Source organism: Schistocerca cancellata, unplaced genomic scaffold, assembly GCF_023864275.1.
Source record: "Schistocerca cancellata isolate TAMUIC-IGC-003103 unplaced genomic scaffold, iqSchCanc2.1 HiC_scaffold_818, whole genome shotgun sequence".
In the NCBI taxonomy this organism is placed as follows: domain Eukaryota; kingdom Metazoa; phylum Arthropoda; class Insecta; order Orthoptera; family Acrididae; genus Schistocerca; species Schistocerca cancellata.
Window position 1 is genome coordinate 384,289 of NW_026046829.1, and position 72,089 is coordinate 456,377.

Sequence of the window (72,089 nt, forward strand, 5' to 3'; positions counted from 1 at the left end):
TTTAGGGTACGGTCGCATTAAGTTTTTTAATAATGGAAATGCCTCATCACCTACGAAAACGTAAGGGGCTCTATTTTGTTGTCCAGGAAGCGATTTATCTCCTGGGATTTTTAAAGTTCCGTCAGTCAGTTTTCTTCCTAATACTGAATTAGAAAAAATATTTCCATCACTAAATCTGCCCATTGAACCGACGTCTATAGAGGTAAATCTGTAATGAGCATCGACAGTAGCCATTAATACTACAGAGCAATGCTGTTTGTAATTGAAAAATGAGGAACCAGATAACTGAGGTTTTCGCAAATTGATATGTTTCCTATCAACAGCTCCAAGACAATTGTAAAACTGCCGTTTCCTCTCAAAGTCAGAAGCAATATTTTCCCACATAACTGTTGTTGGCTCAGGTAGATAAATGGGTTGTAGATGCTTCCATATCGCTCCACACACATCATAAACTATCTTCGACGCTGTCCTTTGACCCATGCGGTAGCTTAGAGCGATGGTTTTAAACATGTCCCCCGTTGTTAAATACCTAAAATTAAAAAAGACAACAATCCGTTTATGTTGCATAAGCAGAGTGGACAGAAAGTTACTAAGTGTTTCGACATTTATGGTATGTGTACACGAAATCACAGATTGTTTCTGTCACTATTAGGGGAATGGGGCAAAACTATTCGAAAATGTAACTGTTCACCTTTCTTATGTTACTTTATACGGAAATATATGAGAAACTAAATTCAGGAATTCCTTGTTGCAGGGGAAACAGCGAAAGAAAATTGGAGAAAACTTGGGGATTGTCATCGAGATGCCCTCCGTAGACAGAAAAAGAAGAGTGGGCAAGCAGCGACCTCAGTCCGCCCATGGCTGTACTAAAATCAGATGGAATTTTTAGTTCCATATATGGCCAACAGAGGTACTGTAACAAATATAATGGAAGAGGTAAATGCTACAACGAGCGTTGCAAATGATGGTGGAGAAGATGACATAACAGACACACAGAGGAACGAAACACAAGACGACTTGGGGACGCCATTGTCAAAGAAGAAGAAGAAAGCAGATGTCAGTAAAATCATTCTTGAAAGCATTAACAGCTACGAGGAGAGAGCTAAGAAAAGAGACATTTTACGCGAAAGATCACTGCATCAAGAAAATGACGCCTTACACCAATTTTTCATGTCGATGTACCTATCGACAAAAGAGATGCCAAAGGCGTACCAAGTGTTGGTAAAGAAAAAAGTGTTTCAGATAGTATCTGAAACGGAGGAGGAAATTTTGACTAAATCAGTGGCTCCACATCATTCATCAATACCATCATGCAGCACAGAAAATAGTTCGTCTACCACGTCAATATCTGACTCTCCTGGTATAGAGTTTGAACCTTCAGCACCACATTTACTATAAACAGTGTTATCATGTTCATTATTTTAACAAATTTACAGATGGAAATTGTTTCTCTGAACTTTAATAAATATTGAGAGAAAAAATACTTTATTTCAATTGCATACCTTAAACATACAGCTAATTTTTCTTCTGTAGGTATGGGCTCCCGCATGTGACTTGGTTTTCCTCTTATGTCTTGCTCTATCAGTGTATGAACCTCTTCAAACTGCCGTCTGTTCAGTCGGAAGCTTTCCCTGAATACGTGATCAGGAACTTCCGTAGACAACGCGTATTCGCCATGTGTTCTTCGCTTTTGCATGTACTTGCTTTTCCATAGAGATCTTTCTCTGTTCTTGTATGCACTGTACAATAAAATAACACGCCTGAGTTCCGAATCAGAATCGGAATCTAAGCCTAACTGCATAGACAGACCCGCGGTGGACATTACTGGGCGTTCTGTGTTTCGCGAGCGCTGGGCCACCACTGAGCTCTGCCGTGCCTCTGCTGCGTGCAGTGTGCGCTGACCGGCAAAACCCATGTTGCTCTGCTACGCCTCTGCTCTGCCTCTGCTGCGTGCAGTGTGCGGCGGGCCTTGATGTTGTGTCCAGAGACCTGGCTGTGCGAATGATTGTGGGAAGCAGCGCTCTGTGGATTGTAGCTGGAGAGGGACTGCAGGCCGTGTCACTCCCCTCTTCCCACTCAAGGTCGGAGCAGGAGTGCAACGGTTCTCAAAACATTTTACCAGGACCGTGTGACAGACTATCGCAAAGGTGGCCAGGTGGCGGAAACTAGGTGCAGGAACCCATTTAAGAGAATCTGTTGTAATCGGAGCTTTTGTGTAAATAGTGGGACGGTCATAAAAATCCAAGCATTCTCATGTTAGAAGCTGGGACAATATGGAAAAAGAAGCTGGTTCACGTGTTCATTGGAGGCAAGACTGTAACTCCCTGACGCCAGGAAGTCACTAGGTTATTTTAGCGGGCGGCAAAAACATACATTTCACGGACGCGACTGTCTGGGAAGCTTAACAGCTTTCTTTCAGAAATTGGAAATGGTCGACCTGGAAAGATTAGATCTCTCCATAAATGAAGGACTGTGGTCCCGTCTAGGTAGACGTTTTTTGCCGAAACGTGACCATGCTTTCCGTGATAACGACGCCTCTCTAGTCTAAAATATTCTTTTTGCTGAAAAGAGAGATTTTGATCCTCTAATTGGTTCCTCTCAGGATATTCCACAGCGTGGGAACCCCAGTGCTGTGTCTGGATTGGCTACCAGGCCGACAGAACAGTCAAGAGCGGAGATTCAATGTGTAGAGGATAGTTCGATTGGTTTGTACAACGTGGAGGCGTTTTCTTCTTTTTGTGCTAATTCGGCTCCCGTATTGAGGCTTGGTGGAAAGTGATTATGATTCTTTGCCTCCTTCGTCTTCTGGTCCTCCCCTGGTGGAGAACTTCAAGTCTTTCCCTAGAGGGTGACAGTTGTGGTCTGCAACTTGTGGTGGACTAAGAGCCAGTGACAGTTTCCAACTATACTGACAGTGGACTGCATACCATCTGAGTCACATCGTATATCATGAGGGTGAACTTATTTATTCTGAGTCGGCCATCTGACGTTTGACAATTGCAGCATGCATTGTCGTGCCAGAGAGTCAAATTGGTTTGGCCAGTCTAGAGAACGTGTGCACATCGAAAGCTGCCGGGATATGGGAGCGCTGATAGGGAAGCTTCCCGCGTTCTAATAATCAGAACACGAGTCCTCGTTGTTTGCAAATTTCGTGGACGCGTCAGAACATCACAGCTGTCACAGTGCGCCACTCCTCGCCCTCAGCATGCCGTTTTCTGCTGCCGCCTGAATCAAAGTGAAAGGGTAAAGTATTGCTGTAACAGTGTAGGGTTGTTAAATGATATTCACAGCTCCTTGTTCTCCGGTGAACCATTGTTTTTGACACGTAGCCGTAGTTGATTCCATTTGAATAGAATTGGGCCTCACAGCGGCTTCATGTAAACAAAGACAGACTGAATTGTAAGAGTGATTAATTCAGGAGAGAATTTGTGTAGCTTCCACCCCAATGAATGCTTTGCCAACCAATCACCATTCATTTCCTGATTTGTGTTTGTAATTTTTTGGTAAGATTTATCCTCTTGTTGTAGTTATAAAAGGATGAATAAATTTTTTTGTCATTCTCTATGTAAACCTAATTACGCCACTGTTCTCATTCATACTCCCTCAGTTATTCACCGTTTTTATTTTTTTGTATTAATGCATGGGCACACCAGCAATTGAAGGTTCAATTTATTAAGTTAGTTAGTTTGATTATTAGTTTGAGTTCGGAAAGTGACCGCAGACATAGACTACAAAAGTGCCATGAGTACATTTACTCACTTCATACATAAAAATTAAGGGTGTAGCTCACGATTTGAAGATTATTGAGTAGCTAATACTTTTCTGTATGTAATGACAATAACATTTAGCATCACTCGAAGATGTATTTATGATTAAAGCAAGAGACGGCTTGCAGGTTCCCTGGTAAACGAGTGGCTCGAAGATTTATTAAGTAATAGGACCCTGTCTCTGGCCTTCGATGGCTGGACTTAGAAATCAGGAAAAGGGGAGCCTTTTACAGGTTAAGGAAAGGCATTAAATGGAAATACGAAGGGTGCTTGGAACAAAGGGCAATTCGAAAAAGGTAATAAAAGATCGCATATGACACATGTGGCAAAATGAATGGGACACTTTAGACACAGGCAGGAGAACATACAAATTTCTCCCCAACATCAGGGAGGCATTAAAAATAAGATTTCTTAACCCGTCGAATGGATTTATATACTCGTATTATCTGACTGGCCATTGCCCATATGCTACGTATCTACACAAAATCAAAAGACATATGAATGATAGTTGCGCCTACGGTAGTGTGGGCACAGCGGAATACACATTTTGGGACTGCGCGCTCTATGAAGATGCGGCAGTTAATGGACGCCAGGTATTACGGATGTTGGATCCCAAAGCAGCAGAAAGGAGCGAGTCAGGTTGGTACATCTTTGACGACACTGCAGCCGCAGTATCCAGGAAGGCCAAGGAAGACTTCATGAGGCATTCAATCATAAGTCAACATGCTGCCATTCAGGCTAGACAACATACTCTGCAAATGGAGAGAAGATTACTGAAGTCGGCGACCACCGAATGAAATATTTTCCCAAGAATGTACATTACGTCAATACAAGTGAGCATGGAAGTGTGCACTTTTTTAGCCGTAACAGTGACGGGTGCAATTGCTTGCTATAGTGGAAACGTTGTTGACGTGCTGCCCGACGCCCACGAATCCAGTAGACAATGGCTGTTGACAGGGGTAGTATAAGAACGGATCCCGTAGCGGAAATAACCATCTACAAGTTAAGTGCACCAAAAAAAAAAAATGAATAAACAGAGAACCGATTCTGTAGGTCTTATAGTAGTATTATTAGTTGGGTAACTGGTTAAAGGTTTTATTGTAGTTTTGTAGTAGTAGAAGTAGTTGTAGTATTTAATAAAGTAAGTCTCAGAAATAAATATATAAATTTATTACTATCCAAGGAAATGTGATTTGTATGATTCATTTTAGCTTTTCAGAAATGTTCAAATGCGTGTGAATTCCTGCTGGACCAAACTACTGAGGTCATCGGTCCCTAGACTTACACACTACTTAAACTAACTTACACTAAGGGTAACACTCACACCCATGCCCGACCGAGGACTCGAAGCTCCGGCGTGAGGGACCGCACGATTAGTGACATGGCGCCTCCAACCGTGCGGCCACTCCACGCGGCGGCTTTTCAGATAGTAGGCTGTAGTAATGAATAATAAGTAAATGAACAAATATTGATACGATCTAGCGGACAAGGTGAGCAAAAGTCTGCGGTTGTTTGCTGATGACGCTGTCCTATGTGGGAAAGTGTCGTCGTCCAGTGTCTGTGGGAAAATAAAAGATGACTTAGAAAAAAATGTTTGGTTGGTCTTATGAAAAAAAGCCTGCTCTAAATATGGAAAAATATAAGTAAATGTAGATGAGTAGGAAAAACAAGCTTGTAATTTTCGAATAACACAGTATTAGTATGTTGCTTGACACAATCACGTCGATTAAATATGTAGGTGTAACGCTGCAAAGGGATATGAAATGCAACGAGCACGTAAGGACGGTACAAGGAAAGGTGTATGGCAGACTTAGGTTTATTGGAAAATTATGAGGATGTGTAAAGGTGACCGCGTGTAGAAAACTAGTGTAACGCATTCATTACCAGGTAGGATTCAAGGAAGACATCGAAGTAATTCAGAGGTGGACAGGTATTTCTGTTACCGATAGGTTCTATCAACATTACGAGTGTTACGGAGATCTTACGTGATTCCCAATGGGAATCCCTGGGGGGAAGACGACGTTCTTTTCACGAAACACATTTAAGACAATTCTACCATTTATTGGGAGTGCATACAGTATATTTTGAACTCCTGCACCGATACTTCGGCTGACAATCTTTCAGCCACTGTAGAGGTGAGTTGTTTGCAAGATGCTTAAAGCACTTCACGCTGTGGACTAAATGTGCATGCGTGAAAGATAAAACTACTGATAACAGAGCGTCAGCTACAGATAACATTTTACACCTCTAAGAGTAAAACAAAGCAAGCGCAGAGTCAGCGATTTCATAGTGCTTACGAAGTGTTTGGTTGAGTGTTATGGACGGTATATGTTGGAATACCAGGCAGTGAAGAGATAGAACAATATTTACTCTCAGAATGTAGACGTAAAATGAGGGGTTCCATGATTTTTCGAGCTGTAAACTATCGCCTCTGTTGAGCAGGTTGTGTAAACTATGGGATGGCCAGTAGAAATGCAATGTTCAACCTCTGCTGAACCGCAAATCATTCTTCACAGTTCCCAGAAGAGTCGCTGTGTTGGCCGGTGGTAAGTAGAGCTCGTCCACTGTATTCTTCTTCATTATTCTTGCAATTTTTGACGATATACGTCCCACATACGGAAGAAGGGCCACAGACTTTATATTCTTTCTTCTGCTTCTTCTTATGGTTGCTCTGGCGCTTTCGCTTGCACAGCTCTCTTATCTGACGTATTGTGCATCCATTCTTACTGAATATCTCATGTAGTTGTACCAGTACAATCTGTAGGTTACCAGAACCAGACACTGCACGAGCCCTGTGTACTGAAATTTTAACTACACTCGTGGTTTGCAAAGGATGTTGGAAGATAGAGTCCTGCAAGTATAAATCGATATGCGTAGGCTTACCGTAAACAGAATGTATTAAAAACCCATCTATCCAGAAATAGTAGTCAACCGTTCATTACTTGTTCCACTGTAAATTTGATATTTTTGTGAATGGAGTTCAGATGCTCAAAAAACCGGATCAATTCGTCCTCGCCATAGGACCCACTATGAATGTGTCATCGAATAATCTCCATAACATCATTGGTTTTAAAAATGCAGCAGAGTTGTGATTTTGTCCATTATAAATGGTCTTTTTGAAAGCCTACGGCTGTGAAAACACTGGGTTTGTTTATAAGTAACTTTTCTGCTACCAGTCATAATTTTCTTTTATTCGTATTTTATACGACGCGTTTCGGGAAATGATTCCCATTTTCAAATGTATTTTTCTTTGTACTGTGCCATTTTCATGTAATGTTTTCGTAGTGTCAGGCTCTGCTGTGTTTTGTTGATTTTACTGCAATATATAAAAAAGGCGAAATTTTTAGTTAGTTACCGATTTTTGTATGTAGTTAGTGGTGAAATATGGAAGAACTTGTACTTACAGTCTTCTTACGGTTCATTTGTGCAGAATCTCACACATGGTAAACATCACTCACAACTTTCAGTGTACAGTACACATCGAAACAACTTACATAAACAAACAGTTACAAAGATGTTTTTAGACAGAGTTGACTGAGGTCATGTTACAGGTCCATCGCCGATATGCTTTTGTACAGAAGATATTTATCTTAACGATACGGAGTATAATTTGCTTACATCATTTATACAATGGTGCTTGTTTCTATGTGTTACTAATTTGCTTAAGTATGTTTTCGCATACACATCCACAGAAGACTGCTGGTCCATCCAGTAGAGAGTGTGCTGCGACAGACTTTATAGTATTCTTTTTCTTGTCTGCAGTAGAAGTTGTCATTTCCACGTCTTCAATTGTTTTATATATTGTCTGTCTTGAACGTCGACGATGTGACAATTCAGACAATATATAAAACAATTGAAGACGTGGAAATGACAACTTTTACTGCAGACAAGAAAAAGAATACTATAAAGTCTGTCGCAGCACACTCTCTACTGGATGGACCAGCAGTCTTCTGTGGATGCCGGCTCAACTTCAGCATTGACATCAACGATTCCTTCACACATGGCAACAGATGGTTAACTGTTGCTATAGTACGAGGTGGATCCGGAGTTCCAAATCTATCTGGCCTGGAGAGCTTTGTGGACCGTGATGTCATCGCCTATAGAACTTACCATGTTACTGAGAACGCTAATAAAGACTTTGGCAAATCTACCTATTGTCGACGTTCAAGACAGACAATATATAAAACAATTGAAGACGTGGAAATGACAACTTCTACTGCAGACAAGAAAAAGAATACTATAAAGTCTGTCGCAGCACACTCTCTACTGGATGGACCAGCAGTCTTCTGTGGATGCCGGCTCAACTTCAGCATTGACATCAACGATTCCTTCACACATGGCAACGGATGGTTAACTGTTGCTATAGTACGAGGTGGATCCGGAGTTCCAAATGTATCTGGCCTTATAAGTTTTTCATTTAGTATTTTGTCTTCATATTTTCTGTAACGTTTATATATTTTGAGTTCTTCTAATAATTTCAGTTTACGCCCTTTATGTATTGCCCTCTTATATATTGCAGTACAATCAGCAAAACAAAGCAGAACCTCACATCTCGAAAACATTACATAAAAATGGCATAGTACAAAGAAATACACACTTGAAAATTGGAATCATTTCCCGAAAAGCGTTGCGTAAAATATGAACAAAAGAAAAATGTAACTGCAGGCAGAAAAGCTATTTATAAAGAAACCCACTGCAGAATTGCGTGACTTTTCTTCAAAACCCTCCATAAATAAATTAGCTACGATGGGTGAGAGATGACTGCTCACGGCAACACCACAAATCTGTTCAAAATTTTGGTTATAAAATAAAAAGTAAGTGGAGGTTATCGCATGCTTAAGTAATGCCGTTATGTTCTCTTCAAACTTGCTGCTACACAGTGACAGAGTGTCAGCGATAGGTACTTCTGTGAACTAAGAAACGACATCAAAGCTGTCCAATAATTCATAACTGTTAATTACTAATAAAATCTGCTGACTTACGCATATGATGTTCACGATTACCTGCAGAAAGTCCCAACATCGATGCTAAATATTTGGCCATTCACTAAGTAGGTGCGCTATGTTATTCAGTATTGTTCTAAACGTCAATGCTTTTATTATATGTCCCATGTGCGGTGTATGGCTTCCATCTTCATCTGCATCGCTCTCATCGCTCCCATATTAATTTATGGAGCTGGGGAAGGCCGTCTAATCTTGGAGAAACAAAGCTGTGTCCCTTCAATGTTCTGATAATTTCCTTTGGTAGCGAGCAGGAGTCATAAATTGAAGCAGTTTTCTTTGAACTTGTGCAGTGGGGTGCTTGTCAATCTTATTATATGTTATGTCCTCACATCCCTCGTTATATTAATTTCACTTTAATTACTAATATGTCGTTGTTTTATAATGAACATGCATTGCACTATATATATCATGGGTGTTGTACAAAAAAATTTTCGAACTACAGAACAATAAATAAAATGTTTTTGCACTCTACTTACCAGAACGTCTGTACAGCGCTGCCTACCAGTCGGGCCTCTCACGGCCGCGTCTTTAAGTTGACATAAATTCACACTATTTTGACTACTTAAAATATGAACGAATTTTGAGGTATTAATGCTTTTAAAATAACCTATTTATTTAAAGTTAACACTAAAAAAAACAATTTTTATACTTTTACTGGTGGCTTTTATTCTTATTGCAAATTTGTTCATTGTCTTCAGATCGTAGCAGAATGCTCCGAGCGTAAATGTTTGGTGTACCTATAACACGTAAATTGAGTTATTCTCTCTTTCTTCTCTACATAAGACACAGATCTTCTAATATTCTTGGCTGTTGGTTTCACTGCCTTCCTGGATCCGGTGCTACTATTGAGTTCAGTGACGTCTTTACCTCTGCCGGTTGTTATGCCAAATTGATCATAAAAGCCCGGCGTCTCATTGTTTTATTGGTAGTCAGCATCATCACAATTATGTATGCATTTACGATACTTATATCGATCATGTTGAAGAAAACCACCAATGGCTAGCGCCTTGTTTTTCTCTTCACACTGTAGCATTGCGTCATCTGGTCCATGATATCAGCGCCACCCTCAGTCTCACTGTGTGTCATTATAACTTTTCATTTGTGATGATGAGGCCGTTGGTTGGTAATCAAGAGAGCTAAGGGCGGTAACAACTTTGTTTTCCTTAGGAACATAATAGGCTATCGTCACATATGGTTGAAAACCAAATAATGTATTATTCACGTCCTTTAGGTGTAATAAAATCGGCAGGTAATGCACGGTTTTTTTTATAGTACCCACTAGTGTCAGACCTTCTGACAACAAGTAATGAGCTAAATCGAGAGACGTAAAAAATTATCAGAGGCTATATTACATTCAGACATTTCACGTTCATTCACCAGGATTTTCACAACGTTCTCTCCAAGTCACACGGCTTTGGTTTCATCCCCCTTCCCCGGATACACTTTCATCTTCCAGCAGTAGCTTGTTGCACTGTCACAAATTGTCCAGAACTTTATTCTGTATATACCAGATTTTGATGGGATATATTGTCGAAATGCATAGTGACTTCGAAATGCAGCCGACTGTTCATCCACGGTCATGCACCATCCTAGAATGTAGGCATCAATCCCTAAGGGTAATTTCTCACATCTCAACTGGTTCCAGTTTGTCACTTGACCCATGTTGACGTCCGGTTGCTGCACTGTCAAAGCACAACACACTCAGAATAGCATGGGAGTGGTTACGAGACATAATTTCATTGACCAATGGTTGGCCATTCTCAGCGCTCCAAAGATGACTGATATCCTCATTTCTCGACTCGTGAACTCCAGTCAAAATCAGAACACTAAGAAACTTTTTCATTTCAAGCATATCTATATCCACTCAGTTCTCATGAAAGATTCGACCTTCGTTGTTGATCCGCATACACACTCTCTCAATGAGTGGTACACGAAAGAACAGCATAAAACGAGGGCCGTACAGGTGGAAACATGCACCAACATTTTAATACAAAGCCATAGGTAAATTTTTATAATTTTTTTTCAATATTATGACCAACTTGACAAAATAGGATTAGTCATAAAATGTAATTAAAATGAAAATGTATAGTTACAGAGAAGATATTAAACATCTGAGGCCCGACGATAAGTAAAGGGTTAAGAAACTGAGAGTAAAAGTATTTTTAATATGAAAAATAATGCAATTACACACAGACTAACTAACCATTAAGGAAAAAATCTGATGTTTCGATAGTAACTCGCACAATTTAACATTACTACTTGTACTACTTGTACTCTCAGCTTCCCATTTTAATGATGTTTACATGCACGAGAAAGTATGAATATCACACGTCTCTTTCTGCTACATAATCATGCATTAATGTTAACTCTTTTTCTCCCTAAAGCAACATGCACTATCATCGTGAACTGAAAAAAAGAAGGAAAATCATATTGCCGTGCAGGCTATGAATGCCATAACGTGGCCGCATGGTAAATTTGTATTGTCCTGTGGTTCTCGCAGTGCCCTCCACTTTTTAATATGCAGTCATTTAACGGTATGTCCACGTAAACCACAAACTAACATCGCTTGTGGTAAGTATTCCGGTCCAGATCTCATACCAATTTTGTTTCTTTCAACGTTCATTGATGAAATACATTCATATTTAACAATCATATGCAGGCACTAGCTCAATCGAAGATTTGTGCATAAAGCCTGGAGGGTTGTCTGGGACACAAGAATGTATCACTGGTTACAAATGGTTCAAATGGCTCTGAGCACTATGGGACTCAACTTCTGAGGTCATTAGTCCCCTAGAACTAAGAACTAGTTAAACCTAATTAACCTAAGGACATCACAAACATCCATGCCCGAGGCAGGATTCGAACCTGCGACTGTAGCGGTCTCGCGGTTCCAGACTGCAGCGCCAGAACCGCACGGCCACTTCGGCTGGCCACTGGCTACAAATTTGCATTAAGATTTAGGAACAAACCCTGTGTTCAAACTTTATGAAATACCTTGAAGAAAGTGACACATAGTCAAAATGTGGTTGGAAGAGCTGTTGGTGTAAGTACTATGGGTTTTCTTTTCTGATGACAAAAATCTGACATTACACGTCAAATGAAGGAGCAGACGATAGAATAGATTGCACCAGGCAGTTTTGTCTGGTGAACTCGTTGCTAAGTAAGCGTGCAGATCGGTTTAAACTTCGCTAGCCTATTCAGTAGTTTGCACACCACGTATTCTATCTTTCGTGGCTTAACGCGGGGCTAAGGACGTGTGGAATGTATTCATCTCTCACTGTAGGCACCCAAAAGCGATCATTATCTAAATAACGTTGTTACAGGATGTGGATTTGAAGCGACATCCACCCGAATGCAAGTTCAGTGTGCTAACCACTGCACTTCTACATCTACGTCTACGTACATAAGGCTCAAGACACTGTATGGTGCGTGGCGGAGGGAACTTTGTACCACAACTAGTCGTATCCTTTCCTATTCCATTCACAAATAAAGCGGTGGAAAAACATCTGCCTCCAATTTTAAAGGAATATATCTAATAAACTTAGTTGAAAGAAAAGGTATAAACCACATAGAACCATAAATCTGACAAAAGAAAGTATACTTAAAGAAAATAAATTTTGAGAAAAATCAAAATTAGAAATAAGATAACCTAAATAAGCACCCAAAACAACTACAGTAATAGTTAAAAACTTTAAATAATAGGGCAAAGCAATAACATGAGGAATAGGAAAAATTAATCAAGACAAAAGACTGCCACCAAAACAGCAACAAAAACCAATTATACCAAACGAAATATAATAACCCTTATCATCAAAAGAAAATGTAGAATAAAAATTATTATCACCAGACATTGAATAATAAAAAAGACGAAAAGAATAAGAAGCAGTTAAGCCAGTAGAAAAGAAATAAAGAAAAAAATTAAACAATTAATTCATCTTAAACAAACCATTTCAAGAATTAAATCCTTTGAATAAAAAACAGCTAAAAATGGTATACCACACAAAGACAAACTAGAAACATTAAAACAAACTGAAGTTAAAGTCATAAAATTAACAATAGAACCTATAAAACGGATGTCCTGAGAATCCTTTAAATTATGAATTATTGAACCTGCACACATAAACAATAAAGCCTTAAATAAAGCATGAGCTAATAAATGAAAAAATGCAAGTTTGGGGTAACCCATAGCCAAAATTCTTATTATTAAACCAAGTTGTCTTAAAGTAGAAAGAGCAATAATTTTCTTCAAATCAAATTCAAAATTCGCCCCTAAACCGGCCATAAATATAGTTATACAACCAATTAAAAGCAAAAATCAACCACAATTATAAGTATCTAATATTGGTCTGAAACGAATTAATAAATAAACCCCAGCAGTAACCAGAGTAGAAGAATGAACCAAAGCAGAAACAGGAGTAGGAGCAGCTATAGCAGCAGGAAGCCAAGAAGAAAAGGGAATTTGGGCTCTTTTAGTTATAGCTGCTAAAACAATTAATTTAGTAATAAGCTTTATTTCAAAAGAATTAGAAATAAAATCATAATAATAAACGTAATTTCAACCACCAAAATTGAATATTCAAGCAATAGAAATTAAAATGGCAACATCACCAATACGATTAGAAAGTGCAGTTAATATACCCGCACTATAAGATTTCACATTTTGGTAATAAATAACTAAACAATAAGAAACCAAACCTAAACCATCCCATCCTAATAAAATTCTAATCAAATTAGTACTAATAATAAAAAAACCTATAGAAAGAATAAATATTAAAACAATAATAATAAAACGATTTAAATTTTTTTCTCCCGATATATAGTCCTCTCTATAATAAATAACCAAAGAAGAAATATACATAACAATAGACATAAAAATAAGAGACATTCAATCCAAAATTAAAGTCATAACAACCATAGAACCATTTAAATTAAAAAGTTCTCATTCAACAAAAACTCTATAATCAATTATTAAATAATAAATTCCCAAAATAAAAATTACAGTTCTAGAAAAAAATAAAGAAAAAAAACTCAAAGAACAAATAGAAAACAAATTCACGGCCTAAGATGAAAAAATTCATATCATTGATTCCACAAAACAACATTTTTAATTAAAATACTTAAGCAACCTAAACAAAAAAATACTCCCCCTTTAAACAAAGAATATTTAAAGGTAATCAATGTAAAAGTAAAAGATGATATTCACGAAAATAACCAAGAGAACAAGTATAAACACCAGAATAATAATTAACATGTTGAGAATTAGAATACATGTATAAAGTATAAACAGCTCTAAAAAAAGACAAAAAAATTAAAGCAAAAAATCTAAAAGAAGATCAAGACATAATTCTATTTAATAATCTAAGTTCACCTGCCAAATTTAAAGAAGGAGCAGCTATATTAGAAGAGCTCAAAAGGAATCATCATAAAGCCATTCTTGGTATCAAATTAATTATACCCTTGTTAATTAATAATCTTCGTCTACCTAAACGCTCATAAATAATATTAGATAAACAAAATAAACCAGAAGAACACAAACCATGACCAACCATTAAAGAAAGAGAACCTATACAACCCCATCAATTCATAGTCATCAATCCTCCAATAACTATTCTTATATGAGCAACAGAAGAATATGCAATTAAAGACTTTAAATAAACCTGACGAAAACAAATAAATCTAACAATAACCCCACCAGATAAGCCTAAAGACAATCAAAAATAATTAAACTTTAAACCCAAATAAGAAATAACCTTCATAACACGAAAAATACCATAACCACCTAACTTTAATAAAACACCAGCAAGAATCATTCTACCTGAAATAGGGGCCTCAACATGAGCCTTAGGAAGCCATAAATGAACCAAAAATATCGGCATCTTAACTAAAAAGGCAAGAATTATAAACACATAAAATATAAAATAATAAGAACCAAAATCAACCGATAAAGGAAAATACAAAGTATTAGAAAAATCATAAACCCTAAATAAAACTAATAATAAAGGCAATCTAGCAACCAGAGTAAAAAAATTAAATAAACACCAGCCTGTAAACGTTCAGGTTGATAACCTCATCCTAAAATCAACAGTAAAGTAGGAACTAATCTAGCCTCAAAAAAAAAATAAAAAGAAAGAAGACTCAATCTAGCAAAAGAACAATAAAGCATAATCATTAAAATTAAGACTATAAAGACATAAAAATTAGAATGATAAGAACTTAAATAAACTGAACCTCTAGCAGTAATTATTAAAGAACAAATTCAAAAACTAAGCAAAATCAAACTAAAAGAAAAATAATCAATACCAAAATAATATCTAATCATATTCAAATCCGCATATGAATAAACACAAACCATAAAAACAAAACTAGACATAAACATTAAAGAATGAACCAATCATCAACAATTATTAACCAAACAAAGAGGGATCAAAAAAATAGTTATAAATAAATACTTTAACATAAAGATAGACCAAAAGAATTAAAAAAATCATTCCCATGAGAACGAATTATTGAAACTAAAATAGAAAGACCTAAAGCACCTTCACAAACAGAAAAAACCAAAAAAATAACAGGAAAAAAATAATCATAATCAAACTCAATAAGAAAAACAATAATTAATATAAATAAAGAAAGAACAATATATTCTAATCTCAAAAGAACCATTAATAAATGCTTACGTTTAGAGGAAAAAACATAAACACCAGCAAAATAAATCAATAAAGAAGTAAAGACGGAGAATATAAACATTAGTTTTAATAGTTTAAAAAAAAACGCCGGTCTTGTAAACCGGAAATAAGTTCAGCCCCCACTTTTAAAACTTCAGAGGTGGAAAAGCTTTCCATCATCGGTCCCCAAAACCGATATTTTAATGAACTAACCCCTGAAATGATCATAATAATAATTATATCACTATCAAACGTAATAAATATTAATTTTATTAAATTAAGACATCCAATATCAATAATGCTTTTCATTATCCTACAAACTTTTTTAGTCGGGCTAATAACAGGAACAATAATGGAAAGATATTGATTATCATATATTTTATTCTTAACGTTTCTTGGTGGTATATTAGTTCTATTTATTTATATTACGAGAATTGCATCAAACGAAATATTTAAACCTAAATCAATTACGATAATTATTACCTTAACTATATGAGTATTTATTATATCAATATTAATTATTCTAGATATAACTATAATTATAGACTTTTTCAAAAATACTGAAACTATAAATAATGATAATTCAATCAATTATCAAGAAATAACAATATCTTTAGAAAAACTATATAATAGACCAACATTTATTACTACAATAATAATAATAATTTATTTATTTTTGGCACTATTAGCAGTAGTTAAAATCACCAATATTAACCAGGGGCCTATTCGTAAAATAAGATAATTTACTAATGAATAAACCCTTACGATTAAGACATCCTTTAATTAAAATCATTAATAACTCTTTAGTTGATTTACCTGCACCAACAAATATTTCATTTTGATGAAATTTTGGGTCCCTACTAGGACTATGTTTAGTAATTCAAATTGTAACCGGACTATTTTTAGCTATACATTATACATCAAATATTGAAATAGCGTTTAGTAGTGTAGTTCACATCTGCCGAGACGTAAATAATGGTTGAATTATTCGAACCTTACACGCAAATGGAGCTTCTATATTTTTTATTTGTATTTATTTACATGTAGGACAAGGAATTTACTATGGATCCTACATATACATGCACACCTGAATAATTGGTACAGTAATTCTATTCTTAGTTATAGCAACCGCATTTATAGGATACGTTTTACCTTGAGGTCAAATATCATTCTGTGGTGCGACAGTAATTACTAATTTATTATCAGCAATTCCATATTTAGGAACAGATTTAGTTCAATGGGTATGAGGAGGGTTTGCTGTTGATAATGGAACATTAAACCGATTCTTTACATTCCATTTTGTACTACCGTTTATTATTGCTGCCATGGCAGCAATTCATTTATTTTTCCTCCACCAAACAGGGTCTAATAACCCTTTAGAACTAAATGGAGATATTGAAAAAATCCCGTTTCACCCATACTTTACTTTCAAGGACTCTATTACATTTGTATTAATAACATCATTATTAATTATATTATGTTTCATTAATCCTTACCTTCTAGGGGATCCAGATAATTTTGTACCTGCTAACCCATTAGCAACTCCCGTCCATATCCAACCAGAATGATATTTCTTATTTGCATATGCAATTCTACGATCAATCCCTAATAAGCTAGGGGGTGTTATTGCACTATTCTTATCAATTAGAATCTTAATAATTTTACCATTTTATAATAAAACACCACTTCGAGGTATTCAATTCTATCCTATTAATCAAATTTTATTCTGCATTATAGTAGTTGTTGTATGCTTATTAACATGAATTGGTAAACGACCTGTTGAAGAACCTTACATTATAACAGGACAAATCTTAACAATTATCTACTTTACACACTTCTTAATTAATGTACATATTGCAAACGCATGAGATAAACTAATTAAGGAATAATAAGTTAATTAGCTTAGGAAAAGCATATGTTTTGAAAACATAAAACTAGCAGTTTTACTCTTCTATTAACTTTTCTTAAAAAAATTTCACTAAATAAATGAAATAAATAAAATCTTTAAACTGACAAAGAAAATAAAAAAATTTAAAGATAAAGGCAAAAAACTTTTTCAAGCTGAGTACATTAACTTATCATAACGAAAACGTGGTAATGTTCCCCGAACTCAAATAAACCCAAAGGACATTACAGCAAGCTTAATAAAAAATATAAAAGAATAAAAATCACCACCTAAAAAATTAAAGCTAATAATATTCTTATAAAAACAATTCTTGTATACTCAGCTAAAAAAATTAAAGTAAATCCACCTGCACCATATTCAGTATTAAAACCTGAAACTAACTCAGATTCACCTTCGGCAAAGTCAAAAGGAGTACGGTTAGTTTCAGCTAAACAAGAAGCAAAACAAGCTAAAGCTAAAGGAAAAGAAATAATAATAAATCAACAATAAAGCTGGTAATTTATAAAATCAAACGTGTTAAAACTACCAATTAAAATAATTAAAGATAATAAAATTAAATCCAAACTAATTTCATATGAAATTGTTTGAGCAACAGAACGAAGAGAACCTAATAAGGAATAATTTGAATTAGAAGACCAACCAGCAATTATAACAGTATAAACACCAAATCTAGTACAACATAAAAAAAACAAAAATCCGTAAGAAAAAGGACACATTTAAGTCAAGTAAGGGAAAATTACTCAAACAGCCAAGGAAATTATTAAATTAAAAACAGGAGAAAAATAATAAAGTAAATAATTAGATATAATAGGAATTGGCTGCTCCTTACAAATTAACTTAATAGCATCACTAAAGGGCTGAGAAATTCCTACAAAACCTACTTTATTTGGGCCCTTTCGAATTTGGATGTAACCTAAAACCTTATGCTCTAATAAAGTTAAAAAAGCAACACTAATTAAAACACAAATAACTAATAAAAGAAAATTCAAAATAAACATAAATAAATCATAAAGTATCAATACTATTTGTAGAAAAAATCTACATAAATGAATTCGAAATTCAACACATTAATCTGTCAAAATAGTAATTTAATTAATATTAATCAATAAAATAAAAAATATTTTAACCATATGGTCCTTTCGTACTAATATGAATCAATAATCTTAGGATAGAAACCGACCTGGCTCACGCCGGTCTGAACTCAGATCATGTAAGAATTTGAAGGTCGAACAGACCTAATCACTGGGCTACTGCACCCAAAATTTTTCTTAATCCAACATCGAGGTCAGAATCTGCTTTGTCGATATGAGCTCTCAAAAACAATTACGCTGTTATCCCTAAGGTAACTTAATCTTATGATCATAAATTATGGATCAAAACAACATACATAAATAAATGATATAATAATGAAGAGTTTATTTATTCTTCATGTCACCCCAACAAAACATCATCATTAAATATAGAAAGACAAACAAAAAACTATATAAAAATAAAATGTTAAGCTCTATAGGGTCTTCTCGTCCTAAAGAAAAATTTAAGCCTTTTGACTCAAAAGTTAAATTCAAAAATTTATTAAGAGACAGTTGATTTCTCGTCAAGCCATTCATTCCAGCCACTAATTAAGAGACTAATGATTATGCTACCTTTGCACGGTCAAAATACCGCAGCTCTTTAAAAATCTGCTCAGTGAGCAGGCCAGACCTCAAAGTATTTTCAAGAGGACATGTTTTTGATAAACAGGCGGAAATCAATTTTGCCTAGTTCCTTATAATAAATTCACAAGGTAAAAATTATATACAAATAAATATACTAATTCTATCATTATTACAAAAATTTTAAAATTAAATAAATAATCTTAATAAAAAACCATAAATAATTATAAAATCAAAATAAAAAATAATGAACTAAAACGTAATCCTAAAGATAGCTGGTTTAAAGCTTACTATTATATTTTATAAAACAAATTATAGGTTATTAACTTCAAAGCTTATCCCTTAAAGAATAAATAAGTTAATATTTATACTTAAAAAATTAAATAAAAACAATTAAATTTAAAAAATTAAATTTTTTCTTAAGAAACTAGATATCTTGGGAAACGATTAACATCTCATTTCTATAAATAATTTAATAATAATTATGATACATTAACTATAAATTATTTATAAATCAACCAGAATCGAGACAAGTAAAATAAATACTAAAATTTTGATAAACCCTGATACAAAAGGTACAATAAATAAAATCTACTTTTAAAAATTTAAAATAATATTTCATAAAACAATTACATTACCAATAAACTATAATCTAAAAAATCAATTCTACAAAATATACAAAGATCAATTCGACAAAATTATTTTTATTAAATAATTAAAGAAACAAAAAATAAATATAATAAAATAAATAATCAAGATATCCTCTGAATGGAATGAGATACCGCCAAATTCTTTGGGTTTAAAGACATTAACTAATAGTACCCTGGTAAATATAATTAACATTTAAAATAATAGGTTATCTAATCCTAGTTTATAATTTAAATTTCACAGAAATATAAAAAGAGCTATAAATAAATTTTAACATTTCACCTTACAAATTTATATTTTAACCCTAAAAATATAAACAACTGTTTTAACCAATAATATTCACTTGTATCAATCGTATAACCACGGCTGCTGGCACGAATTATGCCGATACTAAATCAATTGCTAAATCCAAAATCACTTGATAATTAAATCAAATTACTGCAAAATAGAACATTTAGTTTAACAAAACTTACATATAATACAAAGAAAAAGTGAATAAATAAGCAAGATTAAAACTTTTGGAAACAAAATAAGAAATTCAAAAATTTTTAAAATTAAGAAAAAATAAAAGATTCAGATATTTAAAGAAAAAAAAAGAAAAAAAACACAAATAGTGAAAAAAAAAGAAACGCGCCCTCGATTGACCACAACAACTTCTCTATTATATATAAATAAAGATTAATATGGAACATGTATACCAATAAATGTATTATATTCTTTCTTATTTAATCTTTTTCTTTCTAATAATAAAGAAAAATTAAATAATATAATATATATTTTATACAATTATGTAAATTAGTGTAATATGTAATTAATATAAAATTAACTTTATATTAAGTTAACTTAAATATTAATTAATTAAATAATTTAATTATAGAAAATAAATATAATTATATTATTATAATTAAAATAATTATTTATATTAATATAATATTTTATATTTAATAATATAGATTATATTTATTATATCCAACTATAATAATATTTAATATTAATTTACATATTATTATATAATTTATAATATATTAATTTCTTTTAAGCTAAAAACATAAGTAGCTATAATCCTAGGTAAATAAATGTATTAAAATATTCACTTAATAATAATAAAATAACATTATAGGTATTTAAATATAATTAAATGTAACATATTAATATAAATTATTTATTGTATATAATATATAATATATGCTCAAATTATTCGAACCGAGATAAATTAATTAGAAATAACCAAAATAATACATAAACAAATTTTCAAAAAAAATGTTTAATTTATATATTAAATAAAAATATGAAGTGGCTGATTAAAGGGTTACCTTGATAGGGTAAATCAAGTAAATAAAAATTACCTTCATTAAAAATTACATAAGACAGAATTAAACTACCTCCTTTAGTATCAAAAACTAACGTGCATCATACACCTTAATGTAAAAAGGTAAGCTAAACAAGCTAATGGGTTCATACCCCATTTATAGAGGTATCAATCCTCTCCTTTTTAATGACCAACAATTCTACAAAACTTCTCTTCCTATCAACATTAATGAGAGGAACGATCCTGTCCATTTCATCAAACTCCTGATTTGGAGTTTGAATAGGACTTGAGATCAACTTACTTTCATTTATTCCGCTCCTAACAAGAAGTAAAAATATAATAATAAATGAATCATCAATTAAATATTTTATTGTCCAAGCAATAGCATCGACAATACTATTATTTTCAATTTTGCTGATTCAAATAAAATATCCAATCGGATGAGAAACAGAATTTATTCCATCAATAATAATCAGATCTAGATTATTATTAAAGATCGGGGCTGCACCTTTCCATTTCTGATTTCCAGAAGTAATAGGAGCTTCAAGATGAAATAACTGTTTAACACTAATAACATGACAAAAAATTGCCCCAATAATGGTGTTATCTTATTGTATTCAATTAAGAATTTTCGTTTGAACAATTATCATTCTAAGAATTATTATTGGGGCAATAGGTGGTTTAAATCAAACATCTCTATGACAACTTCTAGCATATTCTTCAATTAGACATTTAGGGTGAATAATTAGATCTCTAACAGTTAGAGAAAACATCTGAGAACTATACTTTATTATTTACTCTCTATTAGGATTAATTATGGTCTTATTATTTAAGCAAATAAATCTATTTTTTATAAACCAAATTTATTCAGCCAGAAATATAAAAACTGAAATTAAATTCATAATATTTTTATCTCTTCTATCCCTAGGTGGTTTGCCACCATTCCTTGGATTTCTACCAAAATGAATTGTAATACAATCATTAATAGAAAATAACATAACAACTATTATAAGCATTATGGATGTATTAACTACAATTAACTTTATTATTATATACGTATTAGATTCTCAGCCCTAATTATGTCATACACAGAAAATTCATGATCTATAAAAATAAAGTCTCAAAAATCAATAATTATTCTCCCTATAACAGTAATAATTTCAACAATAGGATTAATCTCAACATCAACCTTAATCTCATTATACTAAGGACTTAAGTTAACTAAACTAATTACCTTCAAAGTTATAATTAAAAGAACAATCTTTTAGGCCTTAGTAAAATTTCACACCTCTAGAATTGCAGTCTAGAATCATAATTGAATATAAGGCCTAAACATCATGGTAAGAGAGAAACATCTCATAAGTAGATTTACAGTCTACCACCTTAAATTCAGCCATCTTACCGCAAAAATGATTATTCTCAACAAACCATAAGGATATTGGTACTTTATACTTCTTATTTGGAGCGTGAGCAGGAATAGTAGGAACATCAATAAGAATACTTATTCGTGCTGAACTCGGCCAACCAGGGTGTCTAATTGGAGATGACCAAATCTATAATGTTATTATTACAGTACACGCATTTGTAATAATTTTTTTATAGTAATACCTATTATAATTGGTGGATTTGGTAATTGGCTCGTACCATTAATAATTGGTGCACTAGATATGGCATTCCCACGAAAAAATAATATAAGTTTTTGATTATTACCGCCTTCACTAACCCTTCTTCTTACATCTTCTATAGTAGATAATGGTGCTGGTACAGGGTGAACAGTTTACCCCCCTCTTGCAGGAGCTATCGCACATGGAGGAGCATCTGTAGACCTGGCTATTTTCTCACTTCACTTAGCAGGTGTATCATCTATTCTTGGTGCAGTAAACTTCATTACAACAGCAATTAATATATGATCAGAAAGTATAACTCTAGATCAAACACCTTTATTTGTATGATCCGTAACTATTACAGCTCTTCTCCTCCTTTTGTCGCTTCCAGTATTAGCAGGAGCGATTACTATACTACTAACAGATCGAAACTTAAATACATCATTCTTTGACCCTGTGGGAGGAGGTGACCCAACTATATATCAACACTTATTTTGATTCTTTGGGCACCCAGAAGTTTACATTTTAATTCTTCCAGGATTTGGAATTATCTCTCACATTGTATGTCAAGAAAGAGGAAAAATTGAATCATTTGGAACACTAGGTATAATTTATGCTATATTATCAATAGGACTAATAGGATTTATTGTATGAGCACACCACATATTTACAGTAGGAATAGACGTTGACACACGAGCTTACTTTACATCAGCAACAATAATTATTGCTGTACCTACAGGAATTAAGGTATTCAGATGATTAGCTACACTATATGGAACTAAATTCAAATTCAATCCACCACTATTATGAGCTTTAGGATTTATTTTTCTATTCACAATTGGTGGACTAACAGGGTTAGTATTAGCAAACTCATCACTTGACATCGTATTACACGATACATATTATGTAGTAGCCCACTTCCATTATGTATTATCTATAGGAGCAGTATTTGCAATCATAGGAGGTGTTATTCAATGATACCCATTATTTACAGGATTAACTATAAATAATACATGATTAAAAATCCAATTTACAATTATATTTATTGGGGTAAACTTAACATTCTTCCCTCAACACTTCCTAGGACTAGCAGGAATACCACGACGATATTCAGATTATCCAGATGCATATACATCATGAAATGTAGTGTCAAGAATTGGATCTAGAATTTCTATTGTAGGAATCATTATATTTATTGTAATTATATGAGAAAGAATAGTTACAAACTGAGCAATCATATTTAGAGCTAATATAAGAAGATCAACAGAATGATTACAAAATAACCCGCCTGCAGAACACAGCTACTCAGAACTACCATTAATTTCTAGATTCTAATATGGCAGATTAGTGCAGTAGATTTAAGCTCTACAAATAAAGGTTTTACCTTTTATTAGAAAATTTATTAATGGCAACATGATCAAATTTATCCCTTCAAGATGGAGCTTCCCCATTAATAGAGCAACTATCATTCTTCCATGATCATACTATAGTCGTATTATTATTAATTACAGTAATTGTAGGTTATGCTCTAAGTTATATATTATTTATTGCCTATACAAACCGAAACATACTACACAGACATTTAATTGAAACAATCTGAACAGCACTGCCAGCAATTACACTAATTTTCATTGCACTCCCATCATTACAACTACTACATTTACTTGATGTTTCAGTAGGTGCAATAATCACAATTAAAACAATTGGACGACAATGATACTGAAGATATGAATATTCAGACTTTATAGATGTAGAATTTGACACTTATATAACACCAGAACAAGACCTAGAAAATGACGGATTTCGATTCCTAGATGTAGATAACCGAACAATTCTACCAATAAATACGGAAGAGCATCAGATGTTCTACACTCATGAGCAGTACCTGCATTAGGGGTTAAAATTGACGCAACGCCAGGTCGACTAAACCAAGGAACATTTACAATAAACCGACCTGGATTGTTCTTTGGACAATGCTCAGAAATCTGTGGAGCGAACCACAGATTCATACCAATTGTAATTGAAAGAACTTCAGTAAACTTATTTATCAATTGATTATCTAAGATAATCTAAGGAGTTAGTTAAAATATATAACATTAGAGTGTCAATCTAAAATAACTAAACAATTAGTACACCTTGAAATACATCAGATGACTGAAAGTAAGTAATGGTCTCTTAAACCAAAAAATAGTAAATTAATGACTACTTCTGATGGAGAAATTTAATCCAAATCCCTCAAATATCCCCTCTCATATGATTCTCCCTATTCATTATATTTTCGGCTACATTAATTTTATTTAATCAAATAAACTTTTTTCATTTAAACCAAATCTTATTAAAAGAGCAAAAAAAGAAAAATTGATATAAAAAACTTAAATTGAAAATGATAACAAATTTATTTTCAACATTTGACCCATCAACTAATATCTTCAATTTATCATTAAATTGAACTAGAACATTCTTAGGATTATTATTAATCCCATCAATGTTTTGACTTACACCATCACGAATTAATATTATTTGAAATAAACTAAACTTAACCTTACACAATGAATTTAAAACATTACTAGGACCAAAATCATTTAATGGAACAACATTCATCTTCATTTCAATCTTTATTATAATACTATTTAATAATTTCATAGGATTATTCCCTTACATTTTTACTAGAACAAGACATTTAGCATTAACATTTGCAATCGCTCTAACTATATGATTAAGATTTATGTTATTTGGGTGAATTAATCATACCAATCATATATTTACACACCTTGTTCCTCAAGGAACACCGCCTGCATTAATATCATTTCTAGTATTAATTGAAACAATTAGAAATGTCATTCGACCGGGTACATTAGCAGTACGACTAGCAGCAAATATAATTGCAGGACACTTACTATTAACATTACTAGGAAATACAGGACCATCTATAGCAATAAACTTAATTTCACTATTAATTATTGGACAAATACTTCTATTAATTCTAGAATCAGCAGTACCAATAATTCAAGCTTATGTTTTCTCAATTTTAAGAACTTTATACTCTAGAGAAGTATACTAAACCTATGTTAACAACTCACTCAAACCACCCATTCCACTTAGTAGATTACAGACCTTGACCATTAACAGGAGCAATTGGAGCAATAGTTTTAGTATCAGGATTAGCAAAATGATTTCACCTATTTAACATTAACTTATTCATAACTGGATTTGGAATTACCTGACTAACTATAATCCAATGATGACGAGATGTAGTACGAGAAGGAACATACCAAGGACTACATACAGGATTTGTATCAATTGGATTACGATGAGGGATAATTTTATTTATTGCATCAGAAGTACTATTCTTCATTTCATTTTTCTGAGCATTTTTTAGAAGAAGACTAGCACCTACTATTGAACTAGGTATATTATGACCTCCAATAGGAATCCAACCTTTTAATTCTATACAAATTCCATTACTTAATACAGCTATTCTTTTAGCATCAGGAGTAACAGTAACATGAGCACATCATAGTTTAATAGAATCTAATCATACTCAAGCATTACATGGACTATTCTTCACAGTATTACTAGGACTATACTTCACTATACTTCAAGCATATGAGTATTGAGAAGCACCCTTCACCATTGCAGACGCAGTTTATGGATCAACATTCTTTGTTGCAACAGGATTCCATGGGCTACATGTAATTATCGGAACAATCTTCTTATCAACATGTCTACTTCGACATTCAATAAACCAATTCTCACCAAGGCACCACTTTGGATTTGAAGCAGCAGCATGATATAGACACTTTGTAGACGTAGTGTGATTATTCTTATACATCTCTATTTATTGATGAGGTAGATAATTGTTTTACTAGTATAAATAGTACATTTGATTTCCAATCAAAAAGCTTGATGTTAATCAAGAAAAACAATCCAAATTTTATCTACAAGAATTTTTATTAGATTTATTATTCTAATAATTGTTATAATCCTTGCAACAACACTATCAAAAAAATTAATTAATGACCGAGAAAAAAGATCACCATTTGAGAAAGAACAATATATTCTAAGCTCGTATTTATTATAAGGAACTAGGCAAGATTGATTTCCGCCTTTTTATCAAAAACATGTCCTCTTGAAAATACTTTGAGGTCTGGCCTGCTCACTGAGCGGATTTTTAAAGAGCCGCGGTATTTTGACCGTGCAAAGGTAGCATAATCATTAGTCTCTTAATTAGTGGCTGGAATGAATGGCTTGACAAGAAATCAACTGTCTCTTAATAAATTTTTGAATTTAACTTTTGAGTCAAAAGGCTTAAATTTTTCTTTAGGACTAGAAGACCCTATAGAGCTTAACATTTTATTTTTATATAGTTTTTTGTTTGTCTTTCTATATTTAATGATGATGTTTTGTTGGGGTGACATAAAGAATAAATAAACTCTTCATTATTATATCATTTATTTATGTTTGTTGTTTTGTTCCATAATTTATGATCATAAGATTAAGTTACCTTAGGGATAACAGCGTAATTGTTTTTGAGAGCTCATATCGACAAAGCAGATTGCGACCTCGATGTTGGATTAAGAAAAATTTTGGGTGCAGTAGCCCAGTGATTAGGTCTGTTCGACCTTTAAATTCTTACATGATCTGAATTCAGACCGGCGTGAGCCAGGTCGGTTTCTATCCTAAGATTATTGATTCATATTAGTACGAAAGGACCATATGGTTAAAATATTTTTTATTTTATTGATTAATATTAATTAAATTACTATTTTGACAGATTAATGTGTTGAATTTCGAATTCATTTATGTAGATTTTTTCTACAAATAGTATTGATACTTTATGATTTATTTATGTTTATTTTGAATTTTCTTTTATTAGTTATTTGTGTTTTAATTAGTGTTGCTTTTTTAACTTTATTAGAGCATAAGGTTTTAAGTTACATCCAAATTCGAAAGGGCCCAAATAAAGTAGGTTTTGTAGGAATTCCTCAGCCCTTTCGTGATGCTATTAAGTTAATTTGTAAGGAGCAGCCAATCCCTATTATATCTTATTATTTACTTTATTATTTTTCTCCTGTTTTTAATTTAATAATTTCCTTGGCTGTTTGAGTAATTTTCCCTTACTTGACTTATATGTGTTCTTTTTCTTATGGATTTTTGTTTTTTTTATGTTGTACTAGATTAGGTGTTTATACTGTTATAATTGCTGGTTGGTCTTCTAATTCAAATTATTCATTATTAGGTTCTCTTCGTTCTGTTGCTCAAACAATTTCATATGAAGTTAGTTTGGCTTTAATTTTATTATCTTTAATTATTTTAATTGGTAGTTTTAACATGTTTGATTTTATAAATTACCAGCTTTATTGTTGATTTATTATTATTTCTTTTCCTTTAGCTTTAGCTTGTTTTGCTTCTTGTTTAGCTGAAACTAACCGTACTCCTTTTGAATATGCCGAAGGTGAATCTGAGTTAGTTTCAGGTTTTAATATTGAATATAGTGCAGGTGGATTTACTTTATTTTTTTTAGCTGAGTATACAAGAATTGTTTTTATAAGAATATTATTAGCTTTAATTTTTTTAGGTGGTGATTTTTATTCTTTTATATTTTTTATTAAGCTTGCTGTAATGTCCTTTGAGTTTATTTGAGTTCGGGGAACATTACCACGTTTTCGTTATGATAAGTTAATGTACTTAGCTTGAAAAAGTTTTTTGCCTATATCTTTAAATTTTTTTATTTTCTTTGTCGGTTTAAAGATTTTATTTATTTCATTTATGTAGTGAAATTTTTTAAGAAAAGTTAATAGAAGAGTTAAACTTCTAGTTTTATGTTTTCAAAACATATGCTTTTCCTAAGCTAATTAACTTATTATTCCTCAATTAGTTTATCTCATGCGTTTGCAATATGTACATTAATTAAGAAGTATGTAAAGTAGATAATTGTTAAGATTTGTCCTGTTATAATATAAGGTTCTTCAACAGGTCGTTTACCAATTCATGTTAATAAGCATACAACTACTATAATTCAGAATAAAATTTGATTAATAGGATAGAATTGAATACCTCGAAATGGTGTTTTATTATAAAATGGTAAAATTATTAAGATTCTAATTGATAAGAATAGTGCAATAACACCCCCTAGCTTATTAGGGATTGATCGTAGAATTGCATATGCAAATAAGAAATATCATTCTGGTTGGATATGGACGGGAGTTACTAATGGGTTTGCAGGTACAAAATTATCTGGATCCCCTAGAAGGTAAGGATTAAACAAAGCATAATATAATTAATAACGATGTTATTAATACAAATGTAATAGAGTCCTTGAAAGTAAAGTATGGGTGAAATGGTATTTTTTCAATATCTCCATTTAGTCCTAAAGGGTTATTAGACCCTGTTTGGTGGAGGAAAAATAAATGAATTGCTGCCATGGCAGCAATAATAAACGGTAGTACAAAATGGAATGTAAAGAATCGGTTTAATGTTTCATTATCAACAGCAAACCCTCCTCATACCCATTGAACTAAATCTGTTCCTAAATATGGAATTGCTGATAATAAATTAGTAATTACTGTCGCACCTCAGAATGATATTTGACCTCAAGGTAAAACGTATCCTATAAATGCGGTTGCTATAACTAAGAATAGAATTACTGTACCAATTATTCAGGTGTGCATGTATATGTAGGATCTGTAGTAAATACCTCGTCCTACATGTAAATAAATACAAATAAAAATATAGAAGCTCCATTTGCGTGTAAGGTTCGAATAATTCAACCATTATTTACGTCTCAGCAGATGTGAACTACACTACTAAACGCTATTTCAATATTTGATGTATAATGTATAGCTAAAAATAGTCCGGTTACAATTTGAATTACTAAATGTAGTCCTAGTAGGGACCCAAAATTTCATCAAAATGAAATATTTGTTGGTGCAGGTAAATCAACTAAAGAGTTATTAATGATTTTAATTAAAGGATGTCTTAATCGTAAGGGTTTATACATTAGTAAATTATCTTATTTTACGAATAGGCCCCTGGTTAATATTGGTGATTTTAACAACTGCTAATAGTGCCAAAAATAAATAAATTATTATTATTATTGTAATAATAAATGTTGGTCTATTATATAGTTTTTCTAAAGATATTGTTATTTCTTGATAATTGATTGAGTTATCAATATTTATAGTTTCAGTATTTTTGAAAAAGTCTATAAATATTGTTATATCTAGAATAATTAATATTGATATAATAAATACTTATATAGTTAAGGTAATAATTATCGTAATTGATTTAGGTTGAAATATTTCGTTTGATGCAATTCTCGTAATATAAATAAATAGAACTAATATACCACCAAGAAACGTTAAAAATAAAATATATGATAATCAATATCTTTCCATTATTGTTCCTGTTATTAGCCCGACTAAAAAAGTTTGTAGGGTAATGAAAAGCATTATTGATATTGGGTGTCTTAATTTAATAAAATTAATGTTTATTACGTTTGATAGTGATATAATTATTATTTTGATCATTTCAGGGGTTAGTTTATTAAAATATCGGTTTTGGGGACCGACGATGGAAAGCTTTTCCACCTCTGAAGTTTTAAAAGTGGGGGCTGAACTTATTTCCGGTTTACAAGACCGGCGTTTTTTTTAAACTATTAAAACTAATGTTTATATTCTCTGTCTTTACTTCTTTATTGATTTATTTTGCTGGTGTTTATGTTTTTTCCTTTAAATGTAAGCATTTATTAATGGTTCTTTTGAGATTAGAATATATTGTTCTTTCTTTATTTATATTAATTATTGTTTTTCTTATTGAGTTTGGTTATGATTTTTTTTCCTATTATTTTTTTGTTTTTTTCTGTTTGTGATGGTGCTTTAGGTCTTTCTATTTTAGTTTCCATTGTATATAGTAGTTAACTATAACATTTGGGTTGCATTCAAAAAGTATAGATATAATCAAACAACCTTAAATAGAATAAGAAGCGAAATATTGCAGTCAGTTTCGACCTGGAAGGTTGGTAAATAAAATACCCTTTTTCTTATTAATTGAAGCCAAAAAGAGGCGTATTACTGTTAATAATATAATTGAACTATAATGTTCCAATTAAGAAAATGTAAAGTCAATATGAAAGCTGCTACCTTTTTATATTAGAGGTTAAATTCCGTTAACATTTCTAAAATTTATATAGTTTAAATAAAACATTACATTTTCACTGTAAAAATAGTATATGTATATTTATAAATACCTAAAAGTAAAAATACTTCCTTAACATCTTCAGTGTTACGCTCTAATCATAAGCTATTTAAGTAAACGAAAAATAATACCACCAAAATAAACGTTCAAAAAATAAAAGTTAAAAGATAAATCTTAAAATTAGAATCATATCAACCTTGTATATAACCAATTAAATAAATAAATAGTCTATATAAACCTTGACCACCAAATAATTCACCCCAACCATAATCAAATGATATAGATAAATAATAACCCAATTTTAAAGGAATATATCTAATAAACTTAGTTGAAAGAAAAGGTATAAACCACATAGAACCAGCAAATCTGACAAAAGAAACTATACTTAAAGAAAATAAATTTTGAGAAAAATCAAAATTAGAAATAAGATAACCTAAATAAGCACCCAAAACAACTACAGTAATAGTTAAAAACTTTAAATAATAGGGCAAAGCAATAACATGAGGAGTAGGAAAAATTAATCAAGACAAAAGACTGCCACCAAAAACAGCAACAAATAATAAACCAATTATACCAAACGAAATATAATAACCCTTATCATCAAAAGAAAATCTAGAATAAAAATTATTATCACCAGACATTGAATAATAAAAAAGACGAAAAGAATAAGAAGCAGTTAAGCCAGTAGAAAAGAAATAAAGAAAAATCAAACAATTAATTCATCTTAAACAAACCATTTCAAGAATTAAATCCTTTGAATAAAAAACAGCTAAAAATGGTATACCACACAAAGACAAACTAGAAACATTAAAACAAACTGAAGTTAAAGTCATAAAATTAACAATAGAACCTATAAAACGGATGTTCTTGGAATCCTTTAAATTATGAATTATTGAACCTGCACACATAAACAATAAAGCCTTAAATAAAGCATGAGCTAATAAATGAAAAAATGCAAGTTTGGGGTAACCCATTGCCAAAATTCTTATTATTAAACCAAGTTGTCTTAAAGTAGAAAGAGCAATAATTTTCTTCAAATCAAATTCAAAATTCGCCCCTAAACCAGCCATAAATATAGTTATACAACCAATTGAAAGCAAAAATCAACCACAATTATAAGTATCTAATATTGGTCTGAAATGAATTAATAAATAAACCCCAGCAGTAACAAGAGTAGAAGAATGAACCAAAGCCGAAATAGGAGTAGGAGCAGCTATAGCAGCAGGAAGCCAAGAAGAAAAGGGAATTTTAGCTCTTTTAGTTATAGCTGCTAAAACAATTAATTTAGTAATAAGCTTTATTTCAAAAGAATTAGAAATAAAATCATAATAATAAATGTAATTTCAACCACCAAAATTTAATATTCAAGCAATAGAAATTAAAATAGCAACATCACCAATACGATTAGAAAGTGCAGTTAATGTACCCGCACTATAAGATTTCACATTTTGGTAATAAATAACTAAACAATAAGAAACTAAACCTAAACCATCCCATCCTAATAAAATTCTAATCAAATTAGGACTAATAATTAAAAAACCTATAGAAAGAATAAATATTAAAACAATAATAATAAAACGATTTACATTTTTTTCTCCCAATATATAGTCCTCTCTATAATAAATAACCAAAGAAGAAATATACATAACAAAAGACATAAAAATAAGAGACATTCAATCCAAAATTAGTCATAACAACCATAGAACCATTTAAATTAAAAAGTTCTCATTCAACAAAAACTCTATAATCAATTATTAAATAATAAATACCCAAAATAAAAATTACAGTTCTAGAAAAAAAATAAAGAAAAAAAACTCAAAGAACAAATAGAAAACAAATTCACGGCCTAAGATGAAAAAATTCATATCATTGATTCCACAAAACAACATTTTTAATTAAAATACTTAAGCAACCTAAACAAAAATAATACTCCCCCTTTAAACAAAGATAATTTAAAGGTAATCAATGTAAAAGTAAAAGATGATATTCACGAAAATAGCCAAGAGAACATGTATAAACACCAGAATAATAATTACCATGTTGAGAATAAAAATACATGTATAAAGAATAAACAGCTGTAAAAAAAGACAAAAAAATTAAAGCAAAAAATCTAAAAGAAGATCAAGACATAATTCTATTTAATAATCTAAGTTCACCAACCAAATTTAAAGAAGGAGGAGCAGCTATATTAGAAGAGCTCAAAAGGAATCATCGTAAAGCCATTCTTGGTATCAAATTAATTATACCCTTGTTAATTAATAATCTTCGTCTACCTAAACGCTCATAAATAATATTAGATAAACAAAATAAACCAGAAGAACACAAACCATGACCAACCATTAAAGAAAGAGAACCTATACAACCCCATCAATTCATAGTCATCAATCCTCCAATAACTATTCTTATATGAGCAACAGAAGAATATGCAATTAAAGACTTTAAATCAACCTGACAAAAACAAATAAATCTAACAATAACCCCACCAGATAAGCCTAAAGACAATCAAAAATAATTAAACTTTAAACCCAAATAAGAAATAACCTTCATAACACGAAAAATACCATAACCACCTAACTTTAATAAAACACCAGCAAGAATCATTCTACCTGAAATAGGGGCCTCAACATGAGCCTTAGGAAGCCATAAATGAATCAAAAATATCAGCATCTTAACTAAAAAGCAAGAATTATAAACACATAAAATATAAAATAATAAGAACCAAAATCAACCAATAAAGGAAAATACAAAGTATTAGAAAAAATCATAAACCCTAAATAAAACTAGTAATAAAGGCAATCTAGAATTCAGAGTGTAAAAAATTAAATAAACACCAGCCTGTAAACATTCAGGTTGATAACCTCAACCTAAAATCAAGAGTAAAGTAGGAACTAATCTAGCCTAAAAAAAAATATAAAAAGAAACAAGACTCAACCTAGCAAAAGAACAATAAAGCATAATCATTAAAATTAAGACTATAAAGACAAAAAAATTAGAATGATAAGAACTTAAATAAACTGAACCTCTAGCAGTAATTATTAAAGAACAAATTCAAAAACTAAGCAAAATCAAACTAAAAGAAAAAAAAATAATCAATACCAAAATAATATCTAATCATATTCAAATCCGCATATGAATAAACACAAACCATAATGGGGGACTGATGACCTTCGCTGTTTAGTCCCCCTTACACATCCCAACAACCACCACCACAAACCATAAAAACAAAACTAGACATAAACATTAAAGAATGAACCAATCATCAACAATTATTAACCAAACAAATAGGGATCAAAAAAATAGTTATATATAAATACTTTAACATAAAGATAGACCAAAAGAATTAAAAAAATCATTCCCATGAGAACGAATTATTGAAACTAAAATAGAAAGACCTGAAGCACCTTCACAAACAGAAAAAACAAAAAAATTAACAGGAAAAATATAATCATAATAAAACTCAATAAGAAAAAGAATGATTAATATAAATAAAGAAAGAACAATATATTCTAATCTCAAAAGAACCATTAATAAATGCTTATGTTTAGAGGAAAAAACATAAACACCAGCAAAATAAATCAATAAAGAAGTAAAGACAGAATATAAACATTAGTTTTAATAGTTTTAAAAAAACGCCGGTCTTGTGAACCGGAGATAAGTTCAGCCCCCACTTTTAAAACTTCAGAGGTGGAAAAGCTTTCCATCATCGGTCCCCAAAACCGATATTTTAATAAACTAACCCCTGAAATGATCAAAATAATAATTATATCACTATCAAACGTAATAAATATTAATTTTATTAAATTAAGACACCCAATATCAATAATGCTTTTCATTATCCTACAAAATTTTTTAGTCGGGCTAATAACAGGAACAATAATGGAAAGATATTGATTATCATATATTTTATTCTTAACGTTTCTTGGTGGTATATTAGTTCTATTTATTTATATTACGAGAATTGCATCAAACGAAATATTTCAACCTAAATCAATTACGATAATTATTACCTTAACTATATGAGTATTTATTATATCAATATCAATTATTCTAGATATAACAATATTTATAGACTTTTTCAAAAATATTGAAACTATAAATATTAATAATTCAATCAATTATCAAGAAATAACAATATCTAAAAAAACTATATAATAGAGCAACATTTATTATTACAATAATAATAATAATTTATTTATTTTTGGCACTATTAGCAGTTGTTAAAATCACCAATATTAACCAGGGGCCTATTCGTAAAATAAGATAATTTACTAATGAATAAACCCTTACGATTAAGACATCCTTTAATTAAAATCATTAATAACTCTTTAGTTGATTTACCTGCATCAACAAATATTTCATTTTGATGAAATTTTGGGTCCCTACTAGGACTATGTTTAGTAATTCAAATTGTAACCGGACTATTTTTAGCTATACATTATACATCAGATATTGAAATAGCGTTTTGTAGTGTAGTTCACATCTGCCGAGACGTAAATAATGGTTGAATTATTCGAACCTTACACGCAAATGGAGCTTCTATATTTTTTATTTGTATTTATTTGCATGTAGGACGAGGAATTTACTACGGATCCTACATACACATGCACACCTGAATAATTGGTACAGTAATTCTATTCTTAGTTATAGCAACCGCATTTATAGGATACGTTTTACCTTGAGGTCAAATATCATTCTGAGGTGCGACAGTAATTACTAATTTATTATCAGCAATTCCATATTTAGGAACAGATTTAGTTCAATGGGTATGAGGAGGGTTTGCTGTTGATAATGAAACATTAAACCGATTCTTTACATTCCATTTTGTACTACCGTTTATTAATGCTGCCATGGCAGCAATTCATTTATTTTTCCTCCACCAAACAGGGTCTAATAACCCTTTAGGACTAAATGGAGATATTGAAAAAATCCCGTTTCACCCATACTTTACTTTCAAGGACTCTATTACATTTGTATGAATAACATCATTATTAATTATATTATGCTTGATTAATCCTTACCTTCTAGGGGATCCAGATAATTTTGTACCTGCTAACCCATTAGTAACTCCCGTCCATATCCAACCAGAATGATATTTCTTATTTGCATATGCAATTCTACGATCAATCCCTAATAAGCTAGGGGGTGTTATTGCACTATTCTTATCAATTAGAATCTTAATAATTTTACCATTTTATAATAAAACACCATTTTGAGGTATTCAATTCTATCCTATTAATCAAATTTTATTCTGAATTATAGTAGTTGTTGTATGCTTATTAACATGAATTGGTAAACGACCTGTTGAAGAACATTACATTATAACAGGACAAATCTTAACAATTATCTATTTTACATACTTCTTAATTAATGTACATATTGCAAACGAATGAGATAAAATAATTAAGGAAAAATAAGTTAATTAGCTTAGGAAAAGCATATGTTTTGAAAACATAAAACTAGAAGTTTAACTCTTCTATTAACTTTTCTTAAAAAATTTCACTACATAAATGACATAAATAAAATCTTTAGACCAACAAAGAAAGTAAAAAAATTTAAAGATAAAGGCAAAAAACATTTTCAAGCTAAGTATATTAACTTATCATAACGAAAACGTGGTAATGTTCCCCGAACTCAAATAAACCCAAAGGACATTACAGCAAGCTTAATAAAGAATATAAAAGAATAAAAATCACCACCTAAAAAAATTAAAGCTAATAATATTCTTATAAAAACAATTCTAGTATACTCAGCTAAAAAAATTAAAGTAAAACCACCTGCACCATATTCAGTATTAAAACCTGAAACTAACTCAGATTCACCTTCGGCACAGTCAAAAGGAGTACGGTTAGTTTCAGTGAAACAAGAAGCAAAACAAACTAAAGCTAAAGGAAAACAAATAATAATAAATCAACAATTAAGCTGGTAATTTATAAAATCAAACATGTTAAAACTACCAATTAAAATAATTAAAGATAATAAAATTAAAGCCAAACTAACTTCATATGAAATTGTTTGAGCAACAGAACGAAGAGAACCTAATATAGAATAATTTGAATTAGAAGACCAACCAGCAATTATAACAGTATAAACACCTAATCTAGTACAACATAAAAAAAACAAAAATCCATAAGAAAAAGAACACATATAAGTCAAGTAAGGGAAAATTACTCAAACAGCCAAGGAAATTATTAAATTAAAAACAGGAGAAAAATAATAAAGTAAATAATTAGATATAATAGGAATTGGCTGCTCCTTACAAATTAACTTAATAGCATCACTAAAGGGCTGAGGAATTCCTACAAAACCTACTTTATTTGGGCCCTTTCGAATTTGGATGTAACCTAAAACCTTACGCTCTAATAAAGTTAAGAAAGCAACACTAATTAAAACACAAATAACTAATAAAAGAAAATTCAAAATAAACATAAATAAATCATAAAGTATCAATACTATTTGTAGAAAAAATCTACATAAATGAATTCTAAATTCAACACATTAATCTGTCAAAATAGTAATTTAATTTATATTAATCAATAACATAAAAAATATTTTAACCATATGGTCCTTTCGTACTAATATGAAGCAATAATCTTAGGATAGAAACCGACCTAGCTCACGCCGGTCTGAACTCAGATCATGTAAGAATTTAAAGGTCGAACAGACCTAATCACTGGGCTACTGCACCCAAAATTTTTCTTAATCCAACATCGAGGTCGCAATCTGCTTTGTCGATATGAGCTCTCAAAAACAATTACGCTGTTATCCCTAAGGTAACTTAATCTTATGATCATAAATTATGGAACAAAACAACAAACATAAATAAATGATATAATAATGAAGAGTTTATTTATTCTTCATGTCACCCCAACAAAACATCATCATTAAATATAGAAAGACAAACAAAAAACTATATAAAAATAAAATGTTAAGCTCTATATGGTCTTCTCATCCTAAAGAAAAATTTAAGCTTTTGACTCAAAAGTTAAATTCAAAAATTTATTTAGAGACAGTTGATTTCTCGTCAAGCCATTCATTCCAGCCACTAATTAAGAGACTAATGATTATGCTACCTATGCACGGTCAAAATACCGTGGCTCTTTAAAAATCTGCTCAGTGAGCAGGCCAGACCTCAGAGTATTTTCAAGAGGACATGTTTTTGATAAACAGGCGGAAATCAATTTGCCTAGTTCCTTGTAATAAATTCACAAGGTAAAAATTATATACAAATAAATATACTAATTCTATCATTATTACAAAAATTTTAAAATTAAATAAATAATCTTAATAAAAAACCTAAAATAATTATAAAATCAAAATAAAAAATAATGAACTAAAACGTAATCTTAAAGATATCTGGTTTAAAGCTTACTATTATATTTTATAAAACAAATTATAGGTTATTAACTACAAAGCTTATCCTTTAAAGAATAAATAAGTTAATATTTATACTTAAAAAAATTAAATAAAAACAATTAACTTCAAAAAATTAAATTTTTTCTTAATAAACTAGATATCTTGGGAACCGATTAACATCTCATTTCCATAAATAATTTAATAATAATTATGATACATTAACTATAAATTATTTATAAATCAACCAAAATCGAGACAAGTAAAATAAATACTAAAATTTTGATAAACCCTGATACAAAATGTACAATAAATAAAATCTACTTTTAAAAATTTAAAATAATATTTCATAAAACAATTACATTACCAATAAACTATAATCTAAAAAATCAATTCTACAAAATATACTGAGACAAAATTCGACAAAATTATTTTTATTAAATAATTAAATAAACAAAAAATAAATATAATAAAATAAATAATCAAGATATCCTGATTTGCACAGAAAAATTTTCAGTGTAAATGAAACACTTTACTAATAAGTTATATCTTGAAACTCTTACTAGATACACTTTCCAGTACATCTACTATGTTACGACTTATCTCGTCTAAATTGAAGCTAAATTAAAACAATAAAATAGAATAATCAATAATGAGAGCGACAGGTGATGTGTACACACCTCAGAGCCAATATCAGTTAAATTAAATAAATTAAATTACTATCAAATCCTCCTTCATTAACAGTATTTCACCATCAAATCCGTTATAAACAAAAATCTATTGTAACCCACCTCCTCTTAACTATAAGCTGCACCTTGACCTGAAATATTTTATAATTATAAATCTTGAGAATTATAACTCTAAAAAGATTCTCTGATAACGGAGATATACAAACAAGTAAATCAAGTAGAGTAAATCGTGTATTATCAATCACGGGGTAGGTTCCTCTGAATGGAATGAGATACCGCCAAATTCTTTGGGTTTAAAGACCTTAACTAATAGTACCCTGGTAAATATAATTAACATTAAAAATAATAGGGTATCTAATCCTAGTTTATTATTTAAATTTCACAGATTCATAAAAAGAGCTATAAATAAATTTTAACATTTCACCTTACAAATTTATATTTTAACCCTAAAAATATAAACAACTGTTTTAACCAATAATATTCACTTGTATCAATCATATAACCGCGGCTGCTGGCACGAATTATGCCGATACTAAATCAATTGCTAAATCCAAAATCACTTGATAATTAAATCAAATTACTGCAAAATAGAACATATAGTTTAACAAAACTTACATATAATACAAAGAAAAAGTGAATAAATAAGCAAGAATAAAACTTTTGGAAACAAAACAGTAATTTGATTTAATTATTTAATTTAAGTTAATGTACTTAGCTTGAAAAAGTTTTTTGCCTTTATCTTTAAATTTTTTTAAAATGATGTTATTAATACAAATGTAATAGAGTTCTTGAAAGTAAAGTATGGGTGAAACAGGATTTTTTCAATACCTCCATTTAGTCCTAAGGGGTTATTAGACCCTGTTTGGTGGAGGAAAAATAAATGAATTGCTGCCATGGCAGCAATAATAAACGGTAGTACAACATGGAATGTACAGAATCGGTTTAATGTTGCATTATCAACAGCAAACCCTCCTCATACCCATTGAACTAAATCTGTTCCTAAATATGGAATTGCTGATAATAAATTAGTAATTACTGTCGCACCTCAGAATGATATTTGACCTCAAGGTAAAACGTATCCTATAAATGCGGTTGCTATAACTAAGAATAGAATTACTGTACCAATTATTCAGGTGTGCATGTATATGTAGGATCCGTAGTAAATTCCTCGTCCTACATGTAAATAAATACAAATAAAAAAGATAGAAGCTCCATTTGCGTGTAAGGTTCGAATAATTCAACCATTATTTACGTCTCGGCAAATGTGAACTACACTACTAAACGCTATTTCAATATTTGATGTATAATGTATAGTTAAAAATAGTCCGGTTACAATTTGAATTACTAAACGTAGTCCTAGTAGGGACCCAAAATTTCATCAAAATGAAATATTTGTTGGTGCAGGTAAATCAACTAAAGAGTTATTAATGATTTTAATTAAAGGATGTCTTATTCGTAAGGGTTTATTCATTAGTAAATTATCTTATTTTACGAATATGCCCCTGGTTAATATTGGTGATTTTAACAACTGCTAATAGTGCCAAAAATAAATAAATTATTATTATTATTGTAATAATAAATGTTTGTCTATTATATAGTTTTTCTAAAGATATTGTTATTTCTTGATAATTGATTGAATAATCAATATTTATAGTTTCAGTATTTTTGAAAAAGTCTATAAATATTGTTATATCTAGAATAATTAATATTGATATAATAAATACTCATATAGTTAAGTGTCCTGCAATTATATGTGCTGCTAGTCGTACTGTTAATGTACCCGCTCGAATGACATTTCTAATTTTTTCAATTAATACTATAAATGATATTAATGCAGGCGGTGTTCCTTGAGGAACAAGGTGTGTAAATATATGATTGGTATGATTAATTCATCCAAATAACATAAATCTTAATCATATAGGTAGATCGAATGCAAATGTTAATGCTAAATGTCTTGTTATAGTAAAAATGTAAGGGAATAATCCTATGAAATTATTAAATAGTATTATAATAAAGATTGAAATGAAGATGAATGTTGTTCCATTAAATGATTTTGGTCCTAGTAATGTTTTAAATTCATTGTGTAAGGTTAAGTTTAGTTTATTTCAAATAATATTAATTCGTGATGGTGTAAGTCAAAACATTGATGGGATTAATAATAAACCTAAGAATGTTCTAGTTCAATTTAATGATAAATTGAAGATATTAGTTGATGGGTCAAATGTTGAAAATAAATTTGTTATCATTTTCAATTTAAGTTTTTTATATCAATTGTTCTTTTTTCTGCTCTTTTAATAAGATTTGGTTTAAATGAAAAAAGTTTATTTGATTAAATAAAATTAATGTAGCCGAAAATATAATGAATAGGGAGAATCATATGAGAGGGGATATTTGAGGGATTTGGATTAAATTTCCCCATCAGAAGTAGTCGTTAATTTACTATTTTTTGGTTTAAGAGACCATTACTTACTTTCAGTCATCTGATGTATTTCAAGGTGTACTAATTGTTTAGTTATTTTAGATTGACTCTCTAATGTTATATTTTTTAACTAACTCCTTAGATTATCTTAGATAATCACTTGATAAATAAGTTTACTGAAGTTCTTTCAATTACAATTGGTATGAATCTGTGGTTCGCTCCACAGATTTCTGAGCATTGTCCAAAGAACAATCCAGGTCGGTTTATTGTAAATGTTCCTTGGTTTAGTCGACCTGGCGTTGCGTCAGTTTTAACCCCTAATGCAGGTACTGCTCATGAGTGTAGAACGTCTGATGCTCTTGTTAATACTCGTACTTCCGTATTTATTGGTAGAATTGTTCGGTTATCTACATCTAGGAGTCGAAATCCGTCATTTTCTAGGTCTTGTTCTGGTGTGATATAAGTGTCAAATTCTACATCTATAAAGTCTGAATATTCATATCTTCAGTATCATTGTCATCCAATTGTTTTAATTGTGATTATTGCATCTACTGAATCATCAAGTAAATATAGTAGTCGTAATAATGGGAGTGCAATGAAAATTAGTGTAATTGCTGGCAGTGCTGTTCAGATTGTTTCAATTAAATGTCCGTGAGTATGTTTCGGTTTGTATAGGCAATAAATAATATATAACTTAGAGCATAACCTACAATTACTGTAATTAATAATAATACGACTATAGTATGATCATGGAAGAATGATAGTTGCTCCATTAATGGGGAAGCTCCATCTTGAAGGGATAAATTTGATCATGTTGCCATTAATAAATTTTCTAATAAAAGGTCAAACCTTTATTTGTAGAGCTTAAATCTACTGCACTAATCTGCCATATTAGAATCTAGAAATTAATGGTAATTCTGAGTAGCTGTGTTCTGCAGGCGGGTTATTTTGTAATCATTCTGTTGATCTTCTTATATTAGCTCTAAATATGGTTGCTCGGTTTGTAACCATTCTTTCTGATATAATTACAATAAATATAATGATTCCTACAATAGAAATTGTAGATCCAATTCTTGACACTACATTTCATGATGTATATGCATCTGGATAATCTGAATATCGTCGTGGTATTCCTGCTAGTCCTAGGAAGTGTTGAGGGAAGAATGTTAAGTTTACCCCAATAAATATAATTGTAAATTGGATTTGTAATCATGTATTATTTATAGTTAATCCTGTAAATAATGGGTATCATTGAATAACACCTCCTATGATTGCAAATACTGCTCCTATAGATAATACATAATGGAAGTGGGCCACTACATAATATGTATCGTGTAATACGATGTCAAGTGATGAGTTTGCTAATACTAACCCTGTTAGTCCACCAATTGTGAATAGAAAAATAAATCCTAAAGCTCATAATAGTGGTGGATTGAATTTGAATTTAGTTCCATATAGTGTAGCTAATCATCTGAATACCTTAATTCCTGTAGGTACAGCAATAATTATTGTTGCTGATGTAAAGTAAGCTCGTGTGTCAACGTCTATTCCTACTGTAAATATGTCTTAGTATATTTTGTAGAATTGATTTTTTAGATTATAGTATATTGGTAATGTAATTGTTTTATGAAATATTATTTTAAATTTTTAAAAGTAGATTTTATTTATTGTACCTTTTGTATCTGGGTTTATCAAAATTTTAGTATTTATTTTACTTGTCTCGATTTGGGTTGATTTATAAATAATTTATAGTTAATGTATCATAATTATTATTAAATTATTTATAGAAATGAGATGTTAATCGTTTCCCAAGATATCTAGTTTCTTAAGAAAAAATTTAATTTTTTGAATTAAATTATTTTTATTTAATTTTTTAAGTATAAATATTAACATATTTATTCTTTAAGGGATAAGCTTTGAAGTTAATAACCTATAATTTGTTTTATAAAATCTAATAGTAAGCTTTAAACCAGCTATCTTTAAGATAACGATTTAGTTCATTATTTTTTATTTTGATTTTATAATTATTTTAGGTTTTTTATTAAGATTATTTATTTAATTTTAAAATTTTTGTAATAATGATAGAATTAGTATATTTATTTGTATATAATTTTTACCTTGTGAATTTATTATAAGGAACTAGGCAAAATTGATTTCCGCCTGTTTATCAAAAACATGTCCTCTTGAAAATACTTTGAGGTCTGGCCTGCTCACTGAGCAGATTTTTAAAGAGCCGCGGTATTTTGACCGTGGAAAGGTAGCATAATCATTAGTCTCTTAATTAGTGGCTGGAATGAATGGCTTGACGAGAAATCAACTGTCTCTTAATAAATTTTTGAATTTAACTTTTGAGTCAAAAGGCTTAAATTTTTCTTTAGGACTAGAAGACCCTATAGAGCTTAACAGTTTATTTTTATATAGTTTTTTGTTTGTCTTTCTATATTTAATGATGATGTTTTGTTGGGGTGACATAAAGAATAAATAAACTCTTCATTATTATATCATTTATTTATGTTTGTTGTTTTGTTCCATAATTTATGATCATAAGATTAAGTTACCTTAGGGATAACAGTGTAATTGTTTTTGAGAGCTCATATCGACAAAGCAGATTGCGACCTCGATGTTGGATTAAGAAAAATTTTGGGTGCAGTAGCACAGTGATTAGGTCTGTTCGACCTTTAAATTCTTACATGATCTGATTTCAGACCGGCGTGAGCCAGGTCGGTTTCTATCCTAAGATTATTGCTTCATATTAGTACGAAAGGACCATATGGTTAAAATATTTTTTATGTTATTGATTAATATAAATTAAATTACTATTTTGACAGATTAATGTGTTGAATTTAGAATTCATTTATGTAGATTTTTTCTACATGTAGTATTGATACTTTATGATTTATTTATGTTTATTTTGAATTTTCTTTTATTAGTTATTTGTGTTTTAATTAGTGTTGCTTTCTTAACTTTATTAGAGCGTAAGGTTTTAGGTTACATCCAAATTCGAAAGGGCCCAAATAAAGTAGGTTTTGTAGGAATTCCTCAGCTCTTTAGTGATGCTATTAAGTTAATTTGTAAGGAGCAGCCAATTCCTATTATATCTAATTATTTACTTTATTATTTTTCTCCTGTTTTTAATTTAATAATTTCCTTGGCTGTTTGAGTAATTTTCCCTTACTTGACTTATATGTGTTCTTTTTCTTATGGATTTTTGTTTTTTTTATGTTGTACTAGATTAGGTGTTTATACTGTTATACTTGCTGGTTGGTCTTCTAATTAAAATTATTCTTTATTAGGTTCTCTTCGTTCTGTTGCTCAAACAATTTCATATGAAGTTAGTTTGGCTTTAATTTTATTATCTTTAATTATTTTAATTGGTAGTTTTAACATGTTTGATTTTATAAATTATCAGCTTTATTGTTGATTTATTATTATATCTTTTCCTTTAGCTTTAGTTTGTTTTGCTTCTTGTTTAGCTGAAACTAACCGTACTCCTTTTGACTGTGCCGAAGGTGGATCTGATTTAGTTTCAGGTTTTAATATTGAATATGGTACAGGTGGATTTACTTTAATTTTTTTAGCTGAGTATACAAGAATTGTTTTTATAAGAATATTATTAGCTTTAATTTTTTTAGGTGGTGATTTTTATTCTTTTATATTTTTATTAAGCTTGCTGTAATGTCCTTTGAGTTTATTTGAGTTCGGGGAACATTACCACGTTTTCGTTATGATAAGTTAATGTACTTAGCTTGAAAAAGTTTTTTGCCTCTATCTTTAAATTTTTTATTTTCTTTGTCAGTTTAAAGATTTTATTTATTTCATTTATTTAGTGAAATTTTTTAAGAAAAGTTAATAGAAGAGTTAAACTTCTAGTTTTATGTTTTCAAAACATATGCTTTTCCTAAGCTAATTAACTTATTATTCCTCAATTAGTTTATCTCATGCATTTGCAGTATGTACATTAATTAAGAAGTATGTAAAGTAGATAATTGTTAAGATTTGTCCTGTTAAAATGTAAGGTTCATCAACAGGTCGTTTACCAATTCATGTTAATAAGCATACAACAACTACTATAATTCAGAATAAAATTTGATTAATAGGATAGAATTGAATACCTCGAAATGGTGTTTTATTATAAAATGGTAAAATTATTAAGATTCTAATTGAAAAGAATAGTGCAATAACACCCCCTAGCTTATTAGGGATTGATCGTAGAATTGCATATGCAAATAAGAAATATCATTCTGGTTGGATATGGACGGGAGTTACTAATGGGTTAGCAGGTACAAAATTATCTGTATCCCCTAGATGGTAAGGATTAATCAAGCATAATATAATTAATAATGATGTTATTAATACAAATGTAATAGAGTCCTTGAAAGTAAAGTATGGGTGAAACGGGATTTTTTCAATATATCCATTTAGTCCTAAAGGGTTATTAGACCCTGTTTGGTGGAGGAAAAATAAATGAGTTGCTGCCATGGCAGCAATAATAAACGGTAGTACAAAATGGAATGTAAAGAATCGGTTTAATGTTGCATTATCAACAGCAAACCCTCCTCATACCCATTGAACTAAATCTGTTCCTAAATATGGAATTGCTGATAATAAATTAGTAATTACTGTCGCACCTCAGAATGATATTTGACCTCAAGGTAAAACGTATCCTATAAATGCGGTTGCTATAACTAAGAATAGAATTACTGTACCAATTATTCAGGTGTGCATGTATATGTAGGATCCGTAGTAAATTCCTCGTCCTACATGTAAATAAATACAAATAAAAAATATAGAAGCTCCATTTGCGTGTAAGGTTCGAATAATTCAACCATTATTTACGTCTCGGCAGATGTGAACTACACTACTAAACGCTATTTCAATATTTGATGTATAATGTATAGCTAAAAATAGTCCGGTTACAATTTGAATTACTAAACATGGTCCTAGTAGGGACACAAAATTTCATCAAAATGAAATATTTGTTGGTGCAGGTAAATCAACTAAAGAGTTATTAATGATTTTAATTAAAGGATGTCTTAATCATAAGGTTTATTCATTAGTAAATTATCTTATTTTACGAATAGGCCCCTGGTTAATATTGGTGATTTTACGAACTGCTAATAGTGCCAAAAATAAATAAATTATTATTATTATTGTAATAATAAATGTAGGTCTATTATATAGTTTTTCTAAAGATATTTTTATTTCTTGATAATTGGTTGAATAATCAATATTTATAGTTTCAGTATTTTTGAAGAAGTCTATGAATATTGTTATTTCTAGAATAATTAATATTGATATAATAAATACTCATATAGTTAAGGTAATAATTATCGTAATTGATTTAGGTTGAAATATTTCGTTTGATGCAATTCTCGTAATATAAATAAATAGAACTAATATACCACCAAGCAACGTTGAAAATAAAATATATGATAATCAATATCTTTCCATTATTGTTCCTGTTATTAGCCCGACTAAAAAAGTTTGTAGGATAATGAAAAGCATTATTGATATTGGGTGTCTTAATTTAATAAAATTAATATTTATTACGTTTGATGGTGATATAATTATTATTATGATCATTTCAGGGGTTAGTTTATTAAAATATCGGTTTTGGGGACCGATGATGGAAAGCTTTTCCACCTCTGAAGTTTTAAAAGTGGGGGCTGAACTTATTTCCGGTTTACAAGACGGGCGTTTTTTTTAAACTATTAAAACTAATGTTAATATTCTCTGTCTTTACTTCTTTATTGATTTATTTTGCTGGTGTTTATGTTTTTTCCTCTAAACATAAGCATTTATTAATGGTTCTTTTGAGATTAGAATATATTGTTCTTTCTTTATTTATATTAATTATTGTTTTTCTTATTGAGTTTGATTATGATTATTTTTTTCCTGTTATTTTTTTGGTTTTTTCTGTTTGTGAAGGTGCTTTAGGTCTTTCTATTTTAGTTTCAATAATTCGTTCTCATGGGAATGATTTTTTTAATTCTTTTGGTCTATCTTTATGTTAAAGTATTTATTTATAACTATTTTTTTGATCCCTCTTTGTTTGGTTAATAATTGTTGATGATTGGATCATTCTTTAATGTTTATGTCTAGTTTTGTTTTTATGGTTTGTGTTTATTCATATGCGGATTTGAATATGATTAGATATTATTTTGGTATTGATTATTTTCTTTTAGTTTGATTTTGCTTAGTTTTTGAATTTGTTCAGTTTATTTAAGTTCTTATCATTCTAATTTTTTTGTCTTTATAGTCTTAATTTTAATGATTATGCTTTATTGTTCTTTTGCTAGGTTGAGTCTTCTTTCTTTTTATATTTTTTTTTGAGGCTAGATTAGTTCCTACTTTACTTTTGATTTTAGGTTGAGGTTATCAACCTGAACGTTTACAGGCTGGTGTTTATTTAATTTTTTTATACTCTGGTTGCTAGATTGCTTTTATTATTAGTTTTATTTAGGGTTTATGATTTTTCTAATACTTTGTATTTTCCTTTATTGGTTGATTTTGGTTCTTCTTATTTTATATTTCTTGCCTTTTTAGTTAAGATGCCGATATTTTTGGTTCCTTTATGGCTTCCTAAGGCTCATGTTGAGGCCCCTATTTCAGGTAGAATGATTCTTGCTGGTGTTTTATTAAAGTTAGGTGGTTATGGTATTTTTCGTGTTATGAAGGTTATTTCTTAATTGGGTTTAAAGTTTAATTATTTTTTATTGTCTTTAGGCTTATCTGGTGGGGTTATTGTTAGGTTTTTTTTTCAGCAGGTTGATTTAAAGTCTTTAATTGCATATTCTTCTGTTGCTCATATAAGAATAGTTATTGGAGGATTGATGACTATGATTTGATGGGGTTGTATAGGTTCTCTTTCTTTAATGGTTGGTCATGGTTTGTGTTCTTCTGGTTTATTTTGTTTATCTAATATTATTTATGAGCGTTTAGGTAGACGAAGATTATTAATAAACAAGGGCATAATTAATTTGATACCAAGAATGGCTTTATGATGATTTCTTTTGAGCTCTTCTAATATAGCTGCTCCTCCTTCTTTAAATTTGGTAGGTGAACTTAGATTATTAAATAGAATTATGTCTTGATCTTCTTTTAGATTTTTTGCTTTAATTTTTTTGTCTTTTTTTAGAGCTGTTTATACTTTATACATGTATTCTTATTCTCAACATGGTAATTATTATTCTGGTGTTTATACTTGTTCTCTTGGTTATTTTCGTGAATATCATCTTTTACTTTTACATTGATTACCTTTAAATATTCTTTGTTTAAAGGGGGAGTATTTTTTTGTTTAGGTTGCTTAAGTATTTTAATTAAAAATGTTGTTTTGTGGAATCAATGATATGAATTTTTTCATCTTAGGCCATGAATTTGTTTTCTATTTGTTCTTTGAGTTTTTATTTCTTTATTTTTTTCTAGAACTGTAATTTTTATTTTGGGTATTTATTATTTAATAATTGATTATAGAGATTTGTTGAATGAGAACTTTTTAATTTAAATGGTTCTATGGTTGTTATGACTTTAATTTTGGATTGAATGTGTCTTATTTTTATGTCTTTTGTTGTGTATATTTCTTCTTTGGTTATTTATTATAGAGAGGACTATATATCGGGAGAAAAAAATATAAATCGTTTTATTATTACTGTTTTAATATTTATTCTTTCTATAGGTTTTTTAATTATTAGTCCTAATTTGATTAGAATTTTATTAGGATGGGATGGTTTAGGTTTAGTTTCATATTGTTTAGTTATTTATTACCAAAACGTGAAATCTTATAGTGCGGGTATATTAACTGCACTTTCTAATCGTAATGGTGAAGTTGCTATTTTATTTTCTATTGCTTGAATATTAAATTTTGGTGGTTGAAATTACATTTATCATTATGATTTTATTTCTAATTCATTTGAAATAAAGCTTATTACTATATTAATTGTTTTAGCAGCTATAACTAAAACAGCTCAAATTCCCTTTTCTTCTTGGCTTCCTGCTGCTATAGCTGCTCCTACTCCTGTTTCTGCTTTGGTTCATTCTTCTACTCTTGTTACTGCTGGGGTTTATTTATTATTTCGTTTCAGACCAATATTAGATACTTATAATTGTGGTTGATTTTTGCTTTTAATTGGTTGTATAACTATGTTTATGGCTGGTTTAGGGGCGAATTTTGAATTTGATTTGAAGAAAATTATTGCTCTTTCTACTTTAAGACAACTTGGTTTAATAATAAGAATTTTGGCTATGGGTTACCCCAAACTTGCATTTTTTCATTTATTAGCTCATGCTTTATTTAAGGCTTTATTGTTTATGTGTGCAGGTTCAATAATTCATAATTTAAAGGATTCTCAGAACATCCGTTTTATAGTTTCTATTGTTAATTTTATGACTTTAACTTCAGTTTGTTTTAATGTTTCTAGTTTGTCTTTGTGTGGTATACCATCTTTAGCTGGTTTTTATTCAAAGGATTTAATTCTTGAAATGGTTTGTTTAAGATGAATTAATTGTTTAATTTTGTTTCTTTATATTTTTTCTACTGGCTTAACTGCTTCTTATTCTTTTCGTCTTTTTTATTATTCAATGTCTGGTGATAATAATTTTTATTCTAGATTTTCTTTTGATGATAAGGGTTATTATATTTCGTTTGGTATAATTAGTTTATTACTTGTTGCTGTTTTTGGTGGCAGTCTTTTGTCTTGATTAATTTTTCCTATTCCTCATGTTATTGCTTTGCCCTATTATTTAAAGTTTGTAACTATTACTGTAGTTGTTTTGGGTGCTTATTTAGGTTATCTTATTTCTAATTTTGATTTTTCTCAAAATTTATTTTCTTTAAGTATACTTTCTTTTGTCAGATTTGCTGGTTCTATGTGGTTTATACCTTTTCTTTCAACTAAGTTTATTAGATATATTCCTTTAAAATTGGGTTATTATTTATCTATATCATTTGATTATGGTTGGGGTGAATTATTTGGTGGTCAAGGTTTATATAGACTATTTATTTATTTAATTGGTTATATACAAGGTTGATATGATTCTAATTTTAAGATTTATCTTTTAACTTTTATTTTTTGAACGTTTATTTTGATGGTATTATTTTTCGTTTACTTAAATAGCTTATGATTAGAGCGTAACACTGAAGATGTTAAGGAAGTATTTTTACTTTTAGGTATTTATAAATATACATATACTATTTTTACAGTGAAAATGTAATGTTTTATTTAAACTATATAAATTTTAGAAATGTTTACGGAATTTAACCTCTAATATAAAAAGGTAGCAGCTTTCATATTCACTTTACATTTCCTTAATTGGAACTTTATAGTTCAATTATATTATTAACAGTAATACGCCTCTTTTTGGCTTCAATTAATACGAGTAAGGGTATTTTATTTACCAACCTTCCAGGTCGAAACTGACTGCAATATTTCGCTTCTTATTCTATTTAAGGTTGATTGATTATATCAACACTTTCTGAATGCAACCCAAATGTTATAGTTAACTACAACCCTTTATTCTGCTCATTGTAAGGCTCCTTGATTTCATTCATGGTATAGTCCTCCTAGTAATACTATAACAAAAATATTGTTGATATTGTTCAGATTATAAAATCTGAAGTTTTAAAAATAATTACAATTGGAAGGATTAGTGCGATTTCTACGTCAAAAATTAAGAAAATTACTGCAATTAAGAAGAATCGAAGTGAGAAGGGTATTCGTGCTGATCTTTTTGCGTCAAATCCACACTGAAATGGTGATCTTTTCTCTCGGTCATTAATTAATTTTTTTGATAGTGTTGTTGCAAGGATTATAACAATTATTGGAATAATAAATCTAATAAAAATTCTTGTAGATAAAATTAGGATTGTTTTTCTTGATTAATATCAAGCTTTTTGATTGGAAGTCAAATGTACTATTTATACTAGAAAAACAATTATCTACCTCATCAATAAATAGAGATGTATAAGAATAATCACACTACGTCTACAAAGTGTCAATATCATGCTGCTGCTTCAAATCCAAAGTGGTGTCTTGGTGAGAATTGGTTTATTGAATGTCGAAGTAGACATGTTGATAAAAAGATTGTTCCAATAATTACATGTAGCCCATGGAATCCTGTTGCAACAAAGAATGTTGATCCATAAACTGCGTCTGCAATGTTGAAGGGTGCTTCTCAATACTCATATGCTTGAAGTATAGTGAAGCATAGTCCTAGTAATACTGTGAAGAATAGTCCTTGTAATGCTTGAGTATGATTAGATTCTATTAAACTATGATGTGCTCATGTTACTGTTACTCCTGATGCTAAAAGCATAGCTGTATTACGTAATGGAATTTGTATAGGATGAAAAGGTTGGATTCCTATTGGAGGTCACAATATTCCTAGTTCAATAGTAGGTGCTAGTCTTCTTCTAAAAAATGCTCATAGAAATGAAACGAAGAATAGTACTTCTGATGCAATAAATAAAATTATCCCTCATCGTAATCCAATTGATACAAATCCTGTATGTAGTCCTTGGTATGTTCCTTCTCGTACTACATCTCGTCATCATTGGATTATAGTTAGTAAGGTAATTCCAAATTCAATTATAAATAAGTTAATGTTAAATAGGTGAAATCATTTTGCTAATCCTGATACTAAAACTATTGCTCCAATTGCTCCTGTTAATGGTCAAGGTCTGTAATCTACTAAGTGGAATGGGTGGTTTGAGTGAGTTGTTAACATAGGTTTACTATAAAGTTCCTAAAATTGAGAAAACAGAAGCTTGAATTATTGCTACTGCTGATTCTAGAATTAATAGAAGTATTTGTCCAATAATTAATAGTGAAATTAAGTTTATTCTATAGATGGACCTGTATTTCCTAGCAATGTTAATAGTAACTGTCCTGCAATTATATTTGCTGCTAGTCGTACTGCTAATGTACCTGGTCGAATGACATTTCTAATTGTTTCAATTAATACTATGAATGATATTAATGCAGGCAGTGTTCCTTGAGGAACAAGGTGTGTAAATATATGATTGGTATGATTAATTCATCCAAATAACATAAATCTTAATCATATAGGTAGAGCGATTGCAAATGTTAATGCTAAATGTCTTGTTCTAGTAAAAATGTAAGGGAATAATCCTATGAAATTATTAAATAGTATTATAATAAAGATTGAAATGAAGATGAATGTTGTTCCATTAAATGATTTTGGTCCTAGTAATGTTTTAAATTCATGGTGTAAGGTTAAGTTTAGTTTATTTCAAATAATATTAATTCGTGATGGTGTAAGTCAAAACATTGATGGGAGTAATAATAATCCTAAGAATGTTCTAGTTCAATTTAATGATTAATTGAAGATATTAGTTGATGGATCAAATGTTGAGAATAAATTTGTTATCATTTTCAATTTAAGTTTTTTATATCAATTGTTCTTTTTTCTGCTCTTTTAATAAGATTTGGTTTAAATGAAAAAAGTTTATTTGATTACATAAAGTTAATGTAGCCATAAATATAATGAATAGGGAGAATCATATGAGAGGGGATATTTGAGGGATTTGGATTAAATTTCCCCATCAGAAGTAGTCGTTAATTTACTATTTTTTGGTTTAAGAGACCATTACTTACTTTCAGTCATCTGATGTATTTCAAGGTGTACTAATTGTTTAGTTATTTTAGATTGACTCTCTAATGTTATATATTTTAACTAACTCCTTAGATTATCTTAGATAATCACTTGATAAATAGGTTTACTGAAGTTCTTTCAATTACAATTGCTGTGAATCTGTGGTTCGCTCCACAGATTTCTGAGCATTGTCCAAAGAACAATCCAGGTCAGTTTATTGTAAATGTTCCTTGGTTTAGTCGACCTGGCGTTGCGTCAATTTTAACCCCTAATGCAGGTACTGCTCATGAGTGTAGAACATCTGATGCTCTTGTTAATACTCGTACTTCCGTATTTATTGGTAGAATTGTTCGGTTATCTACATCTAGGAGTCGAAATCCGTCATTTTCTAGGTCTTGTTCTGGTGTGATATAAGTGTCAAATTCTATATCTATAAAGTCTGAATATTCATATCTTCAGTATCATTGTCGTCCAATTGTTTTAATTGTGATTATTGCATCTACTGAATCATCAAGTAAATATAGTAGTCGTAATGATGGGAGTGCAATGAAAATTAGTGTAATTGCTGGCAGTGCTGTTCAGATTGTTTGAATTAAATGTCCGTGAAGTATGTTTCGGTTTGTATAGGAAATAAACAATATATAACTTAGAGCATAACCTACAATTACTGTAATTAATAATAATATGACTATAGTATGATCATGGAAGAATGATAGTTGCTCCAATAATGGGGAAGCTCCATCTTGAAGGGATAAATTTGATCATGTTGCCATTAATAAATTTTCTAATAAAAGGTAAAACCTTTATTTGTAGAGCTTAAATCTACTGCACTAATCTGCCATATTAGAATCTAGAAATTAATGGTAGTTCTGAGTAGCTGTGTTCTGCAGGCGGGTTATTTTGTAACCATTCTGTTGATCTTCTTATATTAGCTCTAAATATGATTGCTCGGTTTGTAACTATTCTTTCTCATATAATTACAATAAATATAATGATTCCTACAATAGAAATTGTAGATCCAATTCTTGACACTACATTTCATGATGTATATGCATCTGGATAATCTGAATATCGTCGTGGTATTCCTGCTAGTCCTAGGAAGTGTTGAGGGAAGAATGTCAAGTTTACCCCAATAAATATAATTGTAAATTGGATTTTTAATCATGTATTATTTATAGTTAATCCTGTAAATAATGGGTATCATTGAATAACACCTCCTATGATTGCAAATACTGCTCCTATAGATAATACATAATGGAAATGGGCTACTACATAATATGTATCGTGTAATACGATGTCAAGTGATGAGTTTGCTAATACTAACCCTGTTAGTCCACCAATTGTGAATAGAAAAATAAATCCTAAAGCTCATAATAGTGGTGGATTGAATTTGAATTTAGTTCCATGTAGTGTAGCTAATCATCTGAATACCTTAATTCCTGTAGGTACAGCAATAATTATTGTTGCTGATGTAAAGTAAGCTCGTGTGTCAACGTCTATTCCTATTGTAAATATGTGGTGTGCTCATACAATAAATCCTATTAGTCCAATTGATAATATAGCATAAATTATACCTAGTGTTCCAAATGATTCAATTTTTCCTCTTTCTTGACATACAATGTGAGAGATAATTCCAAATCCTGGAAGAATTAAAGTGTAAACTTCTGGGTGCCCAAAGAATCAAAATAAGTGTTGATATAGAATTGGGTCACCTCCTCCCGCAGGGTCAAAGAATGATGTATTTAAGTTTCGATCTGTTAGTAGTATAGTAATCGCTCCTGCTAATACTGGAAGCGACAAAAGGAGGAGAAGAGCTGTAATAGCTACGGATCATACAAATAAAGGTGTTTGATCTAGAGTTATACTTTCTGATCGTATATTAATTGCTGTTGTAATGAAGTTTACTGCACCAAGAATAGATGATACACCTGCTAAGTGAAGTGAGAAAATAGCCAGGTCTACAGATGCTCCTCCATGTGCGATAGTTCCTGCAAGAGGGGTGTAAACTGTTCACCCTATACCAGCACCATTATCTACTATAGAAGATGTAAGAAGAAGGGTTAGTGAAGGCGGTAATAATCAAAAACTTATATTATTTATTCGTGGGAATGCCATATCTGGTGCACCAATTATTAATGCTACGAGCCAATTACCAAATCCACCAATTATAATAGGTATTACTATAAAAAAATTATTACAAATGCGTGTGCTGTAATAATAACATTATAGACTTGGTCATCTCCAATTAGAGATCCTGGTTGGCCGAGTTCAGCACGAATAAGTATTCTTATTGATGTTCCTACTATTCCTGCTCACGCTCCAAATAAGAAGGATAAAGTACCAATATCCTTATGGTTTGTTGAGAATAATCATGTTTGCGGTAAGATGGCTGAATTTAAGGTGGTAGACTGTAAATCTACTTATGAGATGTTTCTCTCTTACCATGATGTTTAGGCCTTATATTCAATTACGATTCTAGACTGCAATTCTAGAGGTGTGAAATTTTACTAAGGCCTAAAAGATTATTCTTTTAATTATAACTTTGAAGGTTATTAGTTTAGTTAACTTAAGTCCTTAGTATAATGAGATTAAGGTTGATGTTGAGATTAATCCTATTGTTGAAATTATTACTGTTATAGGGAGAATAATTCTTGATTTTTGAGATTTTATTTTTATAGATCATGAATTTTCTGTGTATGACATAATTAGGGCTGAGAATCTAATATGTATATAATAATAAAGTGTAATTGTAGTTAATACAACCATAATGGTTATAATAGTTGTTATGTTATTTTCTATTAATGCTTGTATTACAATTCATTTTGGTAGAAATCCAAGGAACGGTGGCAAACCACCTAGGGATAGAAGAGATAAAAATATTATGAATTTAATTTCAGTTTTTATATTTCTGGCTGAATAAATTTGTTTTATAAAAAATAGATTTATTTGCTTAAATAATAAGACCATAATTAATCTTAATAGAGAGTAAATAATAAAGTATAGTTCTCAGATGTTTTCTCTATCTAATTATTCACCCTAAATGTCTAATTGAGGAATATGCTAGAAGTTGTCGTAGAGATGTTTGATTTAAACCACCTATTGCCCCAATATTAATTCTTAGAATGATAATTGTTCAAACGAAAGTTCTTAATTGAATACAATAAGATAACACCATTATTGGGGCAATTTTTTGTCATGTTATTAGTGTTAAACAGTTATTTCATCTTGAAGCTCCTATTACTTCTGGAAATCAGAATTACAGGATTAACTATAAATAATACATGATTAAAAATCCAATTTACAATTATATTTATTGGGGTAAACTTAACATTCTTCCCTCAACACTTCCTAGGACTAGCAGGAATACCACGACGATATTCAGATTATCCAGATGCATATACATCATGAAATGTAGTGTCAAGAATTGGATCTACAATTTCTATTGTAGGAATCATTATATTTATTGTAATTATATCAGAAAGAATGGTTACAAACCGAGCAACCATATTTAGAGCTAATATAAGAAGATCAACAGAATGATTACAAAATAACCCGCCTGCAGAACACAGCTACTCAGAATTACCATTAATTTCTAGATTCTAATATGGCAGATTAGTGCAGTAGATTTAAGCTCTACAAATAAAGGTTTGACCTTTTATTAGAAAATTTATTAATGGCAACATGATCAAATTTATCCCTTCAAGATGGAGCTTCCCCATTAATGGAGCAACTATCATTCTTCCATGATCATACTATAGTCGTATTATTATTAATTACAGTAATTGTAGGTTATGCTCTAAGTTATATATTATTTATTGCCTATACAAACCGAAACATACTTCACGGACATTTAATTGAAACAATCTGAACAGCACTGCCAGCAATTACACTAATTTTCATTGCACTCCCATTATTACGACTACTATATTTACTTGATGATTCAGTAGATGCAATAATCACAATTAAAACAATTGGACGACAATGATACTGAAGATATGAATATTCAGACTATATAGATGTAGAATTTGACACTTATATCACACCAGAACAAGACCTAGAAAATGACGGATTTCGACTCCTAGATGTAGATAACCGAACAATTCTACCAATAAATACGGAAGTACGAGTATTAACAAGAGCATCAGACGTTCTACACTCATGAGCAGTACCTGCATTAGGGGTTAAAACTGACGCAACGCCAGGTCGACTAAACCAAGGAACATTTACAATAAACCGACCTGGATTGTTCTTTGGACAATGCTCAGAAATCTGTGGAGCGAACCACAGATTCACAGCAATTGTAATTGAAAGAACTTCAGTAAACCTATTTATCAAGTGATTATCTAAGATAATCTAAGGAGTTAGTTAAAATATATAACATTAGAGTGTCAATCTAAAATAACTAAACAATTTGTACACCTTGAAATAAATCAGATGACTGAAAGTAAGTAATGGTATCTTAAACCAAAAAGTAGTAAATTAACGACTACTTCTGATGGGGAAATTTAATCCAAATCCATCAAATATCCCCTCTCATATAATTCTCCCTATTCATTATATTTTCAGCTACATTAATTTTATTTAATCAAATAAACTTTTTTTCATTTAAACCAAATCTTATTAATAGAGCAGAAAAAAGAACAATTGATATAAAATACTTAAATTGAAAATGATAACAAATTTATTTTCAACATTTGACCCATCAACTAATATCTTCAATTTATCATTAAATTGAACTAGAACATTCTTAGGATTATTATTAATCCCATCAATGTTTTGACTTACACCATCACGAATTAATATTATTTGAAATAAACTAAACTTAACCTTACACAATGAATTTAAAACATTACTAGGACCAAAATCATTTAATGGAACAACATTCATCTTCATTTCAATCTTTATTATAATACTATTTAATAATTTCATAGGATTATTCCGTTACATTTTTACTAGAACAAGACATTTAGCATTAACATTTGCAATCGCTCTACCTATATGATTAAGATTTATGTTATTTGGATGAATTAATCATACCAATCATATATTTACACACCTTGTTCCTCAAGGAACACCGCCTGCATTAATACCATTTATAGTATTAATTGAAATAATTAGAAATGTCATTCTACCGGGTACATTAGCAGTATGACTAGCAGCAAATATAATTGCAGGACACTTACTATTAACATTACTAGGAAGTACAGGACCATCTATAGCAATAAACTTAATTTCACTATTAATTATTGGACAAATACTTCTATTAATTCTAGAATCAGCAGTAGCAATAATTCAAGCTTATGTTTTCTCAATTTTAAGAACTTTATACTCTAGAGAAGTATACTAAACCTATGTTAACAACTCACTCAAACCACCCATTCCACTTAGTAGATTACAGACCTTGACCATTAACAGGAGCAATTGGAGCAATAGTTTTAGTATCAGGATTAGCAAAATGATTTCACCTATTTAACATTAACTTATTTATAATTGAATTTGGAATTACCTTACTAACTATAATCCAATGATGACGAGATGTAGTACGAGAAGGAACATACCAAGGACTACATACAGGATTTGTATCAATTGGATTACGATGAGGGATAATTTTATTTATTGCATCAGAAGTACTATTCTTCGTTTCATTTCTATGAGCATTTTTTAGAAGAAGATTAGCACCTACTATTGAACTAGGAATATTGTGACCTCCAATAGGAATCCAACCTTTTAATCCTATACAAATTCCATTACTTAATACAGCTATTCTTTTAGCATCAGGAGTAACAGTAACATGAGCACATCATAGTTTAATAGAATCTAATCATACTCAAGCATTACAAGGACTATTCTTCACAGTATTACTAGGACTATACTTCACTATACTTCAAGCATATGAGTATTGAGAAGCACCCTTCAACATTGCAGACGCAGTTTATGGATCAACATTCTTTGTTGCAACAGGATTCCATGGGCTACATGTAATTATTGGAACAATCTTTTTATCAACATGTCTACTTCGACATTCAATAAACCAATTCTCACCAAGACACCACTTTGGATTTGAAGCAGCAGCATGATATTGACACTTTGTAGACGTAGTGTGATTATTCTTATACATCTCTATTTATTGATGAGGTAGATAATTGTTTTTCTAGTATAAATAGTACATTTGACTTCCAATCAAAAAGCTTGATATTAATCAAGAAAAACAATCCTAATTTTATCTACAAGAATTTTTATTAGATTTATTATTCCAATAATTGTTATAATCCTTGCAACAACACTATCAAAAAAATTAATTAATGACTGAGAAAAAAGATCACCATTTGAGTGTGGATTTGACCCAAAAAGATCAGCACGAATACCCTTCTCTCTTCGATTCTTCTTAATTGCAGTAATTTTCTTAATTTTTGACATAGAAATAGCACTAATCCTTCCAATTGTAATTATTTTTAAAACTTCAGATATTATAATCTGAACAATATCAACAATATTTTTTATTATAGTATTACAAGGAGTACTATACCATGAATGAAATCAAGGAGCCTTACAATGAGCAGAATAAAGGGTTGTAGTTAACTATAACATTTGGGTTGCATTCAAAAAGTGTTGATATAATCAATCAACCTTAAATAGAATAAGAAGCGAAATATTGCAGTCAGTTTCGACCTGGAAGGTTGGTAAATAAAATACCCTTATTCTTATTAATTGAAGCCAAAAAGAGGTGTATTACTGTTAATAATATATTTGAACTATAAAGTTACAATTAAGGAAATGTAAAGTCAATATGAAAGCTGCTAACTTTTTATATTAGCGGTTAAATTCCGTTAACATTTCTAAAATTTATATAGTTTAAATAAAACATTACATTTTCACTGTAAAAATAATATATGTATATTTATAAATACCTAAAAGTAAAAATACTTCCTTAACATCTTCAGTGTTACGCTCTAATCATAAGCTATTTAAGTAAACGAAAAATAATACCACCAAAATAAACATTCAAAAAATAAAAGTTAAAAGATAAATCTTAAAATTAGAATCATATCAAACTTGTATATAACCAATTAAATAAATAAATAGTCTATATAAACCTTGACCACCAAATAATTCACCCCAACCATAATCAAATGATTTAGATGAATAATAACCCAATTTTAAAGGAATATATCTAATAAACTTAGTTGAAAGAAAAGGTATAAACCACATAGAACCAGCAAATCTGACAAATGAAAGTATACTTAAAGAAAATAAATTTTGAGAAAAATCAAAATTAGAAATAAGATAACCTAAATAAGCACCCAAAACCACTACAGTAATAGTTAAAAACTTTAAATAATAGGGCAAAGCAATAACATGAGGAATAGGAAAAATTAATCAAGACAAAAGACTGCCACCAAAAACAGCAACAAATAATAAACCAAATATCTGTGAAATCATCAAAAGAAAGTCTAGAATAAAAATTATTATCACCAGACATTGAATAATAAAAAAGACGAAAAGAATAAGAAGCAGTTAAGCCAGTAGAAAAGAAATAAAGAAAAATATTAAAACCATTAATTCATCTTAAACAAACCATTTCAAGAATTAAATACTTTTAATAAAAAACAGCTAAAAATGGTATACCACACAAAGACAAACTAGAAACATTAAAACAAACTGAAGTTAAATGCATACAATTAACAATAGAAACTATAAAAGGAGTGTCCTGAGAATCCTTTAAATTATGAATTACTGAACCTGCACATATAAACAATAAAGCCTTAAATAAAGCATGAGCGAATAAATGAAAAAATGCAAGTTTGGGGTAACCCATAGCCAAAATTCTTATTATTAAACCAAGTTGTCTTAAAGTAGAAAGAGCAATAATTTTCTTCAAATCAAATTCAAAATTTGCCCCTAAACCAGCCATAAATATAGTTATAGAACCAATTAAAAGGTAAAATCAACCACAATTATAAGTATCTAATATTGGTCTGAAACGAATTAATAAATAAACCCCAGCAGTAACAAGAGTAGAAGAATGAACCAAAGCAGAAACAGGAGTAGGAGCAGCTATAGCAGCAGGAAGCCAAGAAGAAAAGGGAATTTGGGCTCTTTTAATTATAGCTGCTAAAACAATTAATATAGTAATAAGCTTTATTTCAAAAGAATTAGAAATAAAATCATAATAATAAATGTAATTTCAACCACCAAAATTTAATATTCAAGCAATAGAAATTAAAATAGCAACATCACCAATACGATTAGAAAGTGCAGTTAATATACCCGCACTATAAGATTTCACATTTTGGTAATAAATAACTAAACAATAAGAAACTAAACCTAAACCATCCCATCCTAATAAAATTCTAATCAAATTAGGACTAATAATTAAAAAACCTATAGAAAGAATAAATATTAAAACAATAATAATAAAACGATTTATATTTTTTTCTCCCAATATATAGTCCTCTCTATAATAAATAACCAAAGCAGAAATATACATAACAAAAGACATAAAAATAAGAGACATTCAATCCAAAATTAAAGTCATAGCAACCATAGAACCATTTAAATTAAAAAGTTCTCATTCAACAAAAACTCTATAATCAATTATTAAATAATAAATACCCAAAATAAAAATTACAGTTCTAGAAAAAAATAAAGAAAAAAAAACTCAAAGAACAAATAGAAAACAAATTCACGGCCTAAGATGAAAAAATTCATATCATTGATTCCACAAAACAACATTTTTAATTAAAATACTTAAGCAACCTAAACAAAAAAATACTCCCCCTTTAAACAAAGAATATTTAAAGGTAATCAATGTAAAAGTAAAAGATGATATTAACGAAAATAACCAAGAGAACAAGTATAAACACCAGAATAATAATTACCATGTTGAGAATAAGAATACATGTATAAAGCTCTAAAAAAAGACAAAAAAATGAAAGAAAAAATCTAAAAGAAGATCAAGACATAATTCTATTTAATAATCTAAGTTCACCTACCAAATTTGAAGAAGGAGGAGCAGCTATATTAGAAGAGCTCAAAAGGAATCATCATAAAGCCATTCTTGGTATCAAATTAATTATACCCTTGTTAGTTAATAATCTTGGTCTGCCTAAACGCTCATAAATAATATTAGATAAACAAAATAAACCAGAAGAACACAAACCATGACCAACCATTAATCCATATTAATGTTTATTTATATATAATTGAGAAGTTGTTGTGGTCATTCGAGGGCGCGATTTTTTTTGTCACTATATGTGTTTTTTTTCTTTTTTTTAAAAAAAATCTGAATCTTTTATTTTTTCTTAATTTTAAAAATTTTTTAATTTCTTATTTTGCTTCCAAAAGTTTTATTCTTGCTTATTTATTCACTTTTTCTTTGTATTATATGCAAGTTTTGTTAAACTAAATGCTCTATTTTGCAGTAATTTTATTTAATTATCAAGTGATTTTGGATTTAGCAATTGATTTATTATTGGCATAATTCGTGCCAGCAGCCGCAGTTATATGATTGATACAAGTGAGTATTATTGGTTTAAACAGTTGTTTATATTTTTAGGGTTAAAATATAAATTTGTAAGGTGAAATGTTAAAATTTATTTATAGCTCTTTTTATGAATCTGTGAAATTTAAATAATAAACTAGGATTAGATACCCTATTATTTTAAATGTTAATTATATTTACCAGGGTACTATTAGTTAAGGTCTTTAAACCCAAAGAATTTGGCGGTATCTCATTCCATTCAGAGGAACCTACCCCGTGATTGATAAAACACGATTTACTCTACTTCATTTATTTGTTTGTATATCTCCGTTATCAGAGAATCTTTTTAGAGCTATAATTCACAAGATTAATAATTATAAAATATTTCAGGTCAAGGTGCAGCTTATAGTTAAGAGGAGGTGGGTTACAATAGATTTTTGTTTATAACGGATTTGATGGTGAAATACTGTTAATGAAGGAGGATTTCATAGTAATTTAATTTATTTAATTTAACTGATATTGGCTCTGAGGTGTGTACACATCGCCCGTCGCTCTCATTATTGATTATTCTATTTTATTGTTTTAATTTAGCTTCAATTTAGATGAGATAAGTCGTAACATAGTAGATGTACTGGAAAGTGTATCTAGTATGAGTTTCAAGATATAACTTATTAGTAAAGTGTTTCATTTACACTGAAAATTTTTCTGTGCAAATCAGGATATCTTGACTACTTATTTTATTATATTTATTTTTTGTTTAGTTAATTATTTAATAAAAATAATTTTGTCGAATTTTGTCTTAGTATATTTTGTAGAATTGATTTTTTAGATTATAGTTTATTGGTAATGTAATTGTTTTATGAAATATTATTTTAAATTATTAAAATAGATTTTATTTATTGTACCTTTTGTATCAGGGTTTATCAAAATTTTAGTATCTATTTTACTTGTCTCTATTTGGGTTGATTTATAAATAATTTATAGTTAATGTATCATAATTATTATTAAATTATTTATAGAAATGAGATGCTAATCGTTTCCCAAGATATGTAGTTTCTTAAGAAAAAATTTAATTTTTGAAGTTAATTGTTTTTATTTAATTTTCTTAAGTATAAATATTAACTTATTTATTCTTTAAGGGATAAGCTTTGAAGTTAATAACCTATAATTTGTTTTATAAAATATAATAGTAAGCTTTAAACCAGCTATGTTTAAGATTACGTTTTAGTTCATTATTTTTGATTTTGATTTTATAATTATTTTAGGTTTTTTATTAAGATCATTTATTTAATTTTAAAATTTTTGTAATAATGATAGAATTAGTATAGTTATTTGTATATAATTTTTACCTTGTGAATTTATTATAAGGAACTAGGCAAAATTGATTTCCGCCTGTTTATCAAAAACATGTCCTCTTGAAAATACTTTGAGGTCTGGCCTGCTCACTGAGCAGATTTTTAAAGAGCCGCGGTATTTTGACCGTGCAAAGGTAGCATAATCATTAGTCTCTTAATTAGTGGCTGGAATGAATGGCTTGACGAGAAATCAACTGTCTCTTAATAAATTTTTGAATTTAACTTTTGATTCAAAAAGTTTAAATTTTTCTTTAGCACGAGAAGACCCTATAGAGCTTAACATTTTATTTTTATATAGTTTTTTGTTTGTCTTTCTATATTTAATGATGATGTTTTGTTGGGGTGACATGAAGAATAAATAAACTCTTCATTATTATATCATTTATTTATGTTTGTTGTTTTGATCCATAATTTATGATCATAAGATTAAGTTACCTTAGGGATAACAGCGTAATTGTTTTTGAGAGCTCATATCGACAAAGCAGATTGCGACCTCGATGTTGGATTAAGAAAAATTTTGGGTGCAGTAGCCCAGTGATTAGGTCTGTTCGACCTTTAAATTCTTACATGATCTGAGTTCAGACCGGCGTGAGCCAGGTCGGTTTCTATCCTAAGATTATTGATTCATATTAGTATGAAAGGACCATATGGTTAAAATTTTTTTTTATTTTATTGATTAATATTAATTAAATTACTATTTTGACAGATTAATGTGTTGAATTTAGAATTCATTTATGTAGATTTTTTCTACAAATAGTATTGATACTTTATGATTTATGTATGTTTATTTTGAATTTTCTTTTATTAGTTATTTGTGTTTTAATTAGTGTTGCTTTATTATTTTTATTAGAACGTAAGGTTTTAGGTTACATCCAAATTCGAAAGGGCCCAAATAAAGTAGGTTTTGTAGGAATTCCTCAGCCCTTTAGTGATGCTATTAAGTTAATTTGTAAGGAGCAGCCAATTCCTATTATATCTAATTATTTACTTTATTATTTTTCTCCTGTTTTTAATTTAATAATTTCCTTGGCTGTTTGAGTAATTTTCCCTTACTTGACTTATATGTGTTCTTTTTCTTACGGATTTTTGTTTTTTTTATGTTGTACTAGATTTGGTGTTTATACTGTTATAATTGCTGGTTGGTCTTCTAATTCAAATTATTCTTTATTAGGTTCTCTTCGTTCTGTTGCTCAAACAATTTCATATGAAGTTAGTTTGGATTTAATTTTATTATCTTTAATTATTTTAATTGGTAGTTTTAACATGTTTGATTTTATAAATTACCAGCTTTATTGTTGATTTATTACTATTTCTTTTCCTTTAGCTTTAGCTTGTTTTGCTTCTTGTTTAACTGAAACTAACCGTACTCCTTTTGACTTTGCCAAAGGTGAATCTGAGTTAGTTTCAGGTTTTAATATTGAATATAGTGCAGGTGGATTTACTTTAATTTTTTTAGCTGAGTATACAAGAATTGTTTTTATAAGAATATTATTAGCTTTAATTTTTTTAGGTGGTGATTTTTATTCTTTTATATTTTTTATTAAGCTTGCTGTAATGTCCTTTGGGGTTATTTGAGTTCGGGGAACATTACCACGTTTTCGTTATGATAAGTTAATGTACTTAGCTTGAAAAAGTTTTTTGCCTATATCTTTAAATTTTTTTATTTTCTTTGTCGGTTTAAAGATTTTATTTATTTCAGTTATTTAGTGAAATTTTTTAAGAAAAGTTAATAGAAGAGTTAAACGTCTAGTTTTATGTTTTCAAAACATATGCTTTTCCTAAGCTAGTTAACTTATTATTCCTTAATTAGTTTATCTCATGTGTTTGCAATATGTACATTAATTAAGAAGTATGTAAAGTAGATAACTGTTAAGATTTGTCCTGTTATAATATAAGGTTCTTCAACAGGTCGTTTACCAATTCATGTTAATAAGCATACAACAATAACTATAATTGAGAATAAAATTTGATTAATAGGATAGAGTTGAATACCTCGAAATGGTGTTTTATTATAAAATGGTAAAATTATTAAGATTCTAATTGATAAGAATAGTGCAATAACACCCCCTAGCTTATTAGGGATTGATCGTAGAATTGCATATGCAAATAAGAAATATCATTCTGGTTGGATATGGACGGGAGTTGCTAATGGGTTAGCAGGTACAAAATTATCTGGATCCCCTAGAAGGTAAGGATTAATGAAACATAATATAATTAATAATGATGTTATTAATACAAATGTAATAGAGTCCTTGAAAGTAAAGTATGGGTGAAACGGGATTTTTTCAATATCTGCATTTAGTCCTAAAGGGTTATTAGACCATGTTTGGTGGAGGAAAAATAAATGAATTGCTGCCATGGCAGCAATAATAAACGGTAGTACAAAATGGAATGTAAAGAATCGGTTTAATGTTGCATTATCAACAGCAAACCCTCCTCATACCCATTGAACTAAATCTGTTCCTAAATATGGAATTGCTGATAATAAATTAGTAATTACTGTCGCACCTCAGAATGAGATTTGACCTCAAGGTAAAACGTATCCTATAAATGCGGTTGCTATAACTAAGAATAGAATTACTGTACCAATTATTCAGGTGTGCATGTATATGTAGGATCCGTAGTAAATTCCTCGTCCTACATGTAAATAAATACAAATTTAAAATATAGAAGCTCCATTTGCGTGTAAGGTTCGAATAATTCAACCATTATTTACGTCTCGGCAGATGTGAACTACACTACTAAACGCTATTTCAATATTTGATGTATAATGTATAGCTAAAAATAGTCCGGTTACAACTTGAATTACTAAACATAGTCCTAGTAGGGACCCAAAATTTCGTCAAAATGAAATATTTGTTGGTGCAGGTAAATCAACTAAAGAGTTATTAATGATTTTAATTAAAGGATGTCTTAATTGTAAGGGTTTATTCATTAGTAAATTATCTTATTTTACGAATAGGCCCCTGGTTAATATTGGTGATTTTAACAACTGCTAATAGTGCCAAAAATAAATAAATTATTATTATTATTGTAATAATAAATGTTGGTCTATTATATAGTTTTTCTAAAGATATTGTTATTTCTTGATAATTGATTGAGTTATCAATATTTATAGTTTCAGTATTTTTTAAAAAGTCTATAAATATTGTTATATCTAGAATAATTAATATTGATATAATAAATACTCATATAGTTAAGGTAATAATTATTGTAATTGATTTAGGTTGAAATATTTCGTTTGATGCAATTCTCGTAATATAAATAAATAGAACTAATATACCACCAAGAAACGTAAAAATAAAATATATGATAATCAATATCTTTCCATTATTGTTCCTGTTATTAGCCCGACTAAAAAAGTTTAAGGATTATGAAAAGCATTATTGATATTGGGTGTCTTAATTTAATAAAATTAATATTTATTACGTTTGATAGTGATATAATTATTATTTTGATAATTTCAGGGGTTAGTTTATTAAAATATCGGTTTTGGGGACCGATGATGGAAAGCTTTTCCACCTCTGAAGTTTTAAAAGTGGGGGCTGAACTCATTTCCGGTTTACAAGACCGGCATTTTTTTTAAACTATTAAAACTAATATTTATATTCTCTGTCTTTAGTTCTTTATTGATTTATTTTGCTGGTGTTTATGTTTTTTCCTCTAAACATAAGCATTTATTAATGGTTCTTTTGAGATTAGAATATATTGTTCTTTCTTTATTTATATTAATTATTGTTTTTCTTATTGAGTTTGATTATGATTATTTTTTTCCTGTTATTTTTTTGGTTTTTTCTGTTTGTGAAGGTGCTTTAGGTCTTTCTATTTTAGTTTCAATAATTCGTTCTCATGGGAATGATTTTTTTAATTCTTTTGGTCTATCTTTATGTTAAAGTATTTATTTATAACTATTTTTTTGATTCCTCTTTGTTTGGTTAATAATTGTTGATGATTGGTTCGTTCTTTAATGTTTATGTCTAGTTTTGTTTTTATGGTTTGTGTTTATTCATATGCGGATTTGAATATGATTAGATATTATTTTGGTATTGATTATTTTTCTTTTAGTTTGATTTTGCTTAGTTTTTGAATTTGTTCTTTAATAATTACTGCTAGAGTTTCAGTTTATTTAAGTTCTTATCATTCTAATTTTTTTGTCTTTATAGTCTTAATTTTAATGATTATGCTTTATTGTTCTTTTGCTAGATTGAGTCTTCTTTCTTTTTATATTTTTTTTAGGCTAGATTAGTTCGTACATTACTTTTGATTTTAGGTTGAGGTTATCAACCTGAACGTTTACAGGCTGGAGTTTATTTAATTTTTTATACTCTGGTTGCTAGATTGCCTTTATTATTATTTTTATTTAGGGTTTGTGATTTTTCTAATACTTTGTATTTTCCTTTATTGGTTGATTTTGGTTCTTATTATTTTATATTTTATGTGTTTATAATTCTTGCCTTTTTAGTTAAGATGCCGATATTTTTGGTTCATTTATGGCTTCCTAAGGCTCATGTTGAGGCCCCTATTTCAGGTAGAATGATTGTTGCTGGTGTTAGGTGGTTATGTTATTTTTCGTGTTATGAAGGTTATTTCTTATTTGGGTTTAAAGTTTAATTATTTTTGATTGTCTTTAGGCTTATCTGGTGGTGTTATTGTTAGGTTGATTTAAAGTCTTTAATTGCATATTCTTCTGTTGCTCATATAAGTATAGTTATTAGAGGACTGATGACTATGAATTGATGGGGTTGTATAGGTTCTCTTTCTTTAATGGTTGGTCATGGTTTGTGTTCTTCTGGTTTATTTTGTTTATCTAATATTATTTATGAGCGTTTAGGTAGACGAAGGTTATTAATTAACAAGGGTATGATTAATTTGATACCAAGAATGGCTTTATGATGATTCCTTTTGAGCTCTTCTAATATAGCTTCTCCTCCTTCTTTAAATTTGGTAGGTGAATTTAACCGCTAATATAAAGAGTTAGCATCTTTCATATTGACTTTACATTTCCTTAATTGGAACTTTATAGTTCAATTATATTATTAACAGTAATACACCTCTTTTTGGCTTCAATTAATAAGAATAAGGGTATTTTATTTACCAACCTTCCAGGTCGAAACTGACTGCAATATTTCGCTTCTTATTCTATTTAAGGTTGATTGATTATATCAATACTTTTTGAATGCAACCGAAATGTTATTGTTAACTATTACCCTTTATTCTGCTCATTGTAAGGCTCCTTGATTTCATTCATGGTATAGTCCTCCTAGTAATACTATAATAAAAAATATTGTTGATATTGTTCAGATTATAATATCTGAAGTTTTAAAAATAATTACAATTGGAAGGATTAGTGCGATTTCTATGTCAAAAATTAAGAAAATTACTGCAATTAAGAAGAATCGAAGTGAGAAGGGTATTCGTGCTGATCTTTTTGGGTCAAATCCACACTCAAATGGTGATCTTTTGTCTCGGTCATTAATTAATTTTTTTGATAGTGTTGTTGCAAGGATTATAACAATTATTGGAATAATAAATCTAATAAAAAATTCTTGTAGATAAAATTAGGATTGTTTTTCTTGATTAATATCAAGCTTTTTGATTGGAAGTCAAATGTACTATTTATACTAGAAAAACAATTATCTACCTCATCAATAAATAGAGATGTATGAGAATAATCACACTACATCTACAAAGTGTCAATATCATGCTGCTGCTTCAAATCCAAAGTGGTGTCTTGGTGAGAATTGGTTTATTGAATGTCGAAGTAGACATGTTGATAAGAAGATTGTTCCGATAATTACATGTAGCCCATGGAATCCTGTTGCAACAAAGAATGTTGATCCATAAACTGCGTCTGCAATGGTGAAGGGTGCTTCTCAATACTCATATGCTTGAAGTATAGTGAAGTATAGTCCTAGTAATACTGTGAAGAATAGTCCATGTAATGCTTGAGTATGATTAGATACTATTAAACTTTGATGTGCTCATGTTACTGTTACTCCTGATGCTAAAAGAATAGCTGTATTAAGTAATGGAATTTGTGTAGGATGAAAAGGTTGGAGTCCTATTGGAGGTCATAATATTCCTAGTTCAATAGTAGGTGCTAGTCTTCTTCTAAAAAAGCTCAGAAAAATGAAACGAAGAATAGTACTTCTGATGCAATAAATAAAATTATCCCTCATCGTAATCCAATTGATACAAAACCTGTATAAAGTCCTTGGTATGTTCCTTCTCGTACTACATCTCATCATCATTGGATTATAGTTAGTAAGGTAATTCCAAATCCAATTATGAATAAGTTAGTGTTAAATAGGTGAAATCATTTTGCTAATCCTGATACTAAAACTATTGCTCCAATTGCTCCTGTTAATGGTCAAGGCCTGTAATCTACTAAGTGGAATGGGTGGTTTGAGTGAGTTGTTAACATAGGTTTAGTATACTTCTCTAGAGTATAAAGTTCTTAAAATTGAGAAAACATAAGCTTGAATGATTGCTACTGCTGATTCTAGAATTAATAGAAGTATTTGTCCAATAATTAATAGTGAAATTAAGTTTATTGCTATAGACGGTCCTGTATTTCCTAGTAATGTTAATAGTAAGTGTCCTGCAATTATATTTGCTGCTATTCGTACTGCTAATGTACCCGGTCGAATGACATTTCTAATTGTTTCAATTAATACAATAATTGATATTAATGCAGGTGGTATTCCTTGAGGAACAAGGTGTGCAAATATATGATTGGTATGATTAATTCATCCAAATAACATAAATCTTAATCATATAGGTAGAGCGATTGCAAATGTTAATGCTAAATGTCTTGTTCTAGTAAAAATGTAACGGAATAATCCTATGAAATTATTAAATAGTATTATAATAAAGATTGAAATGAAGATGAATGTTGTTCCATTAAATGATTTTGGTCCTAGTAATGTTTTAAATTCATTGTGTAAGGTTAAGTTTAGTTTATTTCAAATAAAATTAATTCGTGATGGTGTAAGTCAAAACGTTGATGGGATTAATAATAATCCTAAGAATGTTCTAGTTCAATTTAAAGATAAATTGAAGATATTAGTTGATGGGTCAAATGTTGGAAATAAATTTGTTATCATTTTCAATTTAAGTTTTTTATATCAATTGTTCTTTTTTCTGCTCTTTTAATAAGATTTGGTATAAATGAAAAAAGTTTATTTGATTAAATAAAATTAATGTAGCCGAAAATATAATGAATAGGGAGAATCATATGAGAGGGGATATTTGAGGGATTTGGATTAAATTTCCCCATCAGAAGTAGTCATTAATTTACTATTTTTTGGTTTAAGATACCATTACTTACTTTCAGTCATCTGATGTATTTCAAGGTGTACTAATTGTTTAGTTATTTTAGATTGACACTCTAATGTTATATATTTTAACTAACTCCTTAGATTATCTTAGATAATCACTTGATAAATAAGTTTACTGAAGTTATTTCAATTACAATTGGTATGAATCTGTGGTTCGCTCCACAGATTTCTGAGCATTGTCCAAAGAACAATCCAGGTCGGTTTATTGTAAATGTTCCTTGGTTTAGTCGACCTGGCGTTGCGTCAATTTTAACCCCTAATGCAGGTACTGCTCATGAGTGTAGAACGTCTGATGCTCTTCCGTATTTATTGGTAGAATTGTTCGGTTATCTACATCTAGGAATCGAAATCCGTCATTTTCTAGGTCTTGTTCTGGTGTTATATAAGTGTCAAATTCTACATCTATAAAGTCTGAATATTCATATCTTCAGTATCATTGTCGTCCAATTGTTTTAATTGTGATTATTGCATTTACTGAATCATCAAGTAAATATAGTAGTCGTAATAATGGGAGTGCAATGAAAATTAGTGTAATTGCTGGCAGTGCTGTTCAGATTGTTTCAATTAAATGTCCGTGAAGTATGTTTCGGTTTGTATAGGCAATAAATAATATATAACTTAGAGCATAACCTACAATTACTGTAATTAATAATAATACGACTATAGTATGATCATGGAAGAATGATAGTTGCTCCATTAATGGGGAAGCTCCATCTTGAAGGGATAAATTTGATCATGTTGCCATTAATAAATTTTCTAATAAAAGGTCAAACCTTTATTTATAGAGCTTAAATCTACTGCACTAATCTGCCATATTAGAATCTAGAAATTAATGGTAGTTCTGAGTAGCTGTGTTCTGCAGGCGGGTTATTTTGTAATCATTCTGTTGATCTTCTTATATTAGCTCTAAATATGATTGCTCGGTTTGTAACCATTCTTTCTCATATAATTACAATAAATATAATGATTCCCACAATAGAAATTGTAGATCCAATTCTTGACACTACATTTCATGATGTATATGCATCTGGATAAGCTGAATATCGTCGTGGTATTCCTGCTAGTCCTAGGAAGTGTTGAGGGAAGAATGTTAAGTTT

The 72,089-nt window shown here is 29.9% G+C and overlaps 1 protein-coding gene and 2 long non-coding RNA genes across 3 annotated transcripts in view; 2 read left to right on the forward strand and 1 right to left on the reverse strand.

Moving 5' to 3' along the window:
* The window catches only part of LOC126143516 (uncharacterized), a 903-nt gene extending 393 nt beyond the window's left edge, over positions 1–510 (reverse strand). The window contains exon 1 of the mRNA XM_049915431.1: positions 1–510. This exon is cut by the window's left edge and continues 393 nt beyond it. Within this exon, the coding sequence (XP_049771388.1) occupies positions 1–510 (510 nt within the window).
* Positions 511–26,626: 26,116 nt separating this feature from the next.
* LOC126143522 (uncharacterized) lies at positions 26,627–43,844 on the forward strand. The gene is made up of 2 exons (XR_007529745.1): positions 26,627–26,754; positions 43,463–43,844. It is a non-coding gene; the product is annotated as an uncharacterized LOC126143522 (long non-coding RNA).
* An 18,484-nt stretch (positions 43,845–62,328) lies between these two features.
* Positions 62,329–72,089, forward strand: part of LOC126143521 (uncharacterized) — a 15,204-nt gene continuing 5,443 nt past the window's right edge. Inside the window, exon 1 of the long non-coding RNA XR_007529744.1 lies at positions 62,329–62,516. This is a non-coding gene — a long non-coding RNA (uncharacterized LOC126143521). The remainder of the gene's footprint in view (positions 62,517–72,089) is intronic.